The following is a 72,089-nucleotide window of genomic DNA, read 5'->3' on the forward strand; positions in this document are numbered from 1 at the left end:
ATTTTATATTTCTATGATAATCAATTTCTGGAGAGAGTGTTTCAGGCCAATAATGAAATCATTAATTAAATAGATAGAAAGGCCTCAGGCGGCTGAGTAACAAGGAAAATTCAGGACTTCAAAGGAAATTCTCACTCCACTATCGACCTCCTCCTGTGACTGGTCCCTGTGTTCTCTGCACACTCAGCACCCCCTGGTGTCCTGAGCACCCCCTGCAGCCCAGCCCCTTCTGTCTCCCTGCAGGGAGGATTTATCTTTGCTCACGCTGAGTTCCCCTCACGCTGTCTCTCGCTCATGAAGACACAACAGTGTCCTTGGTGGTATAGAGCACAGCTACAGTGAGAATTGGTTCTTGGATGTGTCTCTGGAGATGGAGAGTTGACTCCACAGAGATGGGCATAGTTTGTGTCACCATTATGACATATTAATTACAGTTCTTTCAGGATTTTCCTAGGGGCTGGTGCATCAAATCTTGACAGTAACCGTTGATTGTGATGGAGAATCTAGAGACGGCACAGGTGATGGAGAACGTCTTTGAGGGCTTCACCAGTCCTGATCCTGATTCCTGTAGCTGCACCTGGGACACGACACCTGGACACATGAAAAACACTGAATCACCCATTTCAAAGACCTTATTTCCATTGCACCTTCCTAAGACCTAGAAGAGGCTCACAGCTGAGATCCACCACCAAAATGAGGAAGGACCAGAAGGATTTCACCTTGTTTGGATAAAACTCTTGAATACCAGAGAACTGTCCAGGAAGATGAGACTCCTGACTCCGAGTAGCAGAGCTGCTGTGTTCTCACCAGGAGCCAAGGGCAATTTTGGCCTTTGGGGGCACGTTGATGTATAAAGATGGTAAGGGTCATGGCTGGTCCCTCACTCGGGGGCTCTCCTGGGAGCAGGGTGCTCGCTGAGATCCAGGGTGGACACAGCTTCTGTATTCACTGACCTCAGGTCCTCTCATTCCAGAACAGGAGCCATGGTTAAAGGAAGTGTAGAGGGCTTGGGGTTGTGCCAGAAAGCACAGCCAGACATATGTTCTCCCCCAAGGTTTCATGGGAGAACTCCGTGGAGGCACATCCCTGTACTAACAGCTAGAGCTGGGCCGTCTCTACACTCCTCCTCTGTCCCAGCCTCCCGGTCTCCTCCCCAGCTCCCTGCAGCCCTCCTCTTCCTCCTGTTCTGACTCTGGACTTGCTTGTGAAACGTGTGCTGTGAGTTTTCACACTAGTCACAGGACCAGCTTTCCACATCCCACCCCACTGTGTGGGCATTTTTATTATAGATGTAGTGAATGCCATTTAGTAACACGCGTTCTGTTATTGTACTGAACTGTGTCTCAGTTCCTCAGCGCTCAGTCCATGTCCACAAGCTTCACAGGGCAATCCCCCAACTCGGGGACATTCCTTCAAACACCCATTCCTTACTAATTTGAGTTTTGGTTGGTAATGAAAATTGCATTTTAATTTTAGCACATTTTTATATTGTTCATTTCCAAATCGTACAAATACAATAGAATTTGGACATTAATTTATCGACAATCATTCTATGCCCTCCTAGTAAATCTACAGAATGTGTCAGTAGGGTCATAGGTGGTTTCGGGGTTAGTCATCCTGCCATCTCTGAAGAATGGATGATTTTTCCTTTCCAATTACAGTACTTTCATCTTCATAGATATTGACTCTGCTTCCTTATCATTTGTGTATTAGTTTGATAGTGTTGCCATTAAAAAGTTAAAGACTGTGTGGTTTAAACAATATATATTTATTGCTCACAGATCTGGAGTCTGGAAGCCCACGATCAAGGTGTCATCAGGTTTGGTGTCTCCTAATGCCTTTCACGTTTGCTTTCAGATGGACACTTTGTCACTGAGTCCTCAGGTGGACTCTTCTCCGTGTGTGTGCATCACTGGTGTCTGTGTGCCCACTGTTCCTCTTCTCACAAGGTGTCAGCCTCCTTGACCATACTTCAGTCAGGCTCCTTGGAATGCTCTTCTCAACTAGGTCTTGACTTTTGGGCTCTGTGCTCATCTTTACACTGACTTGTTTTATCAAGGACCCTGCTAATCAGATTAATGATAATCCTCTCCATTGACATGTGCTCACCCTCATATTGATCAAATTCATCATCCCTGCTATTCCCCAGGTGAAATCTGACAACTTTTCCTCCCTTCAGCAAGAATCCTCTGGAGTCGATCTAGCCAGAAACCCCAGCCTTGATGTGTCCTCTTCATCACCTTCCGTCCCCTCACCCCTCCCTGCTCCTTGACCATGAATGTCCACTTGTCCCTGCTGTGTTGGCATTGAGCTAAGTTTCCAGGGCTGCCTCAAATTCATAGTGAGTTTTGTCTTCCTCTTATTAGGAGCTAATGTCTATTTGATACATTAGCACTGGGGTCATGGCCAAGGGCAGTATAACTCATGCCCAAATGAAGTTCATTGATTGTATATACTTTCTCCTTAAGGCACTTCACAGCCTTTGTGTGTGTAGGAACACTAGACAGCCCGTCATCGCCATACATTGGTGACACTGTAAACAGGGAAACTGCCAATTAAAAGCAGAAAAATGTGAAAAATATGGCCCCAAGTTGACACCATAAGGAACTTGTTGACTTGATTAGGCTGAAACAAGAAGGCAGAAACCACACTGTGTGACCTCAGCTTGGAACTTGTGTGTGCTGAGTGACTCACAATGCTGTCCACACAGTAGATGTCCGTGAATGATGCAGAAACAATGATGGTTTTCCTTCGGATGAGCAAATAAATTTTAGCATGGAGTTGAATTTTCAAATATGGAATTCGTGAATACTGAGGCTCATTGTGCACCCGATATGGGGGAAATCTGGCATCACAAGTCTGTGACAGTGCATATTGCACAACTGTCAACCTACTTGTGAGGTGCTCACAATGTTGGCGGGTGTGGGCCCTCCTTCCTCGTGAAGAAAAACAGACACGAAGAACAATTTACACGGGAATTAAAATACTCTAGGATTCTCAGGACATTCATCAAGTTCCAAGACTTCAGACTGAAATTCAAAATTATGGTGAACCTCAGTGTTATACGTAACTCCTTTGAGAAGAAGAAAAATAAGTGGGAACAGAGCCCTTAATTCCTTAGTAAAAAGTAATATTATTTTCAGAAAATAACATAAAACACAACATTGATAGAATACAATCTATAGAGTCTCTGGTGGAGTTGCTGTGCAGGAAGAGAAAACCACTGATTCTAATTAGAAACCCCTCCAGCCTCCCTCTGCACCTGCTCCTGGGTTCAGCCCTGTGCTCGGTGGGTCCTGAGCACCCCCTAGTGGTCTCGATGCCCGCTGCAGCCCAGCCCCTCCTGACTGCACACAAGGAGGTTTGTGTCTGGACTCACACTGACTTCCCCTTAGTGTGTCTCTTGCACAGTAATACACGGCCGTGTCCTAGGTGGTCATGGAACTCAGTTGCAGGGAGAACTGTTTCTTGGACGTGTCTCTGGAGATGGAGGTGCGGCTCTTGAAGGAAGGATTGTAGGATGTGTCCCAATAATAAACTATTTGCCACATGTACTCCAGGCCCTTCCCTGGGGGCTGGAATATCCAGCTCCAACCATAACCATTGGTGATGGAGGATCCAGTGACAGCGTAGGTGAGGGACAGTGTCTGTGAGGGCTTCACCAGTCCTGGGCCTGACTCCTGCAGCTGCACCTGGAACAGGACACCTAGGGACAAGGAGAATCCATCCCTGTCACTCACTTGCAGTCACAACCATCCCCATAGAGCCATATCTGACATCTGAGACGCTCACCTTGGGGATCCGTCACCAGGAAAAGGAGAAAACCCAACAGTCTCATCTTCTAGATCACAGCTCTGCCTTCCCCAGAGACTCAGCCCTGTCTGAGGAGAGAGCACTGAGCTCCCACAGCCCAAGAGAGGATTTAGCCCTTGAGCTTGAAGAGAAATTTGCATAAGGGGAGCCTTGTCCTTATAAGCGGTGAGGGATTGAGGTCAGTGTTCGCGGTCCTTCCAGTGATTTTGTGGGCATCTCTTCTCCTGACTGTAGGATGTTTTTTTATTCTGGGGTGGGGTGACACTTGATCTTTGTGGCTCTTTATAAATATATATTTATGGACTCTCCAATTTTCCAAACCCAAGCTACCTTCCTCCGGGTCTCTACCCCTCCATCCCCACCTTGTACCCAGCCTAACTCTCCACCATCCACTCAGGATCCACGTCTCAACTCCCCCATGCTGAGCCCAGCACAGCTCCTGCTCTCTTTCCCTGCAATCTCTTCTGTGATGTGGTCGTTATCACACTGAGAGTTTGTTACCTTGTTGTATTGTTGCGATACATGAGTTCCAGGTGGGCCTTGTGCTCCGTCCATCTTGTGCTCTTGTGAGTGGAGAAGACGCCACATGTTGAAAACTTCAGGTGGACCCACAGGTGTCCCTGATCCATCACTCACCTGAAACTCAGACTATCTTCTTTACACACTTGATGAGATATGCCCCACTCATGGTCAGCATTTATTCACCATTAGCCACATGAGCAGGAATGTGACATCCAGCTCTCTTGTCTCAGGGGTGGAATCCCCAAGCCCTGTCCACTCCCAAAGCCACTGTGCAGGGCAGGCTGAGGCTCCTCTCTGGGGATTTGTAGACGTGACACCTATGCTCAACTCCTTCCACTCACCTCCCTGTTGACCTAACACGCTTGACTGTTTCTACTGAAAATGAGTCTTAATAAATTGCTTTTACAAGAATCCATTTCTCCAAATCTGCAACTCAGAATTGTCCCGAGACACAAGGCTATTAACAGAGGGAGGGAATTGCATTGGAAGGAATTGTTTTATAGAAAAATGTTAGAAGAATTACCTTGATACAGCACACAGTTCTTTGATAAATAGGCTAGGAGATGATGATATTCAAACAAATGCTTTTTCAACAGTTAATGGGAGCTACTGTGGAAGGTAATGGAATATAACATTGGGTGTCTAGTTCTAATAAGAAATTGCGCAGACAACATTCATTGTCCTGAAAGACATAGGCTGATAGGGTAAATGCTGAGCTAGATGAGTAGACTCCACATACACATGCAAGTACATTTAGTGGTCATTGCACAGATGTGTCAGGGGGTTGACATCATGGTTAATCACGTCGTCAATGTCATAGAAATGCATAAAGATATCTATCTTATCAATATATATAATATATACAAGTAATACACAAATATATTATATGTAAATATAGACATATATAAAATTGTAAAAAAAAAAAAGGGAGAGTGCTCATGACCCTATTCCGCTCCTATTGAGCAGTGAGACATTAATTTTATCTGAATAGCTACATTTTCCTCATAGGCGGCTGGGAGAGCCCTCATTCTAGACGTTGGGGGTTGTGTAACTTTGTCTAAGTCTTTGTGCACATGCTTCCTTTAAGACAGCCCACAGCTTATGTCAGAGAACCCTGACTAGTTTCATCAGAAAGAATTACAATTTTAAACGAAGAAGACATAAAAATAAAAACAAAGACTATTGTAAAATGGAGGACCTTCCCAATATTGAACTGATAATGGCGTGGTGCTAATTGTCCCGCGTTCTCAGTATCTGGTGTTACACGGGACACTGAGGCTCAGAGGCAGGAGAGTAGACACAGGCTCAAGGCGTTGATTTTCTCATAGGAAAGGAAAATACAGATCCTGACAGGAAAGCCCTCTAGCTTCAGCTTCCCTGTGCACCTGTCCCACAGTCTGGCCATGTGGTCAGTAGGTCAAGTGCCTCTTGCACGCGACTCACCCCCTCACCTCCAGGGGTCCTGCTGCTTCCTCTTCCTGGTGGTCTCAGGGTGCTACATCTCAGGGTGTCGGTCTCAGGGATGTTCAGGAACCAGAGCTCTGTCCTCGTGTGTCATTATCAGTGTCCCTCTACTTGAACTTTTACGGCTCCTTTAAATCTCATGCCAAGTGAGGCTTCTGCCAAACAACAGGGTGCTTGTGTCCATCTTCCGTGGTTATCCTTCAGGTGAATCCCTGCCATTCCTTTAGGATTTACCAAGGAGTTTACTGTCCCCTGTTCAACAATATTGCTAATAATTTGTAAAGAGTAAAGAACCTACGTGGATAAAAGTTCCCAAAATCTATCCAGCAATAACGTTGATTTCATTCTCTTCATGATTCTAATTTTTTTTAATTTTTTGTTTATTGCAGTAACATTGGTTTATAACATTGTATAAATTTCAGGTGTACATCATTATACTTCTATTTCTGCATAGATTACATCGTGTGCACCACCCAAGTATTAATTACAACCCATCACCACACACATGTGCCGAATTATCCTTTTCGCCCTCCTCCCTCCCCCCTTCCCCTCTGGTAACCACCAATCCAATCTCTGTCCCTATGTGTTTGTTTATTGTTGTTATTATTTACTACTTAATGAAGGAAATCATATGGTATTTGACCTTCTTCCTCTGACTTATTTCACTTTGCATTATACTCTCAATGTCCATCCATGTTGTCACAAATGGCTGGATTTCATCGTTTCTTATGGCTGAGTAGTATTCCATTGTGTATATACACCACATCTTCTTTATCCATTCATCCCTTGATGGGCACTTAGGTTGCTTCCAAGTCTTGGCTATTGTGAATAGCACTGCAATGAACATAGGGGTGCATGTATCTTTACACATTGGTGTTTTCAAGTTCTTTGGATAAATACCCAGCAGTGGAATAGCTGGATCATACGGTAGTTCTATCCTTGATTTTTTGAGGAATCTCCATACTGTTTTCCATAGTGGCTGCACCAGTTTGCACTCCCACCAGCAGTGTATGAGAGTTCCCTTCTCTCCACATCCTCTCCAACACACGTTGTTTCCTGTCTTTTTAATTATAGCCCTTCTGACGGGCATGAGGAGATATCTCATGGTAGTTTTGATTTACATTTCCCTGATAGTTAATGATTTTGAACATCTTTTCATGTGTCTGTTGGCCATCTGTATATCTTTGGAGAAATGTCTGTTCACGTCCTTTGCCCATTTTTTAATTGGGTTGGTAGTTTTTTTGTTGTTGAGATGTGTGTGTTCTTTGTATATTTTGAAGATTAAGCCCTTATCAGATGCATGGTTTGAAAATATCGTCTCCCAATTGTTACGTTGTCTTTTCGTTTTGTTGATGGTTTCCTTTGCTGTGCAGAAGCTTTTTAGTTTGATGTAGTCCCATTTGCTTATTTTTGCTATTGTGTCACTTGCCCGGTCAGACATGGTGCTTGAAAATATGTTGCTAAGACCGATGTCGAAGAGCGTACTGCCTATGTTTTCTTCTAGAAGTTTCATAGTTTCAGGTCTTACATTCAAGTCTTTAATCAATTTGGAGTTAATTTTTGTGTATGGTGTAAGGTAAGGGTCTACTTTCATTTTTTTGCATGTGGCTATCCAGTTTTCCCAACACCATTTGTTGAAGAGACTTTCTTTTCCCCATTGTATGTTCTTGGCTCCTTTGTCAAAGATTAGCTGTCCATAGATGTGTGGGTTTATTTCTGGGCTTTCGATTCTGTTCCATTAATCTGTGTATCTGTTTTTGTGCCACTACCATGCTGTTTTGGTTACTATAGCTTTGTAGTATATTTTGAAATCAGGGAGTGTGATACCTCCAGCTTTGTTCTTTTTTCTCAGGATTCCTTTAGCTATTCGGGGTGTTTTGTTATTCCATATAAATGTTAGGATTCTTTGCTCTATTTCTGTGAAAAATGTTGTTGGAACTTTGATAGGGATTGCATTGAATCTATAGATGGCTTTGGGAAGTATGGACATCTTAACTATGTTAATTGTTCCAATCCAAGAGCACGGAATATCTTTCCATTTCTTTGTGCCTTCTTCAATTTCTTTCAGCAAGGTTTTATAGTTTTCAGTGTACAGATCTTTCACATCTTTGGTTAAGTTTATTCCTAGGTATTTTATTCTTTTTGTTGCGATTGTAAATGGGATTGTATTCTGAATTTCTCTTTCTGCTATTTTGTTGTTAGTGTATAGAAATGCAGCTGATTTTTGTATGTTGATATTATATCTTGCAACTTTACCATATTCATTTATTACTTCTAAAAGTTTTCTGGTGGATTCTTTAGGGTTTTCTATACATAAAATCATGTCATCTGCAAATAGTGACAGTTTCACTTCTTCCTTTCTAATTTGGATCCCTTTTATTTCTTTCTCTTGCCTGATTGCTCTGGCAAGGACTTCCAGTACTATGTTAAATAGGAGTGGTGACAATGGGCATCCTTGTCTGGTTCATGTTCTTAGAGGGATATCTTTCAGTTTTTCACCATTGAGGATGATATTAGCTGTGAGTTTGTCATATATGGCCTTTATTATGTTGAGGTAATTTCCTTCTATCTACTAGGTCCATCTGTTCTAGTGTGTCGTTTAAGGCCAATGTTTCCTTATTGATCTTCTGTTTGGATGATCTATCCGTTGGTGTAAGTGGGGTTTTAAAGTCCCCTACTATTATTGTATTACTGTCTATTTCTCTTTTTATGTCTGTTAATAATTGCTTTATATATTTAGGTGCACCTACATTGGGTGCATAGATATTTACAAGTGTTATATGCTCTTGTGGATTGTTCTCTTGATCATTATGTAATGCCCTTCTTTGTCTCTTTTTACAGTTTTTGTTTTAAAGTCTATTTTGTCTGATATGAGTACTGTTACTCCAGCTTTCTTTTCATTGCCATTTGCGTGGAGTATCTTTTTCCATCCCTTCACTTTCAGATTTTGAGTGTCTTTAGGTCTGAAGTGTGTCTCTTGTATGCAGCATATATATGGGTCTTGTTTTTTTATCCAATCAGCCACCCTATGCCTTTTAATTGGAGCATTTAGTCCATTGACGTTTAAAGTAGCTATTGATAAGTATGTACTTGCGGCCATTTTCTTAACTTTTTTTTTTTTCTCAGTGTTTTAGTAGTCCTTCTCTGTTCCTTTCTTCTATACAGAATTGATGGTCTCTTTAGTTTGACCTCTGTTTGCAAGCTCTACTCTTTAACTCCCGTCCTCCCTCCTTTTATGTTTTTGATATCATATCTAACCTGTTTTTTGTGCATTTGTATCCATTACATTCTTATCATGGAAATAGATAATTTTTCCTATTTGTGGTCTTCTCTTTTCCCCTTAAATCAGTCCCTTTAACATTTCTTGTAGCACTTGTTTCTTGTTAACAAACTCCTTTAATTTTTGCTTGTCTGGGAAATTTTTGATCTCTCCTTCCATTTTGAATGATAACCTTGCTGGGTAGAGTATTCTTGGCTGTAAGTTTTTTCCTTTTAGCACTTTAAATATATTGTGCCACTCTCTTCTAGCCTGTAAGGTTTCTGCTGAGAAGTCAGCTGATAGCCTTATGGGGTTTCCTTTGTATGTAACTTGACTTTCTCTTGCGCCTTTTATCTTTAATTCCGGACGTTTTGATTACGACGTGTCTTGGTGTGAGCCTCTTTGGGTTTATCTTGTTTGGGGCTTTCTGTGATTCCTGTACCTGGATGTCTGTTTCCTTCCTTAAGTTAGGGAAGTTTTCATCTATTATTTCTTCAGATAGATTCTCTGCCCCTTTGTCTCGCTCTTCTCCTTCCGGGACACCTATAACACGGATGTTAGTGTGCTTGATGTTGTCCCAGAGGTCCCTTAGACCGTCCTCACTCTTTTTAATTCTTTTCTCTTTTACCTGTTCAGCTTGGGTAATTTCTTCTAGTCGTTCGTCCACCTCACAGATCCTATCTTCTGTATCCTCTACTCTGCTTTTGAGTCCCTCTTGTGAATTTTTCATTTCCAGTATTGTATTCTTCATTTCTGATTGGTTCTTTTTAATATCTTCCATTTCTTTGTTGACATTCTCACTGAGTTCATCTATTCTTCTCTCTAGATCAGTGAGCATCCTTAACAGTCTTTGTTTGAACTCTGTGTCGGGTAGTTTGCTCATGTCTGTTTCACTTAGTTCCTTTTCTGGGGTTTTGTCCTGGTCCCTTAATTGGAATGTACTCCTTTGCCTCCTCTTCTTGACTCTTTCCCTGTGCTTGTGTCTACGTATTAGGTAGGTCAGCTACGTCTCCTGCTATGGGTTAGGTGACCTTATGTAAGTCATGCCTTAGGAGGCCTGCAGTGTGCTTCCATCAGGTCTCAACATTGCAGGGGTGACCCCTATGTGGGCTACGTGTGTCCTTCTGTTGTGGCCTGTTTGCTCTCCCTGTAGGCACCCAGGGAGGCCGAGTTATGCTCCTGGCCAGCTGTTGTAATGCTCAGCTGCTTGTAATTGTTGTGGGCCCTTCAGTCTCTTTATCCGGTGTGGGGAGCCCCAGCACATTTGCCTGCAAGTTCTAATACCACATTTGTGTTGCATTATTTCTTTTAAGTGAGTAGGCCCCCAGCATGGCAGGTTGTTAGGCTCAGGGGCTTACAATTGCTATAAGCCTCCAGCCTTTAGGTCTCTTGTCAGCTTTCTGAGGATTGCAGCTGGGTGGGCCTGGCCTCAGGCACAGGAGCACCCAATTGTTTCAGGCTTTGGAAGGTGGGGCAAACCCCCTATGTGGGTCTTTGAGAAGCACAAGTCTTCTGCAGCTGACAAGCCCTACCACCCACAGGTCCACACACACAGTCAACACAGTCCTGCCCCGTGTGCGCATCCCAACCTCCCGAAGCAGACCCAGTCTTTCCACGGCGGGAGCCCCACACACTCCGCCACATCCCCACACTCTCCACCCGCTCTTTGTGCACGTCCTGCCCCACTAAAGTTGGCTCAGTTGCCAGGCTGCAGAGATTCCAGTCACCAATGTATGCAGGCCCACAAGTTGCCTGAGGGCTTGTTGTTGGGTAGGACCAGTCTCTAGGGTGGGCTGCCTGCCCTGGCTGAGCTGGATTAAAATGGTGCTCTAGTGGGTGGGGCAGACCCTGGGCTAGCAGGCCTCAGGGAGAACTCCAACGGCGTTCATGTCAGCACACCCACACTAGGCCACAACAATGGCCGCCAACAATGTCCCAGTCCCTGGAGAGGTCTCACCTCTCACCAAGATGCACTGAGGGCCTTTTAAGTGCGTCTCTTTTCACCACAGCACTGTGCACCTTTCTTTCTGGTGATTTTAGGATGCTTTCTGAAACGGATGAGTTTGTGTGTGGGCCCTTTAAGAGCCGGTTTTAATTTCTTTGTGAACCAGCTTTTCTGGGGCTACTCCCCAATGCTTTAGTAGCAGGCAAATTCAGATATTATGCCGCTGGTCTTGATTGTGCTGGGTCTACAAAATTTTAACTATACAGCACAGTATTGTTAACCATAGGCACTGATGTCAGTTCTTATCTGCCCAGATATGTAACAAGAATGGGAACGGTTGGGAAGCATGGAATTTGTGTGTTAGATCTTATGAGAAAGGGGCAGATTTTCCCAAAGTTGGGGGCCTCTTTGCATTCTCACCAGCAGCACCTCACCCCTTACTAGCCTGCAATTTACATGGGGGAAATGATTACATCCTTTATCCTCTGCTACAAATCATTGGGATGCCTGGAAAAGAGAGTCGTGCCTCAGGGAGCTCCTTGTTCAGAACTCCCGAGCAACCAGAACACAAGCACCAAGATTCCTCTCTAGACTCTGGGTTCAGCTACCACTGTTATTGGATCAGGCTTCAGGCTTTGATTTGGGAGAGCTGTATCACCGTGTGCTGTGTGACGGCATCTATAAATTAGCGGATCTACTCTGTGAATTATTCTGGACATTCCACTTGATCTGTTATCTCATCACACAGATAAGCCCATATTTATCCAGGACACTATGTGGGCTGACTAGAGGAGGCTAGCTTCTGTAGAAAACAGATCTAAACAGGTGAAATGGCTTACACGACAGAGTGAATTACTCCTGTTCACCCTGGAGTAGGGATCCTGGCCCGTCCCCACGAGTATTGAATATAGATATGTACTTCAGAATAAAAGAGGAGGCTACTTTTCTAGGAAGTTCAAAATGCTCCTTATTCTATGTAAGCCAGAGAGAAATCCAAACACATGGGGTTACCTAAACTAAAAATCTTAAACCTTCTCTACACACCCATGCTCTTTCTAATCTTCTTAATGCATATATCCTAGAATACGGCAAGGCATTACATCAAAGACTCTTTACATGGGTCTAAAGCTAAAATCAACAGTAGAACCAATTATAGAATTTCAGGGCCCAGTGTAAAATGAATGAAGTTTCTATTCTTATGACTTAAGAAATTAATGAGAGTAAGAACAGAGCATTACACTTCTAGGTAAGGCATAATTCCTGTTTCTGAATTCTCTTCAGTAGAATGGCTTTACAAGACTCCCAAATTTTTAGCCTAATTCTGCAACAATAAAGTGTCTTTTTTTTCTGGTAATACCAAGTGGGGTCTAATCCCATCAGATGTCCCCTAGCGGTCACTCTGAGCCATGCAGGCTGCGTGGTGTTGGCACATTATCAAGGTGTCTTTCCAACCACCAACGACTTTGAGAGGAGGAGCTCATATTTAATGTCAGTGCTTTTCTCTGAGAAGAGAGTAGAATTATGAGGACCATCAATGAGGAGACCTTGCAGTGTTTACAATATCCTTTTTAGGTTAAAAAATTGGAGTATAGCTGGTTGATTTTATGTGCAGAAGTTTTTACGTGGTTAGGTCCTTAAGTATACAGTCAAATTGACTGTTACTTTTATAGAATGTGAGTATAAAGAAATGACAAAAAATATTATTTTTAAAACGTTTCTTCTAAGAATAATAATTAATTATTTTTTCTCACTATTCAACTTCTTAAATACACTCAGCTCATTTGCCTTTGCTATATTTTATAAATTTTCTTCTAAACTTGCTTTCAGTTGTGGATCCTTCTCTCTGTCCTACTTCCTGTTTTTTTGCACAACTTTAGCTCACAAGTATCTGACTATACTTGCAAAAACTGTAGGCAGTTAGATCCCTGAGCAGACAGAAAACCTAAATTTATGGGTGTCCCATGAGAATGCTCATTAAAGGGCGAACTCAGGACAGGAGTATTTCATTAATCCAGTGGGTAGGACGTCCAGTTCAGTGAGTACCAGTCAGCCTCTTTCCCCAGCCACCCCTGCCATTGTCTAATGGGCTCATGAAGACAGTGGCCATGGTGGCAGGGATGGAGGTTATGCATGGGCTCAGCAACAAGGTCTTTCACTGAACAAGTCCCCCTGCATATGATCATGGCTGAGTGCCCAATCTGCCAGCTACAGAGACCAATATTGAGTCCCTGGTGTGTCACCATTCACAAGCGTAGTCAACCAGCTGTCTGGTTGCTAGTGGATTATATCATATTGTGTCCATCATGGAAGGGGCAGTGTTTTCTTTTTACTGGAATAGATACTTACTCTGGATATGGATTTTCCATCCTTGATTGTAATGTATTTGCTAAAGCTTCTATCCCTGAACTTGGAGAATGAATTACCCACCATGTGGAATATGTATTGCACACGTATTACATCTCATCAAGGAAAAACCTTCACAGCAGAAGAAGTGTGGTAATGGTCCCATGATCATGTCATTCACTGTTATTACCCTGTTCCCACAATTCGGAAGAAGTTGGCTGGATGGAACTTTGAAATGGCCCTTTGGAGACTCAGTTACAGTGACAACTAGGTGGGAGAACCATGCTTGGCTTTTGTAAGGTTCTCCAGAGGCTGCACAGGCTGTAAATCAGTGTCCAGTATATGGTGCTCTTTCTCCCACAGTTAGGAATCACAAGTCAAGGCATCAAGGGTGGACATGGGAGAGGCATCACTCACTATTACCCCTCGTGAATATTTAGCACAATGTTTACTTCCTGTCTCTGCAGACTTTTGTTCTGCTGATCTAGAGTTCTTTATTTCAAAGAGAGAGATATGTCCACCTGGACACACAGCAAAAATTCCATGTAACTGGAAGTTAAGATTGACACTTTGGGCTCTTCATGCCTGTGATTCAACAAGCCAATGAATGGAAATATAGTGTTGGCAGGTGTGATTGACTCTGCCTATCGAGGGAGAATCGAACCACTGTTCCATAATGAGGGTAAGAAAGAGAGTATCTGGAATAAGGGAGATCTCTCAGGGCATCTCTTAATATCACCGTGCCCTGTGGTCAAAGTCAATGGAAAACTATGACAACCCAATTCAAGCAGGACGACTAATGGCCTCGACCCTTCAGATAAAGAGCCAAAACACTGAGGTGTCTGCTGAGAGCAAGGAGAACATGGATAGAATAGTGAAAGGAGGTAGTTTCCCACACAAATTACAACCACATGACCAGTTATAGAAATCAGGACTGTAATTGATATATGAATATATTTTCTTATTTTGTTACTAATATGTTCACATATACGAACACGTTTTCTCAATCTAATTTCAACAATTTCTAACAAGCAGGAATATATATGTGTGTTTCCTTCCTTCTCTTATCCCCTTACCCTCTAACAGAAGATGTATTAAAAGCAGTTAAGTTCACATCCCAGTGAGTAAGTTACACAATACCAAGGAGAAGAGTGGTCACACTCACAGAAGATACATCCTGTTATAATCCTGTTGTTGGGAAAGGTTTAGCACATCGTTACTTGTATGGTAGAGAGTTGTGTTATGTTAGGCAAAAGTAAAACTTTGTTGTTGTGTGTTTATCAGAATATTAGGTGTAATTTAAGGATATGTATAAGGGTCCCCAGTCGACAAGAGGTGCGTGGTGATGATTACTTGTGTGACTCAGCTGCTTAGATGTAGGACCCAATTATTCAACTATCCATTAGTCTAGGTCTTTCTGTCAAGACCTTCTGTGATGTGGTTAACATCTACATCAGCTGACCCTGAATAAAGGAGATTCTTCTGGGTTATGTGGCTGGGTCTCATCCAATTAGGTGAGAGGCCTTAAGGGAAAGGCTGAGGCTTCTCTGAGGAAGAAGAAAATATGCCTCAAGACTGCAGCGTCAGCTACTGTCTGAGAATTGACAGCTCGCTGGCCTGTCCTGCAGATTGTGAACTATCCAGATGTCACAATATCTAAGCCAATTCATTGACAAAAATACATACAGTTATGTATTGTATACATCTCCTATTGATTCTGTTTCTCTGGAGAAACCTGAATGAAAAAATAAGAATGTTTAAAACTTGAAAAAAATGTGGATTTTATAAAATGTCACAATATTTATGTATTAGATTCAATTTACCATTTTTGACTAAGGCACCTATTATTTCTAAGTTCCATTAGTACCTTTTCCTTACAGAAACTTTTGCAGGGAAGCCAGTGTCTCATTCCATCCAGGTATCTAGGGTTCACCATCCCCACCTCATCATTCTTTCTTTTTCCAAACAATGCTTTAGCCATGTTTCAGGAAGTCAGGATCTTTCCACAGTTACCACATCTGATGCAACTGAGTTGATCGATCAATACAAAACTCAGGCTCAAGTATCAATAGAAATACACACAGAATTCTTGCTATTTCATTATGTTTATGGCTACAGTGTGTTATAGAAAAATGATACAAATTAAACCAGAAAAGAGAAAAGACACACAGGATGAACTCCAGGAGAAAAAAGGCACAAGCTTCCTGGTCTCCTCGCCCAGTGGAGTCTCATGGACGTGATTCAATCTCCCAGCAAACACAGGTGACAACATGTGCAGAGAGCAGTCCTGCAGGGGGAGTGATGTCATTAGAGTGGCAGATTGGGAAGTCTGAGCCCCTGTTTCCCACAGGAACACTGATGTAAAACAGTATCCTCAGAACAAAATACCTTTATGAAAATCCAGAATCCAGTAAAAAAATTTTCAGCATGCAGGATGAGCACAAAGTAGAGAAAATGAACACCAATATGGGTGAGAGGAGAAAACTCACGTTGTCCACATCAGCCTCTGCTCCAAACTAGCTTAGCTCAGAGCCAAGGGGGTCGTCTTGAACCACGGCCATGTCTGTGGTCTGGGATTGTTCATCTATCTGCCCATCCTCTTGGCCTTTTGATGTGACCCTGAGGAGCTGCATTATCTCTCATCTCATACTGAAAGACTGCTGGATCCTTGATGCCTGGTTCAGATAAGAACAAAGAAAACGTTTGGAGGCCCTTCTACACTGAGACTGCTCTGTGAGATTGGAAAGGTGAAGAAGGCTGGGAGGGAAGTGAGGGTGCCTGATCCCCAATCTCCCCAGTGAGCCCCCATAAGGTCCTGTTCCATCTTTTCATATGGACCAGCAGAGCCTAGAGGCCTCAGAAAGCTGGGAACAGAGGAAGGGAGGTCATCCTCCTACAACCTGCACGGAGACTGAGAAAGGGGCTGTTTCTTCACATACACTGGCACCCACGCAGACAACAAGGAACGTGAGGAATCAAGAAGACATGACACAAGCAAAGGAAAAATATAAACCTACAAAACTGACCCTGAAGTGCAGATTATGGATTGCTTGATAGGAAATCAAATTAAGCATTTAGAGAACCTCAGTGAGTTACAAGTGAACACTGATAAACAACTAAGCCAAATCCTGAAAACGATACAGGGACAAAATGCGAAGTTCAACAAAGATAAAAACCAAAAGAGAACAAAACAATAATACTGTAACTGAAGAATACCATAACTGAAGTCAAAACTTGAGCAGAGGGGTTCAACTGAAAACATTATCATGCAGAAAAGAGAATAAGTAAATTTCAAGAGAGGTTATTTAAATTATTCCATCAGAAAAAAAAGAAAAACAATGAAGAGGAGTGAAGAAAGTCTAAGGGGATTATGAGACACCATCTAGCAAATCAACCCACACATTAAGGGGGTCACAGAAGGAGAAGAGAAAAGCAAAGGGACAAAGAGCCGACTTAACCAAATCTGAGGAGGAGAGTAGACATCAAGGAACATGAAGGCCAGAGATTACCAAATGAGATGAATATAAAGAAGTCTCTAATGAGACACATTATAATCGAATTGTCAGAAATCCAAGACAAAAAGAGGATTTTTTAAGAAGCAAGAGGAGGTCAGGTCATCACGCAGAGGGAGTCCCCGTAAGTGGAACAGCAGAGTTCTCTGCAGATGCCTGCAGACCAGGAGGGAGTGGGATGATATATCCAAGACACTGAAAGAAAAATACTGCCAACCGTGAATACTACACCCAGCCACGGTGACCTTCAGAAATGAAGGAGAGAGAAAGAGTTTCCCAGATAAACAAAGCTGAAGGGGTTCATCATTCCTGGATCTGTCTGACAAGAAATGCCAAAGGAGTTCTTCAAGTTGAAACAAAAGATTCCTAATATCAACATAGCATGTGAAACTATGAAACTCACTGGTTAAGGTAAATATGTACAAAAATTCAGAGTATCCTCTTTTTGTAATAATGATGCACAGATCACTTTTAACCATAGTACAGATGTTAAAAAACTTAGGTATTAAGAATAACAAGAACTACAATAATTAAGTTAATGGATAAACAATACAAAAAGGGAAATTATGACATCAGTAACATAATGGGGTGATGCATCAGTAACATAATGCATATTGTATGCAAGTGAGGTTAAATCGTTATCAGCTTAAAATAGACTGTTATTGCTAAAGATGCTTTATGTAAGCCTCATGGCAATCACAAAGAAAAACTGTGAATTCAATACACAAAATAGTAAACAGAAAGGAATCAAAGCATACCACTGCAAAAAAATAATCGTCCTTCCTCAGAGAAAGACAGCAAGAGAGGTAGAGTGAAACAAAGAAATACATTTTTTGTTTTTTGGGGGCAGGAAGATTAGCCCTGAGCTAACATCCATTGCTAATCCTCCGCTTTTTGCTGAGGAAGATTGGTCCTGGGCTAACATCCGTGCCCATCTTCCTCTACTTTATGTGGGATTCTGCCACAGCATGGCTTGACAAGTGGTGCCTCAGTCTGCACCTGGGATCCAAAGCTGCAAATCCTGGACCACTGAAGCAGAGCACGCAAACTTAACCGCTATGCTACCAGGCTGGCCCTCAAAATAAATTCAAATCAGACAGAAAACAATTAACAAAATGGCAAGAGTAAGTCCTTATATGTCAATGATTGCTTTAAATAGAAATGGATTAAATTCCCCAATCAGGGAACATGGAGTGTCCAAATGAGTTAAAAACAACAAAAAAACGAAAAACACAAGATCCAATCATATGCTGTCTACAAGAGACTCACATCCAATTCAATGGCACAGATAAGCTGAAATTAAAGGAATAGAAAAAGATATTCTGTGTAAATGGTAACTGAAGGAGAACAGGGTTGTCTATACTTACAAAAAATTTTTAGTCAAAACTGTCACAAGAGACAAAGAAGATGATTATGTAATGAAAAAATAATCAATCTATAAGGAAGACATAAAAATTATAAATATATATGAACCCAACATTGGAGTACCTAAAGTTATAAAGCGAATATTAACACAATTGAAGATAGAAATAGACAGTAATACAGTAATAATAGGAGAATTCAATGGCCCACCATCAACAATGCATACACCATGCAGACAGAGAGCCAACAATGGAACCTTAGACTTGAACTATTCTTGAGACCAGGTGGCCTAACAGACATTTGCACATTCTTCTTAAGCACGCATGGAACATCCCCAGCCTAGATCACGTCTTAGGGCACAGAACCAATCCTAACACATTTAAGAAGATTGAAATCATATCAAGTACCTTTCCAACCACAATGGTAGGAAACTAGAAAAAATAACAGGAGAAAAACTGGAAAATTCACAAATATGTGGAAATTAAACAACACATCCTGAAAATCAATAGGTCAAAGAACAAATAAAAATGAAAATTGAAAAAAAATCTGGATACAAATGAAAATAAAACACCATATACCAAAACTTTTCTGAGGAAGCAAAAGCAGAACAATGAGTTAAATTTTGTGATAAATAACTGCATTAAGAAAGAAGGAATATCTCAAATACACATCCTAACTTTACACCTCAAGGACTCAGAAGAAAAACATTTGCCCAAAGTTAGCAAAAGGAAAGAAATAATCATTTCAAATTCCCAAGCTCATAGAAGCAGAGAATAGAATGGTGGTTGCCTGGGGCTGGGCAGAAGGGGAAATGGAGAATTGTTGCTCATTGTGGATAAAGTTTCAGTCATGAAATATAAATCCATTCTAGGGATTTGCTGTATAACATGGTACCTATAGTTAATTACACAGTATTGAGCAGTTTAAAATATGTTGAGAGGATAAATCTCATGTTAAGTGTTATTACTCCCCCCCCCACACACACATACTCACCAAAGAACATAAAGAAATTTTTAAAGTTATGGTTATATTTAGTATGTTGATTGTGGTTATGGTATAACAGGTGTATGCTTATGTGCAAACTCATCAAATTGCATAAATTAAAGATAAGCATTTTTGGTATATCACTTATATCCAACCAGAGCCTTGATTTCCAGGGTCGTGTAGGCATTTAGAGACTGTGTGATGCCATCTGATAACCAGACTCAAGCTCCCCAGAGAACAATCAGGTATTCACTATAGATCATCCTATGATCACACTAGTACAAAATGCCCCAAGGTATCAGCATTAAAAAAACCCTTAAAAGGCAGCTGTTCCAAGGCTTCAGAGGTCACCTCCCAGGAGGTGACCAAGGGCCAGAAGTGAAGACAACCCTTTCTTTGGAACTTTTACAGTTATACCAACCCATGTCTGCTGTGTTAAGATTCTCCCACACACAAGTCCAGATGACATGGCAGTGTGGCTGTCAGAGTGGGTGCCCGTCGCAGGAGAGAGGAGAGAAGAGATGGAGAAGGGTGGATCCCAAGAGGGCCCCTCATGGAGTGGAGGAGGTCTACTGACAGCCTGTGGAGGGACCGGCACACAGACCAGAGCCATGAGATCAACCAGGACAGTGGTGTTTCCAAGAACCAAAGCAGAAGGGGCCACACTGGGGGATGTGGGGCAGTGCCATGCACAGCCAGTGGGTGGGGTGCAGTGGGAGGGAGAGTGACAGGTGTGTAGACTCGGGACAGCCGAAGGAATGTGGACATTCCCACAGGAAGCTGGATCAAAAACAAGCTCTCCCATGTCTCCTGCCGGGGCTTCTATCAATGCCACAAAGAACAATTTGAGTGGTTTTTCCCTCCTGACAAAACGACAGAATCCCAGAGTGAGGAAGAGGTGGGGGGTTCCTAGGAGAGGAAACAGTGTCGTGACACTAACCCCTCCTCACCCTCACACTGCCCTGCCCGTCCTCTGTCCCCAAAGCTTGGAGGATCTGGTCCTTGTCCTGTAGTAGGAGTTGTGCACAGTTCACAGGACCCTAAGATGTCCTGACTCACTTAGTGAAATCTGCAATGAAGCTGGCATTTCCCAACAAGCTCTCCATCTACTACTCAACAACATATTCATGAGACTTTACACTAAATGAAGGAAATCAAAAGTATTAACAATTTTGGAAATGAAAGTCTCACCAACTTACCTATGTTGGGAGGGCTTTCTCTAGTTTCAGTACCGAAGGAGTAGAGAGATAACACGACTGTCGGCACTCTGAGTTCTGGACATGAGATTAAAATTCCCACGTCTGCATATTAGAGTAAAAATGAAGAACCCCACAATTTTCCATTTTCTGAGGTTCCTAGATCAATTCGGCAAAATCCAAAGATAGATCTGCGACATATAAAAGGCAGCACTTTTCTCTGAATAAAGTTAAAACTGAAGAGATGAGAAAAATATATCAGGAGAACATAGACTGAATTGTTATCCACATTTCTGATGATGGTGAGGTGCAGAATGGAGCTGATAATGAGAGAATAATGGTATCCTAACTCTGCGCACACGTTCAGACCTGAGCAGCATTCACTGGTAGGGAGGCAGCTCAAGGTCTCCCCTCTCCGGGGAACACCTGCCTCTATAAAACTGCAACTGGGGTCTGTGTAGGCTCTGAGGGTGCAGGGCCAGCTCTCACCTCCCATTCTGCAGTCATGTGCATCTCAGTTCTACCAACAGGAGTACACAGGAAAGTGTGAGTGAGGTCCAATTCTATTCTACTCAAGTTCTCTGTACATGAGAGAAACCAATGAGTGTGCAGAAGGAGAGTTATCAACCCACATTTACAGCTCCTTATGAGAAAGGCAACTCCGGGCCAGAACATGGCACAGATTAATGGGTAATGCATTTGGGGTTAATTTGAGAATTACAATTGTTTGCAGTCTGTGTCTTTATCTCTTTATGCCAAGAGAATCAAGGACAACCATGTTTTCTTATATAAAACCCATAAGCAGTGTGTCAGCCCTGAGAATGCACCTCCCTCACCTCCAACTGCAGGGAGCACCATGGACCAGGCTCCCAGCTGCTGCACGCTGATCCATCACCTGGTTTGTGCTGAAGACGGGCGTCCTAGAGGGACCCCCAGACAGTGACTGAGCTCAACAGGGATACTGAGGCAGCTCATTGCTGGGAAACATGGGGTCCCCCGATGGGCACCTTTGTCTCCAGGACAATCCCATTGTCTTGCAGATTTTCCTTGAATAGCACGGAAGTGTCAGAATGTTCCACCCAATCTTCCTTCCCTCTCTCCTTCACTAGGGTCAGACTTGCATCTTGAACAACAGCTTCCACAGCTGGACCTGGTCTCTTGTATTTGCTCTCACAAGAATGAGTGTATTGCTGGGGCTGGCCTGGTGGTATAGTGGTTAAGTTTGTGTGCTCCACTTCAGCAGCCTGGGGTTCCCATGTTCAGATCCTGGGTGCGGACCTACGTACCGCTTATCAACCCACACTGTGGCAGGTGTCCCACATATAAAGTAGAGGCAGATGGGCATGGATGTTAGCGCAGGGCCAATCTTCCTCAGCAAAAAGAGGAGGATTGGCAACAGATGTTAGCTCACTGCTAATCCTCTTCACAGACACACACGCACACAAAAAATAAATGTATTCCTTAATAAAAAAAATCCAAAGAGACTTAATACAGTCCCCATGTCTGCTTCTCCAGAAGGCCCTAATGGAAGCAACATTTCAGCAGAGTTGTTGATAGTGTGAACTTGCCTCTATTGGCAAATTTGAAGTACAAAATAATGATGCCACTGGTCAGTTTCATGTGTCAATGGCAGGGCAATAGTCTACAGTTGTTCAGTCAAACACTAATCTAGGTGTTACCCTGAAGATCTTCTGAAGATGCTAGCAAAGTATGTCATCAGTTGACTTCATGTCTGGCAGATTGTCCTAGATAACCTGGCTGGGCCTGATTCAATCAGAGAACGGGAGAATATGGAATTACATGGTGGACAGCAGATTCAGCTCTTCTCAAACTTCAAGGCTGACCTCCATGATGGCCGACTCTGTGGACACTGGACATCACTAGGCAGACCTACAGTCATCTCTCCCAGTGCTCACAGCCCACTGGAGTGCCCATCAGCAGCCCTCCCCAATGGTAGAGGTGAGGGAGACGACTCTGGGACAATGTGAGCAAAGCAAGATCAATTCTACATCCACACCCCATTCTGAACACACAAACGTTGTCCCCTGGGCTACTCATGTGCACTTGCATTTCCCAGAGGAGTCCACACACAGAGGACGGGGGGGGGGGGGTCCAGGTCAATGGTGAGAGAGAAAGTCCCATCAGCCTTTCCCACGTGCTGCAGGAGCCACAGCCTGAGCCACATCTGAGCCCCAGGTAAAGGACCTGAGACCTGGGATTTAGATAATAGAAACCACGTCCTCCCTTTTCTGGAAGCAGAAGAAGTAAAGGGTAGAGAGAGAATAAAGCCTGGGGAGAAAGAAAGAATATGAATTAGCAGAAACAGAGGACTGATCAGCGCTGAGTGTGATGTGCACAGTTTTGCATGAGGAAGAGGGACAGATGTGGAGTCACTAGGCTTTATGTGTTGTCACCATCCTGGTTTCTCCCTTGATTCCAACCAGAATCCCAGTGAGTGTCCTAACAGAGAATCCCACTGAGGTCTCTGTCCTGAGTCAGGCTGGAATAGACTCACCACTGTGCTCCCTTTCCTAAAGATTCTAATCCTGGGGACCACTGGCAGAGTCACTTCTGCACCCACAGGAGACACTCTGGATTTGTTGCAGGTGAGAATGTGACTTCCAGTTACAACAACAGAAAACATTTTGTATTCAGAGACTTCAATGGTAGGCACAGAATCACAAACATAGAAAAGTTCCCTGAAGAAGCTGTGATACGGAGAGGAAGCCGCAGACCACAACAGAGGCCAGCCCTTAACCTCCTGCACCTGCTCCTGAGGCTGGTCACGTGCTCAGTGCCCTGTGTGCCCTCTGCAGCCCAGCCCTTCCTGTCTCCCTGCAGGGAGGTTTTGGTCTGGCCTCACAATGAATTCCCCTCATTGTGTCTGTTTCACAGTAATACACGGCTGTGTCCTCGGTTCTCAGGCTGTTCATTAACAGATTCAGCGTGTTCTTGGATTTGTCTGTGAAGATGGTCAATCGGCCCTTCATGGAGTCAGCGTAGTATGTGCTACTACCGTCATAATTAATAACTGAGACCCACTCCAGCCCCTTCCCTGGAGCCTGGCGGACCCAGCTCATGGCATAGCTGCTGAAGGTGAATCCAGAGGCAGCACAGGAGAGTCTCAGAGACCCCCCCAGGCTTCACCAAGCCTCTCCCAGACTCCACCAGCTGCACCTCACACTGGACACCTGCAAACACAAAGACATCCTTATCAGGAAACTGTCACATCCACTGTTTTTCTCACTCATATCCTTTCACGTCCTCTATGCATCCTGTCCTGCTAAATTACCTCTTAAAAAAGCAACAAGGAAAACCCAGCTCAGCCCAAACTCCATGGTGAGTGGTCTGTGTTCAGCCGTGATCACCGAATGGGAACACCTGAGAATCCTGGGGCTGGGCCTCCTCTCCAGAGCTGCAGGGTCAGGGCTGGGCTGGTTTTCATCAGCACAGGGAGGGCCCTATTTGCATGTCCTCTGACTATGCAGCAGGCTCTGCATCTGGACACACACATAAAGGGAAGAGTCCCAGAGTGTGGAGTGTCCAAGGACGATGCTTTAATATAAGTAGGTGAACCTCCTTCGCTTTAACTTGGTCACAGTTGGCAGGGGGAATTCAATGAGTGTGTGCTTAGATGTGAGGGGAGCAGTGGAAATTACTAAATGCTAAGCTTGTGCTCACATTGTCTTATCTTCGTTAGGGGACATTCTGCATATCCTTCAAATTTATTAGAGATGCCCATTGACAACCTTGACCTAATGTTATGTTTTATGGCTCATACCTCAAAATTGAAAGTAAAAGTTATCAATTATGAGTCACTCAGGTTTTCATTTGTGCACAGTCCTTGACCTGAGGTAAAGTGCCCCAGATTGCAGTACTTACTTCCTTTACTAGAGCTTGAATGTAGCGAAAGACCAAACAGTAAACACGTATACTGAGAGCAGGTACATTTTGGAGCATTGTATGATATTGTGGTGTTTTGGAAACACAGGAATATCTCACCTCTTCTGGAACACACATAGTGATGGACAACAACTTAAGAAGCTTTTAGGTGCGTGCCTGCTTCCTAGAGATGTGGCTGATACACAAGAGGACACCCACGCTAAAAGAGCCAATGTGGAAGCTAAGGAAACGCTGCAGCAGATCATGAGCCCAAACATGCAATTTGACACGGTAATACTGCCATATAAACCCTCAAGGGATACATCTCTGGAGGGATGCGCAGAAGCCATTGCCAAATACAAACATTTAGTTCTTGGTTTTAAATTAAAAGGAGTGAAAAACGCTGATGGTCATGAGTGTCCCCTGGTTGTCCTGAGCGCCCTTGTAGATCCTGATCACCCTCCTCTAGATTTCCAGAGAGCTGTTCCAGTCCATTTCCCTGCACCATTATCTCATATATAAAGTGTGGCATATTCACAAGTTTTGGGTTAGCAGCTAAATGTAAAAATTGCATTGAATTCAGACAAAGCTGGGTCCACTCCACTGCTTATGGTGATCAGAACAGCTTTACTGGGTCACTTAATTGAGTGAGCATTTCTTCTCTGAAACAGCTTCAGGACCAGCTGTGTTCAATGCTGCCATGAACTTGGATTTCCTCTTGTCAACCTGTCATGCAGTTTATTTTGGGGACAAGGAAGCCATTTCTGTTGAAGGGTAATCATTTTTATCATTGTTGAAATGCCTGGCAGCCCCTAATCTTGCTTCTTTCTCTACACAACTGAGTCTCTGCAAGATCATTCTGGACTCAGGACTCTCTTTGGTGGGGAACATTGAGAAATGCAAACTCCACTCAGGGCACAAACAGAGACAGCTAGTAGGGGCCCTCAGCTCCGCAATATGTTGAGTCATCTGATATGTGGGGTCACTGTGTGACTGTGACGATGTGGCCTCCCACCTTGTGTTTCTGTCTGAAAAGTTATAGATTGGAGATTGCAGTGGAAACTTTACATGTAAACTGTGTAGTAGGATGGCAGTGTTATTAGATGTTGTCATAACTGCAGTTAGTGTTCCCTCCCTGGGTGCCAGAAAGGGTCTGTGTGAGTCCTCATCTCTGATCGACTCATTTGCACAAGGAACAGCTGCTCTGCTCTTGCCCCACATGTCACACCTGTGCGACTGGGTCAGGTCACCCACCTTCAATGCAGTGTCCTCATCATTGTGTTTACTGACTTAGATCCACTTGTCTCTGAGCCCTTACATATCGCATCATGTGGATCCTTGAATGCAGCATACTCTCCCAGCTATTCCATATTTTATTCGAGTGAATTAAATAATAAATCACCTACATGCCTGTATGTAGATGATAGGAGAGTCATCAGAAGTTGGGAATTCTGAATTAACAGGATACATATGGACCCTCTGGTTAGGGTCTAGAAAAGTGGGCTGAGCTGCTCTGGGACAGCAGAGGGGTGGAGACAGCATCCAACCTCCTGGAATAGGTGCATCTGTTTCTCACCAGGTGTTTTCTGGGCCTTTAATCTGAACAGGGAGATGTGAAGGGTCCATCCTGGCCTTCAAGGGGTGTGTGGACTTGGATAGAGGCTGATATACATTATTGCTCATACAGAATAAAATATAATAGGTTTGCATAGGTTTCTGTGGGTTAGGTGGGTTTCTAGAGATGGCCTATCTTCAGGAAAGAAAGAAATAGGTATGTTGGGCCAAAAGGAGTTTGTGACATTTGTGGACACTATGAATGACAACTGTGGCTGGACATTGGCTTGATTCCCTTGTGAAGGGTTCAGAGGATAAACTGAAAACAGAATGTGAACTTAGAGCAAGTGGAGGCTACATATTTGAGGAGAATGGAGAGTCTGTGTTGAGTCATTGTGGAAATAGAAGCCTGATCTACACCGAGAAACAGAGCAGTGTTCCTGGGCTACATTTAGTTCAAATGAGTTTGCTGTAAGGAATATAAAGGAGTTTCATTGCACTAATTTTTTAGTTTTCATTCTCTAGACTCTTGGAAAATCAGTTTCAAATATTGGGACTATAGAAGAAACACAGTTATGACTAGGAATTTTTATTTATTTATTCATTCATTCATTCATTTATTTGTTTATTTATTTATTTATTTATTTTTTGTGAGGAAGATCAGCCCTGAGCTAACATCCGTGCTAATCCTCCACTTTTTGCTGAGGAAGACCAGCTCTGAGCTAACGTCTATTGCCAATCCTCCTCCTTTTTTTCCCCCCAAAGCCCCACTAGATAGTTGTATGTCATAGCTGCACATCCTTCTAGTTGCTGTATGTGGGACGTGGCCTCAGCATGGCCCGAGAAGCGGTGCGTCGGTGCGTGCCAAGGACCCGAACCCGGCCCACCAGTAGCGGAGCACGTCCACTTAACTGCTAAGCCATGGGGCCGGCCCATGACTAGGAGTTTTTCACTGAAAATGTGAATAAAGATTTTGGAGTAACTAATTTTAGGTTATGGAAATTTTGTTTTTGACAACCTTGATGGCAATCACTAGTAATTACAGCAATCATTGTAAAATAGCTCTCTAAGGTGTTACTATGACTCAAATACCACACTGTCATTACCTTCTGCAATCATCTAGAAGGGCTGAAAAAATAGCATTCCTAAATTAGAATTATCAGAGCCTTCAGAAATCCTTGAACTCCCTTGTCCAGTGGAATTCCCACCAGCACTTATGGCATTTGGGTCTCTCAAGAACACATCAGTTGTCTCCCTATGACATCGTGACTGGAAGCACCACACATTCGAGATGTCACCTCCAATACTAGCCTCTGCCCTATTGCCTTCAGACAAGGCAAATATTGAAAAAGATTCAGGGATTACCTCACTCCTATCACCAAGAGATTAAGACTGCCATTATACTACATCTGTGTAACAGCTTCCTATGGTAATCAGTTAATTCTATCTATTGAAGAAACACAGGGAAAAACTGCCCTTGAACATCACTGAAGAACTCTCATCAGGAATATTTGACAAAAAAATGCAGGAGGGCAAACTTCAGAGAGTCAACGTTGGGCTCGTGTTTCACAGAGTCTGTTCCAGCTGCTCTAACAGAGTACTGTAGACCGGGTGGTTGATGAACAACTGAACTTGTTTCTCACAGTTCTGAAGTTGAAAGTCCCCAGATCAAGGTACCGGCAGCTTTGGTGTCTACTGAGAGCCCTCTTCATAGACAGCTGTCCTTTTGTTGTAACATCACATGGCACCGGGGGCAAAAGAGTGTCCTCAGTCCCCTTATATAAGGGCACTAATCCTGTTCATCGGGGCTCCCCCGTCACAACCCAGCACTTCCCAAAGGACTCACCTCCTGACAACATCACACTGGGCATTAGGTTTCAACACATGAATTTTGGAGGAAAACAAATATTCAGTCATTGTAGCAACCAAATAGTCAGTTCATAGTTCTACACTTGGAAGGCTACTCCAACAGAGTACCTCAAACTGAGGACTCTCACAGATCCTGGAGAAGCTTCTGATCCTTAGAAGCAGAAATGTGACCCAAGACTATCAGAAAAAGCATATGATCTGGATAGTGGGCATCTTCTATCCAAGACATTGGACTAAGACATCTGTCTAATTCGATGTTTTGTTGTTATTATTATTATTGTTGCTTGCTTACATATAAGTATTCTCATTTTCTATGGATTTGAATTGTTATCTACACATAATGGCCATTTACCTCTTTTTCCATTCATTTTTTACAGTTGTTAAGTGGCATAAGTAGTCACACACTGTTTTTGGTGTTTGGCTGCTGACGCCTTAAGGCTCATTCCCCCTCTTCTCCTTCTGCCCTCACCTGGGAAATCTGATAGGAAAGCTTGGGTTCTCCCTCCTTCAATGCTGGTGGGAGATTCAAAGCAGACAAGCCCCTCCTGTGAGCAGGACAGGCACCCTTCCCGCACCATGAAGCACAGTAAAATCCCTGAGCCAGTCTGCTTCAAGGCTCCATCAAGCCATTTCTGACGTGCTCGAGAGGGCTGTCCTCATCTCGGAAGACACCTCAGTAAGGGAGGTGATGAAACGTTTTATATTCTCTATGTATGTTTGTGTCATTCTCAGCCTGGACATGCATGCCAAATTTTGGTGGGGGTCCCTCTGCCTTTGCACGGTGTCAACTGGTGTTGCTGCCATGAGCATGGTGTCACGTCAGTGACCCCCACCACTGGGGTCTTAGTTCTCTTGCTTTGGATTCATGATGCCTCTGTAGCCTGATGTGCAGCCTGCACTTTATGCTGCTGCTTGCTGGCTGGTTGTGCACTGAGCTGTGCTCTGCTGCACTGTGGAGTCAACAGAGTCACTGTTATAGATTTGGCTGACTGACATCAGAAGCTGTCATAACTGGCATTTGTGGACAGGAGTTATCAACGGTAAGTGACTCTCTGCCTTTTCTGCGTGTGATTATGTTTTCTCCTATTGCAACAAATATTTCTAATTCAGAGACTGAAGATGTAAACACAGAATCATGAGTACAGACAAGTTCCCCCATGGAAACTGCTATATGGAGAGGAAACTCCAGACCCTGACAGGAACCCTGTCCTTAACCTCCATCTGCTCCTGCTCCTGGGGAGAAACACAGAATTGGTGGGTCCTGTGCACCCTCTGGTGTACTGAAGACTCCCTGCAGCCCAGCGCCTCCTGTCTCCTGTGGGAAGTTTGTGTCTGAGCTCACACTGACGGCCCCTCATTGTGTCTCACACAGTGATAAACGGCCGTGTCCTTGGTTCTCAGACTGCTCAGCATTAAACAAACCTGGTTCTTGGAGATGTCTCTGATGATGCTGACTCAGGATTTAAGAGTTCGGTTACAGTTTGTGCTTCCATCGCCTTATCATACCTACTGACTCCAGCCAATTTCCTGGAACCTGGAAGGTCCAGCTCACACCATAGCTGATTAAAGAGAATCCAGAAACAGAGCAGGAGAGGAAGAGGGTCTGTGAGAGCTTCACCAGGTTGGGTCCCAACTCCTGCAGCTGCTCCTGGGGCCAAAGGGGATCATCTTCAGTAAAGCACACCATGAACCACGTGACCAGGTCCCATTCCTGAAATCCCTGAGACACTTCCAGCTGGGAGCTGCTGTCAGGCAGAGGAGCACCCCAGCACAGCCGTGCTCCTGTGAAGGGCTCTTGTGGGAAGGAGATGGGCAACTCAGCCCAGGGCAGGCCTTTCAGCCTGAGACTGGGGTCTGCTTTGCATGCAGGAGGCGCTGAGGACATACATGGGGGAGCAGAGGGAAGGTCTCTATCGGCCCTTCCCCAGGGGAGAGTGTTTTTCTTATTCGCCTTAGGGGAACACAGGGGACAAATCCTCCGTGACAGTCTCTGCCTGGTCTTCCAATTTCCAGACAAGCAGGAAGAGTGGTGGGTCTACAGAGGGAAGGACAGGGGAGCAGAGAGCATGCAGACTTGTTGTAAATGGAATGACTTCACATTCATCCAGAGAGTAGAGACCAGGACTGTTACCCCAACGTGTTTGCTAGTCCCTGCACATTCCAGTGGAGATCTCAAGGTGTGGCAGGGTGGAACTTGTGAGGAGGGGCCTGTATTCGTGATGGTAAATACATTATTCAGAAATGACCTAGATTGCTCATCTTCCCATGCAAGATTTGTCCTCAACTCCACGATTTTTTTTCTGAACTTGAATTCTATTTCTTGGGTGTAGGGCATAGGGACTTGCCCTATGCATTGTTCTCTCATAACTTCCTGGGGACAGATATTTTCCTGCCTGAGGGAAGAGGCCCAGTAGGGACACTGTGTGTCTGAACTGAGCTGGTGTTTGGGGGAGACCTTCCTTAATTGTATTAGTCAGCTGAGGCTGCCCTAACAAGACATCACAGACTCAGTGGCTTGAACGTCATTTATCTTCTCACAGTTCTGGAGGCTGAAGTTCCAAGTCAAGGTCCTGGCAGCGTCGGTGTCTGGTGAGACCTTTCTCCCTGGTGTGTGGATGGCTAGCTTCTTGTGGTGTCCTCACGGGGACTTTCCTCTTTGTGCAGGTGGAAAGAGAGAGAGAGAGATCTTGTGTCTCTTCCTCTGCTTATATGGACAACAATCCTATCAGACTAGGACCCCGATCTCATGACCACTTCTAGCTTTACTTATCTCTTTAAAGACTTGATCACCAAATAGGGTCACATGGGGGTTTGAAACGTCAACATATGCATTTGAGTGTGCGACTCAATTCAGACAAGAACACAAATCAAGGGATGATGAGAATCCCTAGGATATTTTGTTTGTTAAAATGGACAAATAAGTCAAATAGAAACTCGGTGAAGAAAAGGCCCTAGCGACTGGTCACATCTCATTTACAAACAAAGAAATGTATACCATCCTCTCTCACCTGCAGTGAGAATGTGAAAAATTAGAGCCACAAAGCACAAAGTGAGACATGTTCCTGGAGGCAGCAGAGTGGTTGAGAGGAGAGAAAATCCCTGATCACAACAGGAAGCTCCTCCCCATTCCCTCCCTCCACCTGCTTCTGAGCCTGGACCTGTGCTCTGTGGGTCCTGATACCCTCCTGTCTCCTGCAGGGAGGTTTGTGCGTGGGCTCACACTAACCTCCCCTCACTGTGTATCTCACACAGTGATACATGGCCGTGTCCTCTGTGGTCGCAAAGCTCAGCTGCAGGGAGAACCGGTTGTTGGATGCGTCACTAGAGATGGTGACTCGACTCTTGAGGGACGGGTTGTAGTAGGTGCTCCCACTATAATGGATACACCCAATCCACTGCAGCCCCTTCCCTGGAGGCTGTCGGGTCCAACACCAGTAGTAACCATTAGTGATAGAGTGTCCATATACAGCACAGGTGAGAGAAAGTGTCTGCGAGGGCTTCATCAGGCTGGGTCCCAACTCCTGCAGCTGCAGCTGGGACAGGACACCTGGGGACAGAGGGAAACACAGTGAGTCATGTGCTCAGAGGCAGTGTCCCCATATGTTCATGTCTGAGTCCCGGAGTCACTCACATCTGGGAGCTGCCTCCAGAAAGAGGAGAACCACAGGTGATTCCTGTTCCTGCAGAGGAGATCCATCACTCCAGAAAACATTTTCAAGGGTGAGGAGGAACCCGAATTTGAGTGAGGGTGTACTTTGTTTTCGTCTGATGACATAAGTGGAGATTTGCACAAGTGAGGTGCCTTTTTATAAAAAGGAGAAGAAAGTAGGCAAGGTCCTTGTCTCTGGAGCTCCGCTGGGAGGGGGATGCTGACTCTGCCTCAGAGAACTCAGTGCTCTCTGGGCTGCCCCTCACCATGCCTGGGGCCTCTTCTTCCAGGCCAGGCAATATGCTGAAGGAGCTGGTCATGAGATCGGATGAGGTCAGGGATGAACGGCAGCTTTGGGAACAGAGTCACTGTACCTCTACTCCCATGGATATGTATCTTCATTTATCAAATACCCACCTCATGTCCAGGGTTATTGAAATTGTCAGGCTTCCATTCCAATCCACTTCCCCTCTGCATTATCTTGTGCTTATTTAATGGATTTTCAAAATTCAGGGACACCATCTAAATTTAATAATCACACTGAATTCAGGCAAAGCTGAGTACAATCCAATGTTTATCATAATTCACAACTTGTTTATTGGCTCACTTAACTTGGCTGAACATTTCTTCACTTGAAATAGCCTCACTCCAAGGTATATTCAAGAGTTGCTATGGAAGTGTATTTATTCTAACAAGGAACCACGCAGTTTATTTTGGGGACAAGATAGACATTTCTTCTGGGAGGGTCATCTTTCCTAGCACTGTTGACAGGGCCAATGTGACCTAATCCTGCTTTTTCCTGTGAACAACTGAGAGTCTGCAAGAAGACAGTGAACCTCAGGACTCTGTCCCTGGGGGTGGACACTGAGGAATTCCCAGCCCTTCTCAGGACCACAGACAGCTGGTGGAGCTCCTCAGCACTCAGTATGTTGGGCCAGCACCTGGTCTCAGGGGACAGACTCACACATTCTAGAAGTATCTATTTCCTGCTGTTGTGGCACTGCCAGTGAATTTTGAATTCACTGAACATGGTTTCCTACATATTGAGTGAGAGACGGGCATGATAATCGGAAATTCAGCTTCACAGTGACTGGCTTGCGGGAGGGGTGAGCTCCTGATTGTCAGAGGGACGCTCTGGCCTCAGGAAGCAAGTTCCCTTGAAAATCCCACCTGAGAGCTGCTTTCTCAAGTCCCTGTGTCATTGAATCCTGGGTCTGTGTCTGAGGTCATATGAGTAAGTAGTCAGGAAAGCAGAGCACATCTTCATCCTCCTCACTGTGTGACACAGAGGAGGTGGCCTCACCCCTCTGATTTTCAGTCTGAAAGGATATAAAGTGGTGATCACAATAGTAACTTTATAGTGGGGTGCTAGTGGTGTTCAATGCTGTCTTCAGTGTTATCAGGGGTATTTCCTCTCCCGGGAACCAGAAAGGACCCCTGTGAGCCCTCATCTCTGACCAACACCATTGCACATGTAATACTTGCTTCACTCCTGCCCTGAGATGTCACAACTGTGGGTCTGCGGCAGGTCAACCCTCCCTCAGCCCCGTGACCTCACCTGTACACTGACTGATTTAGAACCTTTGTCTCTGAAAAGCCCTTTCCTCAATGTCATTTGATGAACAGAGCCCTGAATGCACCATATTATTTCTGGCTTTTCAATGACATTAGTGGAGTAATTAAAAAATAACGAATTTGCCGGCCTGAATGTTGATGATAGGAGAGTCAAGCAATGTAGGATGATCCAGAATATCAGGACTCATATGGACCCTTGGTTAAGGTCTGGAAAATGAGTTGATATGCTGTGGGACAGTGGAGAGGGAGAGACCGCATCCAACATCCAGAACCAGGTGAGCCCCTGACTCACCAGGTGCTTCTGGGCCTGGGTTTGAACAGATGCAGAAGGATCTGTCCTGGCCTTGATGGGCTGGAGATCCTGGAGGAGATGGATATAAATCCATGGTCCCATAGAGGGTTATAAAACAGGTGTATTTTTGTTTCAGTGGGTAAGAATGGGTTGATAGGTGCAACTCACCCTTGAAAAGAAAAGATAAGTGTTAAAGCATTAAAAAAATGTTTAAAATGTATTATGCATTATTATTTATATTTAGTAATTTAAATAATATTTATAATATTTAATAATAATTTATACTTATATTTAATATATTATTTATTTAAAAGTTAAAAGAATTAAAAATTATCTTGACTTTTGTGGAGATAATTAATGACAATTATGTCTGGAGACTAGAACATGTTATAATGATGGAGGAAATATCTATTAGAAATGACCAATACATGATGATAAACAGAAGAGGTGAGATTTAAGTGAGAAGCTTTTTTAGGTACCAGTGACGATCACACCAGGAGGACCCAACCACTATGATGTGAAGGAGAAGGAAAAGATGGTGGTGGGCTCCCTGTTGAGGAGATAGGCAAGGTCCATCTGATGGCTTCGGTATTTCCCCTTGTAAAGGGTTGAGAGTATAAGCTGAGAATGGAATGTGGACTTAAGAAAATTTGGCGCCAGATGTATGAGGACAATTTAGGGTCTTTGTTGGAATCATCAATGAAAAGGAACCATGGACTTTCTATGGAGAAATGGCAGTGTTTATGGGTGATGTTGGCTGAGTGGACTTTGCTGTTACTGGATACACAGGGTCCACTGTCCTCACTGTACATCATGTGGCTCCACTCGGAGGTCTAGTTTCAAGCATCAGGGACATAGATGAAACTCATTCATTATGTCCCAAAGTGGTGCAGAAAGTTCAGGGGGAATAAAGTCAAGGTTATGGAAATGTGTTATTGAAAATGTAATTGTCCATGTCTAATATGGAATAACAGAAATAGCAAAAATGATATAAAAAGCATTGCTTTGGTTTTCAGCCATTGGTTAAAACCACAGAATAATCCAAGTAACTGTGATTCACAGATCCAGATCCATCTCATGTAAATTTATAATTAGAAAATAGTCTAATTGATGAAATCTCACTCTTCCTATCAAGGACCAGTGTCTCCATGGACATGAGACTTCTAGTCAGTGAGACAGGAGGCAGTGTCTGTTGGGGCATCCTTGGTCCTTCAGAAGGTTGTTTAAGAAGAAACATCCCCTTGCGTCACTCAGCACATCATCATATTTGAAAGAAGCCTTTGAATCTACTGTCACGTATCGATCCATAAAATTCCTCATTCTTTAGGCAGTGAAAAGTGCTTTCACTGTTACTTTCCAGTGAAACAGTCACATGTAATAAGGCAAAATCATAAAAATATGTAAAATTTACCCAAGGACAAGCCACAGATCGGAAGAAAATATTTGCCAAAGGCATCTGATATATTTAACTATTGTCCAAAATGCACAAATTAGACTTAAATTGAACAATAAGAAACAAACAGACCAATTAAGAAATGGGCCAAAGTCCTTAACAGACATCTCACTAAAGAAGATGTACAGATGGCAAATAAGGATATGAGAAGACGGTCATCACGGGGAAATGCTGGTTGAAACAATGGTGGAATACCACCACAGACTTACTGGAACATCCAAAGTCCAGAGCACTGAGAAGATCGAGTGCTGGCGAGGCTGTGGAGCAACAGGGACTCTCATTCATTGCTGGTGGGAATGAAAGATGTACAGCCATGCTGGAAGACAGTTTGGTAGTTTCTTACAAAATTAAACCTACACTTACCCTATGATGTAAAATCACACACTTTGGTTTTGCCCAAAGGAAAATAAAATTTATGTCCACCAAATACGTGCACACAGATGTTTATAGCAGCTTCATTCACATTTGCCAAAACTTGGAAACAGCGAAGAGGTCCTTCAGTAGGTGAATGGATAATAAACCGGGGTACGTCCAGACAATGGACACTTAAATGTCACACAGATGTGGAGGAAACATCAAAGGACGTGATGGAAATAGAAAGCAGAGATGCCAGAAGGACCAAACTGAGGAGATTATATGAGGAATGTGGAAGCGGCCAGCGAGGAGTAAGGCTGTGAGGAGGGTGTGCAGGAAGAGACTGAGAGAAGACAGACTGTGTTTGACATCCCAGAATGATATGTACCAGTGGGAGCATTCCTTAGAATTGGCTGTGTAGATCAAAAATTAGAAGGACCAGCCCTGGTTACCTAGGGGTTGATTTTGGCACACTCTGCTTTGGTGGCCCAGTTTCAGTTCCTGGGCACGGAGCTACACCACTCATCTGTCAGTGGCATGCTGCGGCAGCTCACATACAAAATAGAAGTTTGGCAACAGATCTTAGCTCAGGGTGAATCTTCTTTAGGAAAAAAAAAATAAACGAATTAGAATGAGCATATTTGGTTGACTGATATTTGCCATTTTTGTGGTTAACTCTGTAAGTGTACAATGAAGGTGATTGGTCCCTTTAGAGAGTGTGAGTATAAAGAAAAGGAATAAAGTCATCTTAAACGTGTGTGCAAGGTTCACTGTCTGTGTCTCCCTTGTTAAATCATCAGCTCCAGGAGACACTGTCAAGATAGCAGTACACTCTGAACTCACCTCCTCCCTCAGACCCAACAAATCTACAACTACTCTTGGAAAAATTACCCCGAATAGAGAACTGAAAACTGTCCCCCCAAAAAGTGTCAGTCTTGACTGAGGTGGAAGAGATAGTAATTCCTTTCTGGAGAGAAAAAAGCCATCTTCTAGCTCTGTCACATCACGACCCACCAGGAGCAACCTTAAGGTGTGAAGCCTTCCCTCGAGGTGTGGGGGAACTGAGCAGTGGAGCGTTACAACTATTAGCAGCTTTTGGACTCAACACAACAGAGAGGAGCGGCATCAAATCTGGCTCTGCTGGCTATTACCTACAATGGGGAATACCCCCAGAAAAGCTATTGAACATAAGTAGGGGGGAACCTGCTCTTACAGGGCCGGCACAAAAATAAACCCATTTCAGAAGGCAACCTAAAATCACCACAAAGAAAGCTGCATAGTCCCTTGGTATAAAGAGATTCACCTGATAGGCTCAGGGTGCATCTTGGTGAGGGCTGAGCCCTCTCCAGGGATTGAGACATTAGAGGTAGCTGTTATTGTGACCTAGTACAGAAATGCTGACACTGACACTGCCAGAAGCCAATGGAGTTCTTCCCCTGGCCTGTTATTCCAGGGTCTGCCACAACCCACTACAGAACCAATTTAATCCAGCTCAGCCAGGTCAGGGAGCCCACCCTAGGAACTGGCCCCAAGCAACAGCAATCCCTCAGACACCTTGTGGGACCCCATAGGTGGGGGGCCGGGAACCTCTGATGCTGGGTGAGGGGGTCCACCTCTGTGGGGTAGGGCTTGCACAAGGAGTGAGCCTGCGTTGGTGGAGTTTGTGGGGCCTGTGCAGTGGGGCGACTGAGTCCACTCAGTGAGTCAGGGTGCGCACACAGGGCAGGACTGTGTTGATGTGGTGTGTGGCCCTGCGGGCAGTGGGGCTTCTCAGCTGCAGCAGGTATTTGCTTTTCAAACAGCCCTAGAAGGAACTAGCTTCATCTTCCAAAGTCTGAAACAATTGGCTGCTCCTATGCCTGCCCCCCCTCACCCAGTTGCAAGCCTGAGAGAGCTGTCAACAGCCTTGCAGACCAGAGGCCTACAGCAATTGTTAGCCCCTGAGCCTAACCACCAGGCACACTGGGAACCTACTCAATTAACAGAAAAACTGCAAGGGGCATATCCTATTAGTCCCTCAAGCTAACTGTGCAGGGGCTCCTCATGCCCAATGATGTTGTTGAAAGGACCACAGCAGCCACACAGCTGAGTCTTACAACCAGCCTTCCAGTGGGACAGCTGAGCCTCTCTGAGCACCTGCAGCAAGAGCAACCCTGCCACAACAGAATGACAGACAAGGGACAGTCCTGGAAAATTTGGAACTGCTGATGATAGGGAAGAACACTGCTGAACCTCATAAGGCATCTCTTACATAAGGCCCCCTCTCCAAGACCAGGAGATGCAGCTGACCTTCCTAAAACATAGATTTAAGTACAGAGGAAGAAGAAAAGTGAGGAGACAAAAGAATACATTCCACGTAAGGGAACAGGACAAAACCCCAGAAAAAGATCTAAATGAAATAGACATAAACTATCTACCTGACAGAGAGTTCACACAAAGAGACCTAAGGATGCTCACTGGTCTTGGGAGAATACTGGATGAACTCAGTGAGGACTTCAGCAAAGAACTGGAAAATAGAAAGAAGAACCAATCACAACTGAAGAATACAATACTAGAAATGAAAAATTCACTGGAGGGACTCAATAGCAGAGCAGATGATACAGAAGAAAGGATCAGCAAACTGGATGAAAGAATAGAGGAAATCACCCAAGTGTAACAGATAAAAGAAAAAATATTAAAAAGAATGAAAACAGTCTCAGGGGCCTCTGGGACAACATGAAGCACACTAACGTCTGTGTTATCAGTGTCCCAGAAAGAGAGGATGCAGACAAAGGGGCAGAGAATATACTTGAAGAAATAATAGCTGAAAACTTTCCTAAGCTAAGGAAGGAAACAGACATTCAGGTATAGGATGCACAGAGAGCACCAAACAAGATAAACCCAAAGAGGCCCACGCCAAAAGACATTATAAATAAAATGTTAAGAATTAAAGAGAGAATCCGAAAGGCTGCAAGAGAAAGGCAATGCGTTCCATACGAAGGAAACCCCATAAGGCTATCAGCTGACTTCTCAGCAGAAACCTAACAGGCTGGAAGGGAGTGACACAATATAGTTAAAGTGCTAAAAGGAAAAAACCTACAGCTAAGAATACTCTACCAGGCAAGTTTATCATTCACAATGGAAGGAGAGATAAGAAGTTTCCCAAGTGAAAACTAAAGGAGTTTATCACCAAGAAATCAGCTTGCAAGAAATGCTAAAGGGATTTATTCAAGTGGAAAAGAGAAGACCACAAAAAGGAATAAGAAAATGATCAAAAAAAAAAAAAGCAATAAAATCACTGGTAAAATTAAATATGCGATAAAGATAGGAGATCAACCATCTCTAAAGCTAATATGAAGGTCAAAAGACAAAGGTAGTAAAATTATCTATTCCCATTATAAGAGGGTAATGGATACACATGCACAAAAAATGGGTTAGATATGATATCAAAAACATAAAATGTGAGAGGAGGAGAGTAATGAGTGGAGCGTTTAGCAAGAGGTCAAACTAAAGAGACTATCAACTCAATGTAGATTGCTATATATGTAGGCTATTATATATGAACCTCATGGTAATCACCAACCAGAAAACTATAATAAATACCCAGAAAAGAACTCAAACATAATACTACTGAAAGTCATCACACCATAAGGGAAGAGAGCAAGAGAAGAAGAAAGGAACAGAGAAGAACTATTAAAACACCCAGAAGAAAGTAACAAAATGGCAATAAGTACATTCATATCAATAGCTATTTTAAATATTAATGGACTAAACACACCCATCAAAAGGCGTAGGGTGGCTGATTGGATAAAAAAATAAGACCCATATATATGCTGCATATAGGAGACACACGTTAGACCTAAAGACACTCACAGTTGAACGTCAAGGGATGGAGAAAGGTACCACGGCAAATGGCAATAAAAAGAAAGCTGAGGTAGCAATACATATATCACACAAAAGATGCTTTAAGACAAAAACTGTGCAAGAGACAAAGAATGGTACTACATAATGATAAAGAGAACAATCCAACAAGAAGATATAACATTTGTAAATATCTAGGCACCCAACATAGGAGCAGCTAAATATGTAAAGTCAGTATTAACAGACATAAAAGGAGAAATAGACAGCCACACAATAATAGTAGGGCACTTTAACACTCCACTTACACCAGTGGATAGATCATCCAAACAGAAGATCAATAAGGAAACATTGGCCTTAAATGAAACACTAGAACAGATGGACTTAGTAGATATATACAGAACATTCCATTCATAAAACAAGGAAGACATATTCTTTTCAAGTGCACATGGAACATTCTCCATGATAGATGACATATTAGGCCACAAAACTAGTCTCGATAAATTTAAGAAGATTGAAATAATACCAGGGATCTTTTCTGACCACAACGGTATGAAACCAGAAATGGACTATATGAAAAAAATCAGAAAAGCCAAAAATTTGTGGAGATTAAACAAAATACTACCCAACAATGATTGGGTCAGTGACAAAATCAAAGGAGAAATCAAAAAATATCTGGAGATAAATGAAAATGAAAATACAACATGCCAAAATTTATGGGATACAGCATAAGTGGTTCTAAGATGGATGTTTATAGAAATACAGGCTTACTTAAACAAACACGATAAACACCAAATAAACAATTTAACAGTGAACCTAGTGGAACTGGAAGAAGGAGAGCAAACAAAGCCCCAAATCAGTAGAAGGAAGGAAATAATAAAAATCACAGCAGACATAAATGAAAGACTAAAAAAAAAAATACAAAAAAATCAATGAAACTAAGAGTTGGTTCTTTGAAAAGATAAATAAGATTGACATGCCTATAGCTAGACTTACCAATAAAAAAAGAGAGAAGCCTTAAATAAATAAAATAAAATGAAAGAGAATAAAGTACAATGGACACTACAGAAATACAAAACATTATAAGAGAATACCATGAAAAGCTATACGTCAATAAATTAGAGAATCTAGAAGAAAGGGATGAATTCTTAGAATCATACAATCTTCCAAATTGAATCAAGAAGAAATAGAGAATTTAAACAGAACAATCACCACTAAGGAGATCAAAACAACAATTAAAAACTTTCCAAAAAATAAAAGTCCAGGACCAGACAGTGAATTCCCTGGTGAATTCTACCAAATCTTCAAAGAAGACAGTATCTATCCTTCTCCAACTCTTCGAAATATCAAAGAGGAGGGAAGCTTCTTAACTCATTCTAAAAAGCCATCATTACCCTGATACCAACACCAGACAAAGACAACACAGAAAAAAAAGAAAATTACAAGTCCATGTCACTGATGAACATCAATGCAAAATTCACGAACAAAATAATAGCAAATTGAATATAACAATACATTAAAAATATCATACTACATGATCAAGTGGGATTTATTCCAGGGTGCAGGGATGGTTCAAACATCCGCAAATCAATCAACGTGATACAGCACATTAACAAAATGAAGAATGAAAATCACATGATCATTTCAATAGATGCAGAGAAAACATTTGACAAGATACAGCATCCTTTTATGAGAAAAATCCTGAATAAAATGGTATAAAATGAAAGTACCTCAACATACTAAAGGCCATATATGGCAAACCCACAGCTAATATCATCCTCAATAGGGAAAAACTGAAAGCTGTCACTCTAAACACAGGAACTAGACAAGGATGCCCACTTTCACCACTCTTATTTAACAGTACTGGAAATCCAAGCTACAGCAATCAGGAAAGAAAAAGAAATAAATAGATCCAAATTGGAAATGAAGAAGTGGAACTGTCACTATTTGCACATGTCATGGTTTTATATGTAGAAAACCCTAAAGAATCAAACAAAAAACTTATGGAAATAATAAATCAATATGGTAATGTTGCAGGATACAAAATCAACATACAAACATAAGTTGAGTTTCTATATACCAACAACGAAGTAGCAGAAAGGGATATTAAGAATACAATCCCATTTACAATTTCAACAAAAAGAATAAATACCTAGGAATAAACTTAACTAAAGAGGTGAAAGACTTGTACACTGCAAACTATAAATCATTGTTGAAAGAAATAGAAGAAGACAGAAAGAAATGGAAAAAATAGTCCGTGCTCTTGGAAGGGAAGAAGTAACATACTGAAAATGCCCATAGTTCCTAAAGCAATCTACAGATTCAACCCAATCCCTATCAAAGTTCCAATGACATTTTTCATGGAAATAGAACAAAGAATGCTAAAATTTATGTGGAAAAACACAAGTCCCCAAATAACCAAAGAAACCCTTTGAAAAAGAGCAACGCTGGAGGTACCACACTCCTTGACTTCAAAATAAACTACCTAAGTGCCCATCAAGGGACGAATGGATAAAGAAGATGTGGTATATATACACAATGGAATACTATTCAGCCATAAGAAAGGATGAAATCCAGCCATTTGTGACAACATGGATGGACATTGAGAGTATTATGCAAAGTGAAATTAGTCAGAGGAAGACGGTCAAATACCGTATGATTTCCTTCATTAAGTAGTAGATAATAACAACAATAAACAAACACATAGAGACAGAGATTGGATTGGTCGTTACTAGAGGGGAAGGGGGGAGGGAGGATGGCGAAAGGCATAATTCGGCACATGTGTGTGGTGATGGGTTGTAATTAGTATTTGGGTGGTGAACATGATATAATCTATGCAGAAATAGAAGTATAATGATGTACACCTGAAATTTATACAATGTTATAAAACGATGTTACTGCAATAAAAAAAATTAAAAATAAATTAATTAAAATTTTATGAATACTTAAAAAAATATATATATATACTACAAAGCTATAGTAATCAAAATAGCATGGTACTGGCACGAAACAGACGCACAGATGAATGGAACAGAATCGAGAGCCCAGACATAAACCCACACATCTATGGACAGCTACTTTTGGACAAGGGAGCCAAGAACGTACATGGAGAAAGGAAAGTCTCTTCCACAAATGGTGTTGGGAAAACTAAACAGCCACATGCAAAATAATGAACGTAGACAATTATCTTACACCATACACAACAATTAACTCAAAACGTATCAAAGTCTTGAATGTAAGACCTGAAACCAGGAAAATTCTAGGAGAAAACAAAGACAGTATCCTCTTCAACATCAGTCTTAGCAGCATAATTTCAAGTACCATGTGTGACTGGGAAAGCGAAACAATAGCAGAAATAAACAAATGGGACACATCAAAATAAAAAGCTCTGAACAACAAAGGAAACCATCAACAAAAGGAAAGGATAACCTAACAATTCAGAAAAAATAATTTCAAACTGTATATCTGATAATGGGTTGATATCCAAATATATAAAGAATTTATACATCACAACAACAACAAAAATCTAACAACCCAATTGAAAAATGGGCAAAAGACCTGAACAGACATTTCTCAAAGAAGATATACCGATGGCCAACAGACACATGAAAAGATGTTCCACAACACTAATTATCAGGGTAACGCAAACCAAAATTACAATGAGCTATCACCTCACACTCGTCAGTATGACTTAATTAACAAGACAGGAAATAATAAGTTTTGGAGAGGATGTGGAGAAAAGAGAACTCTCATACATTGCTGAGGGCAGTGCAAAGTGGTGCAGGCACTATTAAAAACATTATGGGGATTCCTCAAAAATTTAAGAATAGCAGTACCATAGGATCCAGCTATTCTGCTGCTGGGTATTTATGCAAAAAATATGCAAACATGAATGCATAAAATATATATGCACCCCCATGTTCATTGCAGCATTATTCACAATAGCCAAGATTTGCAAGCAACCTAGATGCCCATCAAGGGATGAACTGATAATAAGAAGAGGTCTATATACACAACAGAATACTAATCAGCCATACAAAAGGATGAAATCTGGTCATTTGTGACAACATGGATGGATCTTGAAGGTATTAAGCTAAATGAAATAAGAGGAAGAAAGTCAAATCCTGTATGATTTCACTCATAAATATAAGTTAAAAACAACAACAAACAAACACGTAAAGACAGAGACTGGGTTGGTGGTTAAAAGAGGGGAAGGGGGGAGGGAGGAGGATGAAAGGGGTGATTAGACACATGTGTATGGTGATGGATGGTAATTAGACTTTGGGTGGTGAACATGATGTAATCTATACTAAAACTGAAATACAATGATGTACACCTGAATTTTACATAATGTTATAAGCCAGTGTTACCAAAACAACAAAAATAGAGGTTAAAGTGTGGCAGGGAGAACAAGGAACCACATGGGGCAGATGTCCAAGGGGGATGCTCATGACATGTGAAGTCAGTGTGTTCCCGTCTGAGGGCAGAGAAGATGAGCTCAGCATACAGAGTCTGGACTGGGCTGGTGTTTCTCAGGGACGATGAGAATCCTCAGTCTGTTGTCTTTGCCTAGTAAGAAAAACAGGGTCTATAAGAAGTTGAAGGAAAGGTCCCTAGTCACTGGTGATATCTCATCTGAAACAGACAGTGATACTTCCTCGTTTGTTGGATGCACTGAGAATACGAGCAATTAGAACTAGAAGAAGAAAACAGGAACCATCCCTGAGGACAGCTGAGACCTTGGAGAGGAAATCCCTGATCCAAAGGAAGCTTGTTCCCACCCCACTTCTGCACCTGCTCCTGGGTCTGGTCTCTGTAAGTAGTGGGTCTTGATCAACCCCCGGTGTCCTGAGCACACCCTATAGCCCAGCCCCTCCTGTCTCCTGCAGGGAGGTTTGTGTCTGGGCTCACACTGACTTCCCATCACTGTGTATCTTGCACAGTAATACACGACTGTGTCCTGTGTAGTCACGGAGCTCAGTTGCAGGGAGAACTCATTCTTGGACGTGTCTCTGGAAATGGAGGTGTGGCTCTTGAGGGATGGGCTGTAGTAACTGCTACTTCTAGAATATATGCACCCAATCCACTCCAGCCCCTTCCGTGGGGGCTGGCGGATCCAGCTCCAGCAGTAATTGCTGGTTGTGATAGAAAATCCAGAGAGAGCACAGCTGAGGGAGAGGGTCTGTGAGGGCTTCACCTGTCCTGGGCCCAACTCCTGCAGCTGCATGTGGGACAGGACACCTGGGGACAAGGAGAGTCAGTCCCTGTCAGTCACTTGCAGTCACAACCATCCCCGTAGACCCAGGTCTGACATCTGAGACACTCACCTTGGGGAGCCATCACCAGGCAAAGGAGAAGACCCAACAGTCTCATCTTCTTCTAGACCACAGCTCTGCCTTCCCCAGAGACCTTACGAGGAGAGAGCTGTGAGCTCTCACAGCCCAAGACTGGATTTTACCCTTGAGCTTGAAGAGAAATATTCGTGTGGGGAGGCTTGTCCTTATAAGTGGAGAGGGACTGAAGTCAGACCCCCTAGTCCTTCTGGGCCCCCCTGAGGTGTCTCTTCATTAATGCACAAAACATGATCGTCTCAATGGGACAGCAGTTTTGCTGTGAAGTTTTGGTGGAAACAGGTCAAAAAACAGCCTCACATTCCTGAGTATAAGAATCAGTGTTGGAACAGAGGAGTAAATCATCATTTATTTTAGTTTCATGTATGTTTCAAATAGATATTAGAAAGGATTAACGTGTTGTTCAAACACCTTCTCAAATCTAAATAAAGATTTAAAATGATAAAAATTAACAAATGCAAATATAATTTCATAGAAAAATAATATTTTCATATCACTTTAGCATAAATATAATGACAAATAAAGTCCAGACTTTCCCCAGATCAGATTTCTTTTAATTTCTGCACTTTTGATCTGACTTTGGTCTGAACAATTGTCTGCAGAGCACAGGAGCCTGGGAGACTCTGATCTTATGTCTCACAGGTGAAGGGCTTTGCCTGCAGAGACCAGGCTGTAAGACTGGAAGCAGCGCCTACGTCCTCAACGCACAGACACCAATGGGAGGCCACCCTCTGTGGGATCTGCAGAAATTATCCCTGAGGTTGAAGGGTTCCTCCCTTCCCCTGAGAATTCCACCTCACACAGGAGGCTAGTTACCAAGGGTGGCAGTAGTTGCTTTATAGAAAAGGTATAACTTTTCTGTTGATACAACAGAGATCATCTGTAACTTATGCATGGAGTTGATATTCAAATAACCATCTTGAAAAAGAAGGCAGTGACTCACTTGGAGGTTACTGGGATATAATAGTGGGATCTAATAATAAATTTTAGAGACAGTGTTCATATTCCTCAAAGGCATGTGCCAATAGGATAAATGCTGAGTGAGATAAATGGACTCCAAATAGATGATAGGTGGATAGATAGATAGATAGATAGATAGATAGATAGATAGATAGATAGATTTTATAAAATATTTAAACTAACAATAGAGAATTAGCTACATGGAAGTCATCTTCACACACTAAAGAAAAATTACAATATCCACATATTCTGAATATTAAAAAATCATATTTGATTCTTACAATAATATTTTGATGCAACTTTGGCATAGGCATAATTCTAAAAAAAAAAGAATAACCCTTTGAACCTTCTCTTCTCTTTAAGGTAAGAGCTTGTGTCCTTAATTTTATCTGAATAACTACACCCTCGGCATAAGCAGGCTGGAAAAGGGTGTATAATTTTGTCCAAAGCTCTGTGTTGCCTCTTCCCTACAACAGCCCACAGAATACATCAGATCAAACTAATTATTTACATCAGAAAGAATCATAACTTTAGGTGGAGAAGAGGTCAAATAAGAACAGAGACTACATAACTGTATAATCCAGCATCTTCCAGTTATTGAATTGATGATGGCAGAGGAGTAACGGACTCATTTTCCCAGAGTCTGATGCTATAAAGAGAATTGGGACTCAGAGACAGGAAAACGCAGAAAGCGCATAATCACAGATTTGCTCACAGGAACTGAGACTGCAGACCAGGACAAAAAAACTCCTCACTCCCCAGCCTCTCTCTCCAGCTGCCCTGGGGCTGGGGCCTGTGGTCAGAGGGTCCTGAGTGCCCCCTGCAGACCATACCTCTCCCCACTCCAAGCTTGTGCTGCTTCCCCTTCCTGGTGACCCCAGGTCCCATCCTGGTGTGCCCTGGACTCTGGGATGTTCATGGACCAGAGCCTTGCCCTCGATCTGGTTGATTGACCCTCCAATCTAGTATTTATGTGCTTCAAGCTTGTGCTCAGAGACCCTTATGCCTACCAGGCATCTCCCCTGTGTCCATCATCTCTCCACCTCCTTCAGGTCACTTCCTTTCCCCCTTTAAGGAGTTACCGACTGTTTGCTGTCCTTGTGACAAAAATTATTATAATTTGTGATGACTAAAGGAATTACATACGTGAAACCTCACAAACATCACTACCTTGATTTCATTCCCTTCATGTTATTAACTTCTATCCCGTCTCAGTACTCAACCCCACAGCCCTATCTTAGAACATGTCAAGTTCATTAATTGAACTAAATCTTCTCTCTCTCTCTCTTTATGTATCTGTCTCTCTATCTACTATACATACTCATTGAAAAACAGCCTAGCTAAGAGGGAACAGAATGCATAGTGTTGAGACAGAAATATTTGTAGTATAACTGTACGAATATTTTTATCCTCGAGGGCATCACGTTATTCATATGTAATGTAGACCAGGGGTGTTAAGGAGCCCAAGTCCTATGCAGATCAAAAGGATCCCTCAGAGTAGAAAGCTGAGGTTCTCACCCTGACACATGAGCAAGGGCCTCACCCCACTCACCATGGAGTGAGGTGGGCACCGTGTCCTGCTGGAAGCTGCCCCAGGGAGGGAGACCCAGGACACCAGGCTGAGGAGGAAGCTGGTGCAGCTGCAGGGCCCCCATCTTCCCTATGTTTTCTCCATAGGCGCCCACTCCCAGTCCAGCTGGTGCAGTCTGGGCTGAGGAGGAGAAGCCAGGAGAGTCAGTGAAGGCTCCTGTAAGTAGATCCTCAGTCAAAGAAAGGCAGCACCACGTTGTGCCTGTCATCTCCTCAGCCCAGCACAGCTGCCCTCTCCCTCAGCTTTTATGACACACTCAGGACGTGGGTTTTCACACTGTATCTCACACAGTAATATGTGGCTGTGTCCACAGACTTCAGGCCACTGATCTGTAGATAGGCTCTGATATCTGAATGTCTTATTCCTGGGATCAGAGTGTCTCCCAAAATGCTGCTCTCATTGAAATCATAAAACCGTCTTGTACTCCAGGTTCTCACTATTAACAAATCCTGGAAACCTCCTTTTAAATGTGGTTTGCATTGCCTTGCGTGAGACACATTCTCTAAATAGATTAGGATAATGAAAGAAACCATAGAAGTACTTCTCCACCTCCTAATTTACATTGTTTTTTTGGAAAAGAGAGACTAAGACCTTAAGAGGAAGCCCCTCCCCAGCCCGTCTGCACCTGCTCCTGGGCTGGAGCCCAGTGCTGGGTGGTCCTGAGACCCCCTGCAGTGCAGCCACCATCCTGCCGGGAGGGTCCTGTCTGGGCTCAGAGGGCATTTGCTTCTCAGTGTCTCCAGTCCAGTATTAATAGCTGTGCCCTGGCTTCAAGATGCTGCTGCCTGGGATACCGTGAACTCCAACAGGTGTGTGAGCCTGGGGCTGAGGACAGAGTGACCCCCTGACCACTCCTGGGCCTGAAACTGGGCGTCTGCTGGAGACACTCGAGCTGCAGGAGGGGAAACCCTGAGGAAACGTAGTTGGACGAGGCTGCACTGGTGTCAGCTGGTTCTTGTGGGGCTGCTCTGCAGGGCCACCTGGTGGACAGGGCAGCAGCTGGCAGGTCAGATTGCTCATCTCTGTGAGGGACACACTGGCCTCTGCAGGACACACGGTCACCAGGGCAACCTCAGGTTCCTCCATGCTCAGGGCTCCATCCTGTTAGTAGAGGCAGGAATCTAATGTCTATAAATGTAACTGGATCCTGGACAGACAAAAATGAACACAGAGAGACATGGAAGAGAGACACAGAAGGACGCTGATGAAGTCTCAGAGATTTCTGACCTCTCCCCAGGAAGCTAGAATTCAGGTGACGTGAGGTTCTGGAAGGGCACCTCCTCACCTGGTATGGATCCAGTAAGTGCACCTGGACCATCACTCCAAGAACAGGAACTTGCACTCCTTACAAGAAACAACACTGAGAAAGCTGTCTCCCATTCCACAGGGCTGGGGCAAAGCCTGGTATCAAGGATCCCTGAAGTAGCCCAGGAGAAGAGGGATTTGCATGTTCTCAGGCTCTGTGGGAGCGAATGTCTGTGTTAATTCTAATTCAGCAAATTTTATTGCCCACCAGAGACACCCTGTCTTGCTGTTGAGAATATGAACGGGTTGTGATTTATTTATGTATTTATATTTTCACTATGACGATGATTCTCGGACAGTCCCAGGACATTTTTCTAAGTTCAGATCATCACTGCATACAGTCAGGAGTATGGCAGCTCTGTTCACACTTCCATGAGATTCATAAGAAGGAGATGAAGACAGTGTGAATGTTAATATACATGGAATAAGATGTAACAGAGAATCCGTACTGTGTTCTAAACTTGGATGTATCATGGCCTTGATTTGAATAGATGTGGAGGAGGGTGTCTGGGGACTAGATGTTGTAAAAAGAGAGGAAAATCCAGACACTGGTGAGACAGCCTCGCTCCTCAGCCTCCTTCTCTGCACGTGCTTCTGCGGCTGGACACTGCCCTGGTGTCCTGAGAGCCTCCTGGTGGTCCTGAGTCCCCATCTCTAAATTGTCAAAGAAACACTCCAGTCCATTTTCCTTCTCCATTACCTCATGTGTAATGTACTGGGTATTCAAATGCTTGCAGACAGCAGCTAAATACAAAAATCACCTTCAATTCAGACAAGGCTGGGTCCACTCCACTGCTTATGGTAATCCAAAGCAGCTTTACTTGCTCACTTGACTTGAGTGAACACTTCTTCACTGAAACAGCTTCACGATCAGGTGTGTTCAATGCTGCCAGGGACTTGGATTTACCCCTGTCCACCTGTCATACAGTTTGTTTTGGGGGCAAGGCAGACATTTCTGCTGGAGAGGGATCATTCTCGTCATTGTTGAAATGGCTAGCAGCCCCTAATCTTACCATGCAGTTTATTATTGGGACAAGGTAGGCATTCCTGCTGAGACAGTCATCTTTCTTACCACTGGTGACATGGCCAGTAGGAACCTAATCCTGCTTTTTTCCTGTGCACAACTGAGTGTCTGCAAGAACTCCGTGACCCTCAGGACTTTGTCCTTGAGGGTGGACATTGAGAAATTCCCAGCCCTTCTCAGGACCGCAGACAGACAGCCAGTGGAGCTACTCAACACTCTGTATGTTGGGCCAGCACTTGGTCTGAGGGGACACACTCACACTTTCTAGAAGTATCTATTTCTCGCTCTGTGTCACTGCCAGTGAATTCTGAATTCAGTGAACATAATTTCCACCACATTATATGAGAGAACATGCATGATGCTTGGAAATTCACCTTCACAGTGACTGGCTTGCAGAAGAGACCAGCTCCTCATGGGCAGAGCGAGGCTCCGCCCACAGGAAGCAGGTTCCTTTGAAAACCCACCTGAGAGCTGCCTTCTCACATCCCATTGTCCTTGAATCCTGGGACTGTATCTGAGATCATATAAGTAAGTGGTGGTGGAGGGTAGAGCACAGCTCCCTCCTCCTCACTGTGTGACAGAGGAGGCGGGCTCTCCCCTCTGCATTTCAGTCCAAACGGGTATAAAGTGGGGATCACAATTGTAACTCTAGTGTGAACCTTATAGTGGGGTGCCAGTCATGATAAATGCTGCCTTCAGTGTTATCAGGGATATTACCTCTCCTGGGAACCAGAAAGGACCCCTGTGGGCCCTCATCTCTGACTGACACCTTTGCACGTGTATCACTTGCTCCACTCCTGCCCTGAGATGTCACACCTGTGGGTCTGGGGCAGGTCAACTCTCCCTCAGCCCAGTGACCTCACCTGTACACTGACTGATTTAGTACCATTGTCTCTGAAAAGCCATTTCCTCAATGTCATTTCACGAACAGAGCTCTGAATGCACCATATCACTACTGCCTTTTCAAAGATAGCAGGGCAATAAATTAAATAATGAATTTGCCTGCCAGAATGTAGATAATAGGAGAGTCAAGAAAAGTAGGACCATCCAGAGTAATAGGACATATCTGGATCCTCTGATTAAGATCCGGAAAAGTGAGCTGATGTGCTGTGGGACAGTGGAGACAAAGAGATGGCATCCAACATCCAGAACCAGGTGAGCCCACAACTCACCAGGTGTGTCTGGGCCTGAGTTTGAACAGATGCAGAAGGATCTATGCTGGCCTCAATGGGCTGGAGATCCTGAAGCAGACTGACATAAATTCACGTTTACATAGAGGGATACATAGTAGGTGTATTTTTGTTTCAGTGGGTGGGAAAGTATTAATAGGGTCTACTCAACCTAGAAAAGAAAAAAAAAGTGTTAGATCTCCAGCTTTAAAAAAGTGTTTCAGCATTTGTGGAGATAATTAAAGGCAATTATGTCTGAAGACTAGATCATTTTATAATTCTAGAGGAAATATCTATTAGAAACGACCAGCACATGATGGTAAACAGAAGTGGTGAGATTTAAGTGAGAATCTTTTGAAGGTTACTCATGACGATCACACCAGGAGGACCCAACCATTTCATGAGAAGGAGAAGGAAAAGATGGTGGTGGGTGTCCTGTTGAGGAGATAGGCAAGGTCCATCTAATGGCTTCTGCATTTCCCCTTACAAAGGGTTGAGAGTAAAAGTGGAGAATGGACTGTGGACTTAAGGAAAGTTGGGGCCATACGTATGAAAACAATTTAGAGTCTTTGTTGGAATCATCAAAGAAAAGGACCATGAATATTATACAGAAAAATGGCAGTGTTTCTGGGTGATGTTAGCTCAGTTGACTTTGGTGTCACTGGATATACAGGATTCCCTGTCCTCAATGTTCATCCTGTGGCTCCACTTGGAAGTCCAGTTTCAAACCCCAGGCACAGGGCAGAGCAGGGTGGAGAAGCACCAAAAAAGGAAATAAAAAAGAATTGAGAAAAGAAAAAGGAAACCTGATGACTAATTCATGCCTGTCAGTCACCCTCTGCCTTTTGGGGATTTGAGAATGAATTATGAAAAATCTTTTTGAATTCAGAGGCATCAGGGGAAGGCACAGAATCATTAATCTGGAAAGGTTTCCTGGGAAAACAGTTAGATGAGAGGAAGTCACAGAAGTTGGCAGGAAACCAGCCCTTACCCTCCACTGCAACTGCCCTGGGGCTGGTCCCCTCTATATGCTAGGTCTTGGGAACCCCCTGGTGATCCTGGGAACCCACTGAAGCCAGCCCCTCCTGTCTCCCTGCAGGGAGGTTTGTGTCTGGGCTCACACTGACTTCCCCTCACTGTGTCTCTTGCACAGTAATATACGGCTGTCTCATCAGCGATCACGGAGCTCAGTTGTAGGGAGAACTGGATCTTGGACGTGTCTCTGGAGATGGAGATGCGGCTCTTGAGGAATGGGTTGTAGTACTTGCTACCACTATAACTTACATACCCCATGCACTGCAGGCTCTTTCCTGGGGGCTGGCGGATCCAGCTCCAGTAGTAACTGCTGGTTGTCATGGAGAATCCAAAGACAGAGAAGGTGAGGGAGAGGGTCTGCGAGGGCTTCACCAGTCCTGGGTCTGACTCCCACAGCTGCAGCTGGCACAGAACACCTGGGGACAAGGAGAATCAGTCCCTGACAGACATGTGCAGTCACCACCATCCTCATAGACCCAGGTCTGACATGTGAGCCACTCACCTTGGGGAGCCGTCACCAGGCAAAGGAGAAGACCCAACAGTCTCATCTTCTTCTAGACCACAGCTCTACCTTCCCCAGAGACCTCAGCCCTGTCTGAGGAGAGAACTTTGAGCTCCCACAGCCCAAGAGAGGATTTTACTCTAGAGCTTGAAGAGAAATTTGCATGTGGGGAGACTGCTCCTTATAAGTGGGGAGGGACTGAGGTCAGTGTCCACAGTCCTTCCAGGGACTCTCTGGGCCTCTCTTCTCCTGGCTATAGGTGTTTTTTCAGTCTGGAATGTGAGGACACTGGAGCTTTAAGGCTGTTTTTAAACATATTTGAGGACTCCCTTCCTTACAGAGCTACCTTCCTTCAGGCCTCCACCCCTCCAGCCCCACCTTGGCCCCAGCCTAACTCTCCACTATCCACTCAGGATCCGCGTCTTGACTCCTCCCTGCTGAGCCCAGCACAGCTCCTGCTCTCTTTCCCTGTAATCTCTTCTGTGACGTGGTTGTCATCACACTGAGAGTTTGTTACCTTGTTGTATTGTTGTGATACGTGAGTTCCAGGTGGGCCTTGTGCTCCGTCCATCTTGTGCACTTGTGAGTGGAGAAGACGCCACATGTTGCAAACTTCAGGTGGACCCACAGGTGTCCTGGATGCATCAGTCACCTGAGCCCAGCATGTCTCCTTTACACACTGGATGGGATGTGCCCCACACAGGGTCAGCATTTGTTCACCATCAGCCACATGAGCAGGGACGTGAAATCCCAGCTCCTTTGTCTCTGGTGTGTAAACCGTGAACCCTGTTCACCCCCAGAGCCCCTCTGCAGGGCAGGCTGAGGCTCCTCTCCGGGGATTCGTGGACATGACACCTGTGCTCATCTCCTTCCACTCACCTGCCCTGTTGACCTCACATACTTGTCCATTTCTACTGGGAACAAGTCTTACTAAATTGTTAGTACAAGAATCTATTTCTCCAATTCTGCAACTCAGAATTGTCCCCAGACAGGGGGACAGAAGGAGATTAACAGAAGGAGATTAACAGAGGGAGGAGATGTGGGCTGGAGGGAATAGTTTTATAGAAAAACTTCATAAAACTTGATGCTACACACAGTCCTTCAGTAACTAGACAAGGAAGACATGATATTCAAACGAATGTTGCCTTGTCAAAAGTGAATGGAGTCTACCGTGGAAGGAACTGGAATATAACATTGGGTGTCTAGTTCTAACAGAAAAATGTGCTGGCATCATTCATAGTCCTGAAAGGCACATGCTGAGCTGGGTGACTAGACTCCACACACATGTGCAAGTACATTTAGGCGTCATTGCAAAGACAGTTCGGGGGTTTGACATCATGGTTAATCACCTCATCAAAATCATAGAAATGGATAAAGATATCCACAATCACAACCTTTTTCAAAGTTTTATTTTCATAAAGAAATAGATGTTTTAATGCCAACCTTTGGAATTATGTATATATAATTGTAAAAACAAAAAGAAGAATTCTCACAATATTATTCCCCTCAGATTGAGCACTGCGACATTAATTTTAACTGAGAAGCACTATTTTCTGTGTAAGCAGCTAGGAAACGCCTCTTTCCAGAAGTTGGAGGCTGTATAATTAGGTCTAAGGCTCTGTGCACACACTTCCCTTAAGACAGCCCATAACATATGTCAGAGAACTCTAACCAATTTCATCAGAAAAAAATCACACTTTTAAATGGAGAACACATAAAAATAAAAACAAAGACTGTGGATTGTAACACTGAGGATCTTCCTGATATAGAGCTGATGATGGCCCAGCAGTAGTTGTCTCATTTTCTCAGTATCTGCTGTTACATGTGAAATGGGGGCTCAGCAGCAGGAGGGTGGATGTGGGCCCAAGACATTGATTTTCTGCCTGAAAGGAGACTGCAGACTCCAAGAAGACACCCCTCACTCCCCTACATCCCATATGCTACATCCCATATGATTTGGTATGGCATATTTTCATTTTCGTTTGTTTCCAGATATTTTTTGATTTCTCCTTTAATTTCATCAATGATCCATTGGTTGTTCAGTAGCATGTTGTTTAATGTCCACATTTTTGTCACTTTCCCAGTTTTTTTTTCTTGGTTGATTTCCAGTTTCATAGCATTACGGTGTGAAAAGATGCTTGTTATGATTTCACTATTCTTAAATTTATTGAGGCTTGCTTTGTTTCCCAATATGTGGTCTATGCTTGAGAATGTTCCATGAACACTTGAGAAGAATGTGTAGTCAGCAGTTTTTGGATGGAGTGCTCTGTATATGTCTACTAGGTCCATCTCGTCCAATTTTTCATTTAAGCCCACTATTTCTTTATTGACTTTTTGTCTGGATGATTTATCCGTTGATGTAAGTGGGGTATTAACATCCCCTACCATTATTGTGTTGTTGTTGATGTCTCCTTTTAGGTTGTTAATAGTTGCTGTATATACTTTTGGTGCTCCTATGTTGGGTGCATATATATTTATAGGTGATAAGTCTTCTTGGTGGAGCGTCCCTTTTATCATTATATATTTCCCTTCTTTGTCTCTCTTAACCTGTTTTATCTTGAAGTCTACTTTGTCTGATACGAGTATGGCAACACCTGCTTTCTTTTGTTTGCCATTAGCTTGGAGTATTTTCTTCCATCCTTTCACTCTGAGCCTGTGCTGTCTTTAGAGCTGAGATGTGTTTCCTGGAGGCAGCATATTGTTGGGTCTTGCTTTTTAATCCATCCAGCCACTCTGTATCTTGTGATTTGAGAGTTCAATACATTTTCATTTAGAGTAATTATTGATATATGAGGGCTTAATGTTGCTGTTGTGTCACTTATTTTCCAGTTCTTTTGCAATTACTTTGTTTCTTGTCCCATTTGTTTCAGACTGCCAATTCAGTATGGTTGTTCTGTCTTTTGACTTTTTTAGTTTTCTCGTTTTTTATCATATGTGGTTTGGTTTTGATTATTTGTTTAGTGGTTACCTTGAGGTTTGTATAAAAAATCTTGTGTATGAGATAGTCCGTTATCTGATGGCCTTTTATTTCCTCACACTAAGTCAATTCAATCACTTTTCTCTTCCCCTTGTAAGTCATTCTTGTTATACCTTATTCTATCTTGTGTTGTGCATGTGTGTTTACAGTGATGAGGTTATATTTATTTTTGGTGAATTCCTTCCTTTGATCTTTGATTTTGGTATTTAAGTGGGTGCTAACCTATTCCGGTAAAGATCTACTATTATTCTGATTTTGTCTACCTATTTTTCTCCTTGTTCCAACATTTGTATTCCCTTTCTTTTCTTTTTTTCAGGCCTGAGGGTCTTCTTGAGCATTTCTTGTAGTGGGGGTCTAGTGGCCATGAACTCCCTTAGCTTTTGTTTATCTGGGAAAGTTACTATTTCTCCATCATATTTGAAGGATATTTTTGCTGGATAGAGTATTCTTGGCTGAATGTTTTTGTCTTTCAGTATTTTGAATATATCATTCCAGTATCTCCTAGCCTGTAAAGTTTCTGTTGAGAAATCTGCTGAGAGCCTGATGGTACTTCCTTTGTACACTATTTTTGTTTTTGTCTAGCTGCCCTTGATATTGTTTCTTTGTCATTGACTTTGGCCAGCGCTTCCACTACATGTCGTGGGGTGAGTCTTTGCCTGTTGACATACTTAGGTGACCTATTGGCTTCATTTACTTGTATTTCTTGCTCCTTCCCCAGATTTTGGAAGTTCTCAGCTATTAGTTCCTTGCGTATGCTCTCTGTTCCTTTTTGCCTCTCTTCTCCCTCAAGAATAACTGTAATTCTTATGTTACATTTCCTAATAGAGTCAGATATTTCTTGGAGATTTTCCTCATTTCTTTTTAGTCTTAGTTCTCTCTCCTCTTCAATCCAGACCATATCTGCATTCCTGTCCTCTATAATGCTAATTCTTTCCTCCATATTGTCAGCTCTGTTCTTTAAAGATTCCAGATTCTCCTTTATCTCCTCCATTGTGTTCTTCATCTCCATCAGTACTGATTGTTTTTTCTTTATGATTTCAGTCTGTTTTGTGAAGAACTCCTAATCTCAATGAATTGTTTGTCTGTGTTATCTCGTACTCCATTGAGTTTTTTAATGACAGCTATTTTGAAATCTCTGTCATTTAGGATATGGATTTCTGTGTCTTCAGGGTTGGTTTCTGGGTGCTTGTCATTTTCCTTCTGGTCTGGTTATTTCATGTACCTTTGCATTGTGGTTCCTGTATTGGCTTGATTTTTCCTCATTCTGGAAATATCTGGTTGTAATTTCCACCCGCTGCCAGCGTGTGGGGGTTAAGAGATGTGTAATCTGAGCCCCTTGCACTATGCCCTGGATGTTCACTGTGATCCGCCAGCCACTTGGTCGGGTCTGGTTGGCTGAGCTGCAGTTCCAGCTTGTGCGGAGGGGAGTGGTTTGTGACTTCTGGTCCCTGACATGCGGGACTTCTCAATTGCCCCTCATTATCTGCTCTCTTGGGATGCTCAGATGTTGATGGTAGCCCTGTAGCTGTTCTGAGTCCTCTGTGTGGGAGTTTCCCACTGGCTGAGAGAGCCTGAAGAGCTACGGTTTCCCCGCAGAGGGCCGCAGATCCCCCCTCTCTGGGAGCCGTGCAGACCGGGATCACTGATCTGATGAGGAGGGAGAGGAGTTCTCCTTACCTCTCCCCAGCTCCTCTGGGGGCCCAGCACATTCCACTCTCAGATGTGCGGCAGTGTGGATCTCTGCAATCTTGCTTTTCACTGTCTAGGAGTCCATTGTTGGTCTGTGACTGTTCCTTTTGTTGTATCTTATCAGGGGAAGGGTTTACGGGAAAGCTCACTCTGCCATGATGCTGACATCACTTCCATCATATATCTTTTTGATATACCGTTTTTCTGCTGAAACATATTTTAAGCTGCAGATTCCCCTTTCAGTCCAACTTTGGGTGTCTGCCATCATTGTTGAGATCCGTTATTGAGCCTCACTGTGTCTGCACTTGGTGGGGGATCTGGGAAGAGTGATTAGGGCTCCAGCCTGATGGAATCAGGGTCTAAGAGAGATTCAGTGAGAACTTATATACAAAAAACAGAAGGCGATGTTTGGGGGAGTTTCTGTGTGCACTTCTGTGCCTGGTCTGCAGAGAGCTTGGCAGTGTGAGCAGAGCTCCCACCCTGTGGAGCTCGGGGTCTAGAACGGAGTTACTGAGCATTTTGACAGTAAAAGGCAGTGGTTGAAGTTTGGGAAGGTTTGGACTTACACCCAGGTAAATGATGAGCAAAAGCTTACAGTATTGGAGGGGAGACAGAGACCCCATGGAGCAGAGGTCCTGGAGAGGCTGATCATAAACCCGTGGGGTTAGTAGGTGCCTGTCTGAAAGATGGGCCCCTGTGGGTTTCACCAGTGCATTCCGTAAGCAGCTATAAGGAAGTCGAAATGTGCATAATGCTCCCTCAATGTTGTTTTTCAGACCTAGGTTGGGAAGAGATAGCAGCATCAACCGGCCTGAACCAGATGGACCCCCACTGCAATGGCAGCGCCTGCGCAGATGACCTAAGATGACGGGAAAATGCCCCTTTCCTCATCTCTATACTCTAATCTCTGCTGTAGGAGGAGCCTAGGCTTTATTAGCATAACCTGCGAAGTATGTGAGAGCTTGTTTTCAGACTGTGCCTGCGCCAGCTAATACCCGCCTCTACATGTGATGAAAAAACTTGCCTTTTCAATATTCATTCCCCACCTGAATGAAAGGACCTGCTTTCCTTTGTTTTGGGGACAGCTGTGCTTTTGAAAGTGTTTCCCTGTGGTCTCTTATTTGTTGCAAATAGACTTAACTTTGTGTGACCACTAATTCTGATGGAGAGATTGACTTTAACTCATGAGGGAGTGGACTCACGTTGGTTTGGTTGCATGGGGACAGTGTGTGCTCAGCATGCAGTTGCATGGACTGGGCTGGTGCCGCTGGTTGTGGGAAATGTTACCCAATCACAGGAAAGAGTAGAGTCATGAGGATATTTTCTTTGTCAAGAAAGAAAAGCAGGAGTGGTATGAACTTGGTGATGGAAATGCCACTACTCACTGGTGATGTCTCATCTGCAAACAGACAATGTTACTTCCTGATTTGTTGGCTGCTGTGAGAATATGAATAACTAGAATTCAAAGGCACAACACTAACATCTCTGAGGGCAGCTGAGAGCTTAGAGAGGAAATCTCTGATCCCAACAGGAAGCCCCTTCCCCATCCTCCATCTGCCTCTGCTCCTGGGTCTCATCTCTGTGCTCAGTGGGTCCTGAGAGCCCCCTGGTGTCCTGAGCTGCTCCTGCAGCCAAAGCCCTCCTGTCTTCCTGCAGAGAGGTTTGTGTCTGGGCTCACACTGACTTCGCCTCACTGTGTGTCTAATAAGAACATTCAATTGTACAGTAATAACTGTGCCTCTCACACAGTAATACACGGCCGTGTCCTTAGTGGTCACAGAGCTCAGCTGAAGAGAGAACTGGACGTGTTCTTGGACGTGTCAGCAGTAATGGAGATGTGGCTCTGGAATGCCAAGTTGTAGCTTGGGCTCCCTGACCAGTACCCCATCCACTCCAGCCCTTTCCCAGAGCGCTGGCAGCTCCAACTCCAGTAGAAACTGCCAATGATAGAGCCCCCGGAGACAGCGCAGGTGTGGCAGAGTGTCTGCGAGGGCTTCACCAGTCCTGGGAATGACTCCTGCAGTGTCAGGTCAGACAGGACACCTGGGGACAAGGAGAATCAGTCTCTGTCAGTCACTTGCAGTCACAGGCATCTCCATAGACCCAGGTTGACATCTGAGACACTCAACTTGGGGAGCCATCATCAGGAAAAGGAGAAGAACCAACAGTCTCATCTTCTTCTAGACCACAGCTCTGCCTTCCCCAGAGACCTCAGCCCTGTCTGAGGAGAGAGCTGTGAGCTCCCACAGCCCAAGAGTGGATTTTACCCCAGAGCTTGAAGAGAAATTTACATGTGGGGAGCCCTGTCCTTACAAGTGGGGAGGGACTGAGGTTAGGCTCACTGGGTTCTATGGGGGCCCTATGGGGTCTCTTCTCTTGAACACAAGAAGTGTGTGAGTCTGACATGAGAGAGCACCCAGCCTATATACTGCATTGTAATCAGATCAAAGAACAACCATCCCTGTCTGAGCATAAGAAAAAACACGGGACTAGATGAGTAGATTGCACATATTTTAATTTTTGGATCTTTCAAATGGAGATGACAAGGGGCCAGCATTCTGTCCAGATGCACTCTGAAACCCCACACATTACATATATCCATAATCAGCAAATTTTTCTGATCACAAGTTCATACACAAATTTTGATATCAAGTATGTTGTAAACATAATTGCAACCTGAAAGACAGTTCATCCCAGCTCCTATTTACTTTAATTTAAGCACTTAATGGCTTTGCCTTTATCTGAGTACCTATGTTCAAAGCATAGGCATGCTCAGAGATCTTTGATTGTGGAGGTTGGAAATTTAATAATTGTAGATTGTTTATTTTTATTGTGTAGTAAACGTTTAATTATATAGTCCGTTTCAAATTCCTTATAAGCTATATTTGCTTTACTCATATTCTTCTAATCTGTTGCATTCTATCAATTTTCTTAAAATAAACTTTCAAATACCCAACCTTTTTTTTGAGTTTGCATGGAAATCTGTCTATTGCTGTTTGAAGATCTGTGCTTTCTGTGTCATATGTAAGAAACACTAGTATTATGCAAGCCACACATATTTTGTTCCTTTGATCTGTTATCTCCCCACCGATGCCCATATCTCTAATTATTGTAACTGTATAATAACTGTCTTCAAACTTTTATAGTCTTCAATAAAATCTAAAATGACCAAATCTGTTGTTGCGAATGTGTTTCTGAAGGGTCCTGAGAAGGGATGTAGACGAAATCTATGTCTCCTTCTCAACCATTGTTGTAGGTGCCAGGCAGCACACATCCTATTGTGAGGATTTAGGTCTCTCCATCCTTTCTTACTGCTGGAAACAAAAGACAAGTGACACCATTCCTGGAAGTCAGGGACTCTGGGGAGGTGGCCGTGGTGCTGTTTGAGTCTCATGGGTGTATGCTTCATGAGGATACAACCCCATCCTCGTTTCCTCGCTGTCTATATGGATTCATTCTGTTGGGATTGAATGACCATGGCCATTCGCAACATGGAGTGGAGAGCAGTGACCCCATCTCAGGACAGGACTAAGCCAGGTCTCGCTCCTCTTTGCTCAGGGAGATGCACAGAAGCTGAGCTCAGATTACACCAGCCTTGGGCTGGTGGTGAGATTAGATCTCAGCCACATGACCCTGGGAGAGCCGTCCACCTCTTCTGGTGGAAGAACCAGAAACAGGGGAAGAAGGAGCATTTAGAAATACAAGACTAGAGACGGGTAGAAAAAGGGAAAGTTCATGTTTCTCGTGGTGACCTCTGGACACCATGTGGATGATCTGAATGAAGAGGAGAGATTTTAAAGTCAACAGAAAGATATTTCACCATTTTGATTTCTCTAATCCACCACATAACATCTCTTTGTTTTCTCCTGAATACCAAACAGGCACACTGTTAGGCAATGTCCCTCAGCTCTGAGTCAGATGGAAAGCCATTGGGGTGGTCCAGGGGCTCCCAAGACACTGACCAGGGTCCAGAGGGAAAGTCATGGTGTCTAACTTCTTCCTCTTGACATTCTGCCCTTTGCCAACAGGAGAGATATGTTCACTCCAAAGCATCAAACTCCTGAGTTTGAAAGACAAGATGTGACCCCAGATCTTGAAGTAGGGCCATGTAGGGAGAGAGGAAGCCCCACACTAAGAGGAAAGTCGCTCCTTAGCCTCCCCCTATGCCTGCTCCTGAGGCTGGGTCCCCTTGATTGCTGGGTCCTGAGAGAACTACCACCGAGGCACTCCTGGACACCCGTAAGGGATACTGGGGTCTGGACTCCACGGCCTTCTCCTACTGTCTTCATCGCCACTGAAACATGCTACCCAGACTCTAATCTGGGTGATAGTAAGAAATGCACTGATGTAAATGTGTTATTACCATGTAATGTATTTATGTACGATGTTAACAGTAGGGAATTTGGAGATGGGTATGAGGGAACACTTTATTTTCTTTACAATTATCTGTAAACATGTAATTATTCCAAATAAAAAGTGTAGAATAGGTAAAAACACCACCATCTAATATAAAAGTCACAGAGGCCAGCTCTGAAGGCCTAGTCGTTAAGTTTGGCACACTCCGATGTGGCTTGCCCAGTTCAGTTCCAGGAAGGGACCTACACCATTTGTCTGTCAGTGGCCATGCCGTGGTGGTGGCTCACATACAAAAAGAGGAACATTGGCAGCAGATGTTAGGTCAGGGCCAATCTTCCTTAGCAAAAAAGAAGAAAGTCACAGGAACTTATGGAATATCTTTCTTGGAATTCTATTATTGCAATCATAGTTTTGAATATTTGTTTGATGACACATCAAATGACTATCTAAAAAGGTGACACAATACATATCTGTTCAGAAATAAATGTGAAGCACCTAATCTTACACTCCATTGATAGATGTGCTATTTATACATTTATTCTTTTCCCTTACATGATGGGTGAAATGTTTTATTATCATTAGTAGTTACTTGATCAATAGTGAGTATGTGTGTATTCATATCCATTTTATACCGATATTTTGTTAATTTTATAGTGACCTTTTTCAAACAACTTTAAGTATTGCGTTCATTATTAGGAGGACACTTCTGAATGCCTTAGGCATTGGAATACAACATTCACAATCTCTCTATGATTTTTCTACTGAATGAGTTTCTACTTTTCCTTATCATGTCAATAAATTAGATTTATGTACTCAGATAGCTTTTTAGTGCATATTAAAACCTCACAATCTTCTTTCCCAATCTGTATACCTTTTATTTCCTTTTCTTGTCCTATTGTATTAGTGAAACCTTCCTGGAGAGTGTTGATGAGGATTGGGGAGAGGGAACACCTCTGCATTTTCCTGATCTTAGAGGGAAAGTGTCTAGTTTCTCACCATTGTGTATGATGTTAGCTGTATGTTTTTTGTAGATCTTCTTTACCAAGTTGATGAAGTTCCCTTTTATTCCCAGGTTACTGAGAGTTTTTACCCTGAATTGGTGTTGGATTGTGTCAAATAGTTTTTCTGCATCTATTGGGATGATCATTTAATGTTTTTAGTATGTATTGATGGATTACTTTAATTCATTTTCAAGTGTAAAACCAGCCTTGTATAGCTGACATAAATCTTACTGGGTCATTGTGTATAATGCTTTCTATATGTTGTTGGGTTCAATTTGCTAATATTTATTGAGGATTTTGACATCTTCGCTGATGAGAGATATTGGCCTGTAGTTCTCATTTCTTGTAATGTCTTTGTCTGGTTTTGCTGCTGGGTGATGTTGGCCTCATAGAATGAGGTGTGATTCCTCCACACCAGCAGCCAAGAGCCTGTCCTGGGTCGTGGTGATCAGAGGGGAGCAGCTTGCTGACAGCAAGTTCATGCTCAGCCTGTGTTTCAAAGGGGTGATTGTGCACCAGGACAAGGCCTGAATTCGTGAATTTCCCGCTTAGCACTACTTTTTCTGCATCCCATACGTTTTGGTGTGTTCTGTTTTCATATTCTTTTGTTTCCAGGCACCTTTGGATTTCTTCATTGATCCAATAGTCGTTTAGTAGAATATTTTAGTCTCCACATATTTGTGCCTTTCTCAGCTTTTTTCTTGTACTTGATTTCTAGTTTCATACCATTTTGGACAGAAAAGATGCTTTATATGACTTCAATCTTAAATTTGTTGAGGCGTCCTTTGTTTTCCAGCCTATTGTCTATCTTTGAGATTGTTCCATAGTCACTTGAGAAGAAAGTGTCTTCTGTTGTTTGGGATGGAATGTTCTCTATATATTTAATAAGTGTATTTGTCTAGTGTTTCATTTAAGACACTGTTTCCTTCTTGACTTTCTGTCTGGATGACATATCCATTGACACATGTGGGATGTTGAGTTCTCTTATTACTATTTTGTAGCTGTCAATTTTTCCCTTTAGGTTTGTTAACAGTTCTCATATGTACTTTAGTGCTCCTGTATTAAGTCCATATATATATATAAATGTTATGTCCTCTTGGTGGAATATCTGTTTTATCATTATATACGGTCCCTCTTTGTCTCTCATTGTCTTTTTTATCTTGTAGTCTGCTTTGTCTGTAATAAATATGGCTACACTTACTTTCTTTGCTTACCATTTCCTTGGAATATTGTCTTCCATCTCTTCATTCTGACCCTACATTTGTGTTTAGAGCTGAGATGTGTTTCCTGGAGGCAACATATTGTTGGGCCTTGTTGTTTAATCCATCCAGCCACTCTGTGTCTTTTTATTGGAAAATTCAATCAATTTATATTTAGAGGGATTATTTATATATGCAGTTTTAATACTGCCATTTTATCTTTTATTTTCCAGTTGTTCAATATTTCCATTATTTCTTTTCCTTTGTATTTCTGTCTACCATTTCAATTTTATTGTTTACTGTGACAGATTTCTGTTTATTTATGACTTGTCTATCTGTTTTGATTTTTGGTTTTGTGGTTACTTTGAGGTTTGTATAAAAGAACTCATAGGGCCCACTCTGTAGCTTAGCGGTTAAGTGCGTGCATTCCACTATTGGTGGCCCGGGTTGGGATCCCGGATGCGCACCGATGTACTGCTTCTCCGGCCATGCTGAGGCCGGTCCCACATACCGCAACTAGAAGGATGTGCAACTATGACATGCAACTATCTACTGGGGCTTTGGGGAATAAAAAGAGGAGGATTGGCAATAGATGTTATCTCAGAGCCAGTCTTCCTCAGCAAAAAGAGGAGGATTAGCATGGATGTTAACTCACGTCTAATCTGCCTTACAAAAAAAAATAAAAAAGAACTCGTAGAGGAGATAGTCAATTTTCTGATAGCCTCTTATCTCCATTAGCCTATGCAGTTTCCATCTTATCTCCCACCTCTTTCCTTTCTATGTTTTTGTTGTCACAAATTATTCATTTTTTATTTTTTATTGATGTCTTAAAAGTTTTTAACATTGTAAAATTTTGTGTTGTCCATTTTTGGGTGTCCATCACCATATATATGTCTCCCTTAACCCCTGTGCCCACCCCCCACCCCCAATGCGCCTGGTAAGCACGATACAGTTTTCTCTGTCCATGTGTTGGTTTATATTCCACATATGAGCGAGATCATACAGTGTTTGTCTTTCTCTTTCTGGCTTACTTCACTTAACATAATACCATCCAAGCCCATCTATGTTGTTGCAAATGGGACGATTTTGAAAAACATACATCTGACAAGAGGTTGATATCCATAATATATAAAGAACTCACACAACTGAACAACAAAATTCAAACAAACCAATCAAAAAATGGGCAGAAGAAATGAACAGACACTTCTCCAAAGAAGATATACAGATGTCCAATAGGCATATGGATAGATGTTCAACATCATTAATAATCAGGAAAATGCAAATCAAAACATATCACCTCATGCCTGTTAGAATGGCTATAATCACCAAGACAAAAAACAACTAAGATTGGAGAGGATGTGGAGAAACTGGAACCCTCATACACAGCTGGTGGGAATGCAAACTCGTACAGCCTCTATGGAAAATGGTATGGAGAGTCCTCAAAAAATTAAAAATAGTAGAGATGCCCTGTGATCCAGCTATCCTACTACTTGGAATCTATCCAAGGAACCTGAAATCAACAATCCAAAGAGGCTTATGCACCCCTATGTTCATTGCAGCATTATTCACTATAGCCAAGAAGTGGTAGCAACCTAAGTGTCCCTCAACAGAAGATTGCATCAAGAAAAAGTGATATATATATATGTGGATATATATATACACACACACCACACACACACACAACAGAATACTATTCAGCCATTAAAAAAGACACAGTATTATTTTTTGTGTTGTGAGTTTGTGACCAAATTGAAGTGGTTATAGTTATTTTTTATACTTTATTACTCTTTATCCTTTATTTTATAATTATGTGTTTACTAACCTGTTCTGATATAGAGTTGCAGTTTCCTGAGTTTGCCTGTCTATTTAACTCCTTGCTCCAAGCTTTGTAAAATTTTGCGTTTTTGTTTCAGGTATGAGGGCTCCCTTCATCATTTCTTGCAAGGCAGGTCTAGTGGTCATGACCTCCCTCAGCTTTCTTTGTCTGTGAAAGCTTTTATCTCCCCGTCATATCTGAATGACAATTGTGCCGGACAGAAAAATCTTCAGTGATAGCTTTTGCCTTTCAGTATTTTGGATATAACATTCCAGTCTTTCCTAGTCTGTAAGGGTTATGCAGAGAAATCTGCTGAAAGACTGATGGGGGTTCCTTTGTAAGCTATTTTCTTCTCTCTTGCTACCCTTAATATTTTGTATTTGTCATTGACTTTTGGCAGTTTTAATATTATATGCATGGGACAAGGTCTTTTGCACTGAGGTCTTTAGGAGCTCTGTTAGCTTCATATACTTGCATGTCCCTTTCATTGCCCTGGTTTGGGAAGTCCTCAGCTATTATTTCTTTGAATAAGCTCTCTGCTACTTTCTCTCTCTCTTCTCCTTCTGGGATACCTATAATTCTTTTGTAACTTTTCCTAATTGAATCAGATAGTTATCAAAGAATTTCTTCATTTTTGTTTTTTAAATCTCAATTATCCATCCTCCTCCACCTGAATCATTTCTAGGTTTCTACCATTGAGCTAATTCTCTCCTTCCATATTGTCTGCTCTATTTTAATGCTTTCTACATTATATTCATCTCATTCATAGTGTTCTTCATCTCCAAAATTTCTGTTTTTTTCTTTTTAAGAGGTTCACTCTCTTTGGTGAAATACGTATTCTGTTCATTAATTTTATTCCTGAGCTCATTGAACTGTCTTTCTGAGTTTTCTTGTAAGTTGTTGAGCTTCTTTGTGACAGTTATTTTTAGTTCTCTGTGAGTTAGATGGTAATCTTCTGTGACTTCAAGTTTGGTTTCTGAAGAATTGTCGTTCTCATACTGCTCTGTTTTGTTACTGTAGTTCTTCGTGATTTTTGATGAACTGATCCTCTGCTGGAATATTTGAGTTAGTGACTACCTTTATTATTTAGGTACAGTTTGGTTACTTTGGTTCTGAGGTATTTCTGGTTTTATTTGAAGGCCTACACTTTCCACACTCCACCGACTCAGCCATTGGCATCATCAGTGCCCTCGTTTAGACACTCATGCCTTTGAGGTTGCTGGTGCCTTGCAGCTTAGGATGTCTCTGCAGTCTCACTTGTCAGGGGTCACCAGGCTGCAAGCACTTATACTGCTTCTAAGGTCACGTGAGTCTTGTGTTCCTCAACTGGCTTTCTGAAGGCTCTCAACAGGCTCAAATCCTGTTGCGCCATGCACCAACAGCACTGCTGCTCCTAGGTTGTCTACGGGTGCTTGTTGCACCACTGCCAGAGGTACCAGGTTTACAGGTGTCACTGTCACTGAGATGGTCCCAGGGACCTGGGGATTTATATGCAGCCCCCACTGCTGGTGGAGCTGATAATGGGGTTGCTGCCACTGGGGGCTGGGTCACAGGTTCTGTTGTGGTTCCTGAAGACTAGTTGCAGATTCCACCTCTCACTGTTCGAGGGGTGCGGGAGCTAATCATTGAGATTTTTTGTTGCTGTTTGCCATGCAGCCTCTGGTCTCTGGCTAGCCAGTGTGTTTTGAAAACTCAGGTCAAGGCACCCCACCCCAGCCAGGGAAATCTGAGTTTTGTATATTGTCCCTACTGATGGAAAGATCTGGAGACTGCTGGGGGAGGGGGAAGGGGCACATATGCCGGATATGCTGCTAGATGGGTGGGAATGAGATGTGCCTGTTATTTTTGCCCCTAGTGAATCTGTCCATAGGTGCATGTACCAGTGTGAAGGTCTGCTTCCTGGGCTGCTGCTGCTGGGGAAAGTTGAGTGGGCTCCTCCCCTTCTTCCACTTCCTCCTGGGGGTCCAGTTCACCTTCCTGAAGATGTATAGATGCATTGATCTCTTAGGCATCCTGTTGTGCTATGTAGAGCATCCTCTGTTTGTCAGTGTATGTCTGATCGTTTGTAACTTAGAGGGAGGCAGAGGGAATGGCTCACTCTGCCATGATGTGACATCACTTCAAGTCCAGTCTTTGATGCTTGACTGCTGACAGCGTTCAAGTCTCCCACCTCCTTTCTCCACATCTGCCCTAGATACAGACAAGCTGATAAGAAACCTGAGTTCTCCCTTCTTTGACATGGTTGGGAGAGTCAAATCACACAAGCCTCTGCCCACACAGAAGGACGTGCACACTGGCCTCACTTCCCAACCAAAAAACATCCCTGAACCAGTCTCCTCTCCTGCATCTCTGAAACCATTTCACCCCTGCTTGACAGGACTACCCTGCCATCCCCAGAGAGCTCAGCTATGCAGAAATAAACATGGTCTTGTCCCCTTGCTGTGTGTGTGGCATCATCAGACCCAACATCTGAACCTGCAGTGGGCGGGAGCCCCTCCTGCCTTTGCAGAGATTCCACATCAATTGAGGTCGTGTGCAGGGAGCTAGGACAATGACCACCACCGGGGGTCTTTCTTCTCCTGACTTGGATTGACCATGGCTCTGCTAGATGATGGCAGGTGTGCACTTGGAGATGCTATTTGCTGCTGGCTTGTTCTCTGAGTTGTGCTGTTCTGTGCTGCACCACAAAGTGCTACGGGTCTCTCTTGTACAGCCAGCCAGCCTATGTCAATAGTTTGCATAATTGATTAGCACTAAGAGACAAGATATTGGAGTGTGTCCCTCACCCAAGTGGCTCTTGGTGTGAGTTGTAACCCAGATTTTTAATATGTCTCAGAACAAATTGTGCATGTTGTCCACAGTCTGATCTGTGACACTGTGCTCAGGGAATAATTTCAACACTATGACTAGTTGGTTGTGTGTCTTAGCCGGGCATCCCCTCCTCCCCATGCTGTGCAGAGTGCTCAGAGGAAAGACCATGCCCTGTGCCCTGTATGGGTCACTGTGGGTCACTTATCAAGTCTCATAGTAGAAGATTTGGGTTTCTGACGTCCACATGTCTACAGACAGATGGACTAAGATCAGTCACAAAGCCATCGATGCTGCTGCCTGTGCCTCTGTAAGCAGAAGACATCCCAATCCTCGGAGGTGGAGTACAAAGCCCCCTCCAGACCCTAGGGGACAGCCAAGGGGATAAGTCAACTACTTACCTGGAGGACACACTTAACTGATATTGATTTGAGGCTACTTGAAGCATGAGATTTATCAATAAGAGCAAAAAAGGGAGGACCAACTGGCATTATGTGCAGTAACCACCCAAAAGGAAAAGGAAAAAGAATGAAATAAAACTGGGTTCTCTGGGGAAATGTATAAGAATAACAAAAATACTGAACAGAAATTCACAATTAGATGGAAATTTAAATCCAAATCTAGCTAAAAGAATATATACCATAAAGAAGAGATGGTGCTGATTGGCTTTGTGCCTCTTCTACATGGGTTATGATCTAACTTAAACGTTGCTGAAATGCACCATTCAGAATTTAAATCAATAAGGAGGCTCAAAGTACAGTTATATCTGGGGATCACACAAAATCTAAGCCATGTGCTCCCTATGCCCTTAGGGGAGTTTCCAAATGTAAAATGGGGGACAGGTAGGTGTGCTGCCACTTAACCACTAGGACTTTCCTGAATCCCCTATGTTGCTATCACCCATGCCTTAAACACCCCCCTTAATCAGCATGGCTGTTCAGACCTGATGACTAATGGCTTTAAATAAATTTCATTTGGGATTTACACATTGACATGACAAAAGAGGACCCTTGGGCCATACCCCATTGTAAAGAGTTAATCCAGACCAATGTAAACTGAAAAAGGACTTTCAAGGATTGACACTCATTTTACAAGGACTGTTTACAAAAGAGGTGATTATCCCACTGCTTTTCTCCATTTAACAGCCCAACTGAGGCTGTGCTTAAATTTGGAAAGAATGAGAGGCGTCTCATTCATTCTTACTGCAACCTACTACTGTGGTCCTACACATTATGCCCCCGCATCCGGTTGTGTTGAAATACTGATTCTATTCTATTAGGATCTGTCGAATACTTGACCATTACAGATTTAGTTAATGTATTCAATTTTACACCCGTCAACATTCTCTCATCCCCTGTTTAACAAAGTTATTGTAAACAAACCGATCTCTATCAGCAAATATAAAATATAAGCACCCGTGATCTAGTTGAAACTTATACAATTATGTTTAAGCAATTAACGTGAGAAAATTGACATTACCTTCAATAAATTAATATTAAACTTTGTGATGTTGTGAAGATTAAATTCTGTGTTGATTTGTGTTCACTTTCTTTTTTTTTTTTTTTGTGAGGAAGATCAGCCCTGAGCTAACATCCATGGCAATCCTCCTCTTTTTGCCGAGGGACACTGGCCCTGAGCTAACATCCGTACTGATCCTCCTCCACTTTATCTGTGAAGCCGCCACAGCATGGCCTGACAAGTGGTTCGTCAGTGTGCCTCCAGGATCCGAAGCCAGGCCGACACCAGCGGAGCGCATGCACTTAACTGCTACACCACGGGGCCAGCCCCAGTGTGTTCACTTTCTTATGTTTGTAATTTCCCATGAAAAACAAATACAATCTCATTCATTTATGTTGTTAATTTTGTGCAGTTATGACACATGTGCTGTCTCGATACACGGGAGAGTTCCTCTAACAGGTATGCCAGCAGCACCTGCCCCACAAGGAGGCCTTCTCTATCTCATTCCCCTCCACTTGTGATGAGGGCTGGATCATGGAACAGACTTTCCTCCTCTCATAACAAGCCCTCCTGGGAGACGTGAGGCTGACTTATGTGCTAGTTGCTTTAGTGAGAATTCTCACCACATTGGGTCAAGTGCATTCTCTGTTGTTCTCCTATGGACTGTGGTGCCCGTGTTCCAGCCCTCGAGGAGTCAGTCACCAGCGTCCTGTTCTCTCCCAGGCAGAAGAATGACCTTCTTTTTCTGACTTCCTGGGACAGTCAGAAAGTCACCCCAGGAACCCCCACAGCATCCTGCACAATGATTGCTCTACTTCATGAGAGCTCTCCAAGACCTGCTGACTTCTTTCATGGGTTTTATAGCAATAAAATGTGATTTAAATCTGAAAAAGAAATTTGAAGGGAAAAATAAGGGATTGCAAGCAGCCCAACAGAACCAAAACCCCTGAAAGAGCCATATGGAAATTTGGCCGTGAGGTGTCCTTTTCTGTCCTGCATAACAGGTGATACACAATGAGGCACCATCACTCATGACCTCGTTTTGAAGCCATCACAGCTGTAGAGCTCGTGGAGGACAGCAGAGCCTCCCTCAGAGTGAATCCAGGATTTCCTACTTGACATGAGGTCTCTTGGGTCTCCATCAGACCCAGGGAATCCTCCAGAAGAGACCTCTCTCCAGGAGGTGAGTGATGTGCCTCATTCTCCACAACAATCCCGCATGACAGAGGAATACAAATCTGGAAGAGATGTTTTATAAAGCACATGTGGTTTAAACCCAAATCCTTGTTCATTAAATGAAAAGTGTTCCTTCCTCACAGTGATGGAATAACATGAAATCTTAGTGGTTTCATCATCAGTGATGGAGGGAATATACGTGAGAGGAGAGTCAGGGAGAGCAGTGGAGGGAGGACCAGGCAGCTCCTGGATAAATGGTCATCTGGGGCAGTCACTTCATGCAGCCATGAGTCAGCCCCAGGCTGCTGTGTCATCACGCTGGAGCCACAAGGACACAGTCCAAAGAGACCTGGGCACCTTCCCACAGAGCTCAGAGCACAGGGTGACCATCCTCAGCTCTCCCCAAAACCATAGATGAGGGAGGTGACACTGTGACAGTGGGAGCAGAACAGGATCAATTCTACATCCGCCTTCCATTTGACCAAACCATCATGATATCCAGGCTACTCACGTGCACTTGCATTTCCCAGAGGAGTCCATGCACAGAGGACAGGGTGAGGGTTCTGGTCAGTGGACACTGAGAATGTCCCACCAGCCTTTCCCAGGTGCTGCAGGACCCACAGCCTGAGACACACCTGAGCTCCAGGTAAAAGGTCTGCCCCCAGAATTTAGACCACAGAAACCACATCCTCCATCTTGGGAAGCAGAAGGGGCAAAAGGTAATGAGAGAACAAAGCCCAAGGAGAAGAGAATGGACTAAGAGAAAAAGAGAGACCCAGATCAGTTCTGAGTCTGATGTGCGCAGTTGCACCTGAGGAGGAGGGTCAGGTATGAAATACATTAGGTCTTATAGGTCACTGACCCTGGCCTAGACCCTCTCTTGGGTGTCACTTGGTCCCAAAGACCATTCTATTCAGGGAATCCAACTGAAATCTCTGTTCTGAGTCTGAAAGGAAAAGAATGACCAGGTCCTCTGAGCTCTCTCAGGACTCTGATCCTGGTAACCACAGGCAGAGTCATTTCTGCCCCTACAGGTTATAAGTAATAAGCACAAAAACATGAATCCAAAGAGCTTCCCTGAGAAACTGTTAGGAGAGAAAGCCACAGACCCTGACAGGACACCAGCCCTGAACCTTCTCTGCACCTGCTCCTGGGGCTGACTCTGTGCCTGGTGTCCTGAGCGCCCCCTGGTGTCCTGAGCGCCCCCTGCAGCCCAGCCCCTCCTGTCTCCCTGCAGGGAGGTTTGTGTCTGGACTCACACTGACTGTCATTGGGTGATTGAAACCACAAGAGTCATTCCCGTAAGTGGAATCCCTCACCCTGGAGCCACTACTGAACCATAATTAAAACACTGAGCAGGGCCGGCCCCGTGGCTCAGTGGTTAAGTGCTAGTGCTCTGCTACTGGGGGCCAGGGGTTCGGATCCCAGGTGCGCACCGAGGCAACGCTCCTCCGGCCATGCTGAGGCCACGTCCCACATACAGCAAGTAAGAGGATGTGCAACTATGACATACAACTATCTACTGGGGCTTTGGGGAAAAAAAAGGAGGAGGATTAGCAATAGATGTTAGCTCATAGCCGGTCTTCCTCAGCAAAAAGAGGAGGATTGTCATGGATGTTAGCTCAGGGCTGATCTTCCCCACACATACACACACACACACACACACACACACAAAAAAAAAAAAACCCTGAGCAGGCCTCCTTTCCTGGCTCTATCAACGCATTTCTCACTTGGTGAAAGGCCTGCTCTGCTTTTCATAGGGACCGCAATCATGATCCTAACATATTCATATTCCCTTGGTGTGTGT

At 43.4% G+C, this 72,089-nt stretch overlaps 2 pseudogenes and 1 gene segment (V, D, J or C); all 3 read right to left on the reverse strand.

The window, feature by feature from the left end:
* Nucleotides 1–3,428: 3,428 nt before the first annotated feature.
* Nucleotides 3,429–23,777, reverse strand: LOC131421226 (immunoglobulin heavy variable 3-23-like; annotated as a pseudogene).
* Nucleotides 23,778–30,926: 7,149 nt separating this feature from the next.
* LOC131421175 (immunoglobulin heavy variable 4-38-2-like) lies at nucleotides 30,927–31,402 on the reverse strand (annotated as a pseudogene).
* Nucleotides 31,403–37,050: 5,648 nt separating this feature from the next.
* On the reverse strand, nucleotides 37,051–51,883 carry LOC131421227 (immunoglobulin heavy variable 4-30-4-like). The segment is given in 4 exon segments: nucleotides 37,051–37,181; nucleotides 46,729–46,887; nucleotides 51,393–51,716; nucleotides 51,803–51,883. Coding segments are annotated over 4 exon segments (660 nt in total).
* Nucleotides 51,884–72,089: the final 20,206 nt, after the last annotated feature.

Source organism: Diceros bicornis, chromosome 24 (genome assembly GCF_020826845.1).
Source record: "Diceros bicornis minor isolate mBicDic1 chromosome 24, mDicBic1.mat.cur, whole genome shotgun sequence".
NCBI lineage: Eukaryota > Metazoa > Chordata > Mammalia > Perissodactyla > Rhinocerotidae > Diceros > Diceros bicornis.